The 72,089-nt window shown below is 36.9% G+C and overlaps 2 protein-coding genes across 5 annotated transcripts; one reads left to right on the top strand and one right to left on the bottom strand.

Moving 5' to 3' along the window:
- Positions 1 to 14,331: 14,331 nt before the first annotated feature.
- LOC121967313 (protein ROOT HAIR DEFECTIVE 3-like) lies at positions 14,332 to 19,969 on the bottom strand. Of its 4 annotated transcripts, XM_042517452.1 has the most exons (9): positions 19,430 to 19,969; positions 19,226 to 19,337; positions 18,880 to 18,944; positions 17,065 to 17,214; positions 15,858 to 15,923; positions 15,687 to 15,789; positions 15,115 to 15,185; positions 14,976 to 15,039; positions 14,332 to 14,873 (listed from the first exon to the last, which is right to left on the bottom strand). In XM_042517452.1, exons 5-9 carry the CDS (start codon positions 15,875 to 15,877, stop codon positions 14,646 to 14,648), a joined length of 486 nt encoding a protein of 161 aa, XP_042373386.1. In that variant the 5' UTR covers positions 15,878 to 15,923; positions 17,065 to 17,214; positions 18,880 to 18,944; positions 19,226 to 19,337; positions 19,430 to 19,969; the 3' UTR covers positions 14,332 to 14,645. The 4 variants fall into 4 exon arrangements, 3 of the variants coding, with proteins under 3 accessions (XP_042373386.1, XP_042373385.1, XP_042373387.1); XM_042517451.1 differs by lacking the exon at positions 18,880 to 18,944; XM_042517453.1 differs by lacking the exons at positions 17,065 to 17,214; positions 18,880 to 18,944.
- Positions 19,970 to 40,860: 20,891 nt separating this feature from the next.
- LOC121967314 (protein DA1-related 1-like) lies at positions 40,861 to 53,858 on the top strand. The gene is made up of 12 exons (XM_042517455.1): positions 40,861 to 41,281; positions 42,125 to 42,275; positions 43,579 to 43,669; positions 46,440 to 46,572; positions 47,842 to 47,962; positions 48,054 to 48,137; positions 51,137 to 51,256; positions 51,454 to 51,666; positions 51,760 to 51,822; positions 51,946 to 52,064; positions 52,292 to 52,350; positions 53,310 to 53,858. Exons 2-12 carry the CDS (start codon positions 42,165 to 42,167, stop codon positions 53,627 to 53,629), a joined length of 1,434 nt encoding a protein of 477 aa, XP_042373389.1. The 5' UTR covers positions 40,861 to 41,281; positions 42,125 to 42,164; the 3' UTR covers positions 53,630 to 53,858.
- Positions 53,859 to 72,089: the final 18,231 nt, after the last annotated feature.

The following is a 72,089-nucleotide window of genomic DNA, read 5'->3' on the forward strand; positions in this document are numbered from 1 at the left end:
ACCACAAGAAATCCTCCATATGTGGGAGCAACGCTCCACCACAAATAATCCGAAATATGTATCTACCATATATATATGGGAGCAATACTCCACTACAAGCAATCCACAATATGTGGGAGCAACGCTCCACCACAAACGATCCATAAAATGTGTGGGAGCAACGCTCCACCACAACAATACATAAGTATCCAAGGCACCTAACTATCCAGCTAGAGACTGCACGAGATCTCTCTACCACATATCACTATGGGTAGCCTAGGGTATAACAACTCAGTAAGCAAATCAAATCCATAGTCAACTCTATCATCATCCTAGTGGGCCGGTCACCCACTAATAGGAGAATTAGTTGATAGGTAATACCACAAATGTCATAATGTAGACATTCAACATTCTACATTTAACATAGGTAGAATCATCATAATGTTACCTACCATACACCTGGCACACATGCACACACAACATAGGTATGATCGACATACTCCTCCAATTAGTACACACCAAACATACTCACAACATAGGTATAAATCATCGTGTTACCTCCAACAATGCATACCGAACCCGTGTGCATATACCAACATAGGTATAATCGACAATACACCTCAAACAACACTCACATGATATATATATATACACCTATGCTAAGAGTATAATCAACGTAATACTTCCAACAAATCATAATCGACACAAGTGTACACACAGGACAAATATAATGAACCAGATACCTCGAATATTACACCGAACACATCTGCACATATCACAACTCAGATTTAATCGACAAAATACCTCCAATAAACCAATCAGACCACTCGGTATAATCTACTAGAAACCCACAACAATCATAACTAGAAAAGTATACACCCACTACATGCAATTAGACCGTCCATCATAACACTCCTACAACACATAACAATCATATGTACCCACCACATAGATATGCAAAATCAGCATATTTAATCCAATCAACCTTGCATTCTGAAACGGCAGGGTCACCTTCTAAGTTATCCAACTAGGTACATACAGTCAAAAATTAAAGTCCACATGGAATAGGATGCATCGATCCTCTATAGACTGACCGAAATCGACAATGGTATACGGTCAATTCAGTCTTTCCACGTCAGTACAAAACATGTACTCAAATGTGCTCTAGATACCAACCTAAGCACAAATAACCCAAAGATTCGAACCTCTAAAAATAGAGTATGACAATCCCCTACTGATCGAACCAACAAAACTAAATCGGTCATCTACTAACTAATCAAGAATACATTAATCCTCCACAAGCAACTAAGGTATATCAATCCACGACTACCCAAGTCGACAAGCGTAAATCAATCTTCTATTGACTAATCTAACCAGAGTAAATCCATCATTTACTGACGAAACTAACTAAAATATATCAGTACTCTACTGGCTGAGTCAACAAAAATATGTACTTACTAGTTATTACCTAGCACCTAGCCAATAACAACAGAAACTGGTATGTGCCTCCATCTCTTAACCAACTAGTAGTAATAGAAGCTAAAACTACTGGTGTTATGATATAAAAAGTCTCCTGAGACCGTAATCCCTGATCTCTATTAGGGTCGACCATGATCAGTGGTTTACCTAATATATAAAATATATGCTATATCAGCTAGACAGGTACTAATAAAGAATGATAATACATGTCATAAACTGTAATAGTCAACAGTGCATATACTAACAGAAAGGTAGGATAACATTATACCAACATACCTCCTATAGTTTGGAGATGTCCTGCCGCTGCCAGATCCCAAAACCCGAAAAGTCACATCGAGAAAACTAAATCACGAAATCCGAAACACGAGATATAAGACTCGTAAACCGAGCTCTGATACCAATAAATTGATATCAGATAAATCTCGAAAATCCAGAACACATAGCAAGTATCGTATAACTTGGCTCTGATACCACTAAATTGTCACGCCCCAGGGAAAGTCCCTGTCCGAAGAAATTTCGGCAGCACCTCCCCTGTACGGGTGACAATCTGAAGCATTTCTACAGACACAATATATATCAGCCACATGCGGCTGGAATATATACACAACCACGCAGTTAATAATCTCAGCCTACAAGGATGGACAAATATAACAACAACCACGCAGTTATATATATTTTTATCAGCCCACTCGGCTGAAATCAACACCAACACAGCGGAAAAACATAAATACAAGTCCATACAAAACAAAACAAAACAAAACACTGCTAGCCGGCTAGGGTTACACCACACAACAACATAACACTACGTAAATAAAACCGGAACACAAAGTCAAATACACAAATTTCGTATAGCAAAACAAAATAAACACAAACGGAGACAGGTCTTCTGATGTGACGTGGGGACCAGCAAACAGGATACTCCAAACGACTCCATAAACAACCTGGTACCTGGAAAGATAGTGTCCACGGGGGTGAGTTCAGCAACTCAGCGAATACCAATAGACATGCCTAGTAAGATATATCTAACAGTAATATACATGGAATACAGCTTCCTAATCATATATAGGAAAAATGCAAAACTGAAAGGTAACTGAGGAAGCTGTACTCACCAGGAACTCCTATCCAGAATAAAAAGGGTCGTCAAACTGAGAGTGTCATAAATCCTGTATGCATGTCAAACATATGCATCCAACCAAATGCAGCAAATAAATGCAGCAAGCACAAGCAATAAATGCATCAATGCATATGATGCCAATGACATGGTCACCCCTGACGCCAGTCAGCCATCTCACACACAATGGTGAGACCGAGTGGGTAGGGTTGTGACAACCGTGCACTTTGACGTCACTACTCCTGATGAGTGACCGAGTGGACGAGATGCTGTCGGAGTACACCTGTCCTCCTTCCCCAAATCATAAGTGGAGGAGCGCAATGCTCTCATCTCCCGGTACACCATGACGGGGAGGGATCCCTGACGTGCTACCACGCTGCGTCACACTACCCATGAGCGGACCAACGGAGCACCGACAGAGCCAAACTGACGTGCTACCACGCTACGTCACACTACCCATGAGTGGATCAACGGAGCACCGACAGTGATGTAACTGGCGATGTGCTCAACAATAATGGAGCAGACTATCGCGCAGCATGCAATCATGCGAATGGTGCATGATACTAAGCATGACAATATCCTGAACCAATCCATATATATATAAAAATGTGTACCCTAGTACCAGTAAGTCAAATCCACAGATCTAGGGTATACAGATCCTCTATGGTATAACAACCTAGGTCCTGAATATATCCACCTCTATAAAATATGTACCAACAATATACATGTATCAAATCAAAAGGGTCTAGGTACACAGATCAGATATGATATAAAAATATAGGTACACATGCCAGATAATAAAAATCCAGAATCTAGTCCTAAACTCAGTAAAGCATGGTATGTCACTTACTCTAGGAACTAAGGTACTCATGGCAATAATCACGAGGTATAAACATGGATACATAACAAGCGACAAAGCAGAACATGTTATGGGTATCAAACCGTGACATACCAAAGACAAACATGATCATTGCTTGTAGCTATAAAATACTATGCATATCCAATTGACAATATCATAAAAGATAAGTCAAGAGGTACCCGCCTCAAATAGCAGGTCCAATCCAGTCAAATCCAACGTCGAGATGCTCGTCTCGCGTCAAAGTCCTGTGTCACCAATATATATACATATTTTATTTAGCTACAATTCTTATAAATAGCTAAATAAAAATCTCTAACACCAAATTAGGGCAAAACCCTAATCAACACATAAACATAAACCCAATTCACACTTAACCAATAGTATCAAATTCCCTTACACCTTACCTCAATATAACAGTTCTTGCTAACACTGCTCACGATTCCAGCTTCACAGAAAACATCCATACCTGCTGACCACCCAACGAATGCCCCCAAATCAAATACCTAGTATGGGTCCAATGCCTAATTAGTAATCAATACAATACAGAGATCAGGAATAAGATGGAGTTGCTGTCTACCCAATCAAATACCCAAAATCAGCATTTGTTGGTTGAAATTCAGTAAGTTCACAGTGTTTCCGAATACATCTGCCCCCCCCCCCCCTTATACAAATCGGATAGAAAGGTAAACAAGATAAAGATACTCACTGGCTCATATCTCGGGCACATGGAAGACAGAGCAGATATTAGGGCAAGGAAGGCATGACCACAATGAGGAAGAAGGTGCGGAGGCGGCAGTAACCTAAAACTAGGGCACGGCACAGTAAGGGAAGAGGTGGTGCTCTGCCGGGGTGCTCTGCCGTGAGGAGGAAGCCGAAGCAGAAAGGGTGTCACGGGTTAGCCGGGTCTAAGGCTCAGCGTTGACGGTGATCGGAGGTCGGCGCGGCAGAAAATGGGTCGAGGAAGGTAGCGACGCAAGAGGGCACGGCGGCGATCGGCTCACAGGGGTGCGGCCTCAAGTGGCGGCAGCGACTTTGGCTGAGGAGGAGCGGCGATGAACACAAGCTAGGGCACAGGGGAGGTGTGGCTGGCGATCGGCGCCGTCGCTCGGCGAGGAGGAAGAATCGGGAGGGCGGCTCGGCCGGCAGGGGAGAGTGGAGCGAAAAATCGGGTGGAGAATATGAGAAGTGGAGAAGAAGAAGAAGGAAGAGGCGTCGGTTAGGGGCGGTTAGGGCACGGGCGTGAGAGGATCGGCATCGGCCACGCGCACGGGGAAGGAGAAAAGCACAGTAACGGGAGAAAACAAATAAGAAAAAGGAAATAGAAAATAAAATAAAACTTTTCCTCGTTAAAACGGAGTAACCCAAACAGGCTTCCCCGGGGCCAGTTTTCATTCCCGTAAACTCGTCCATACGAGCTCCGAAAAATTCTCGGAAAATTTCCAAAAATTTCCTTATTATTATTTGCCATTTTTCGATATTTTACAAGAGTTTTTCTCTGAAGGCATGCGTATGTCAAAAATTGATCCATGCCCCATTGTGATAAGTATGCTACCATCTAGCCATCTGATCACCTATAAAACTCACTTGTGTGAACTAATGAGCAATGGAGAGCATGAAAAATATAATTAAGAAGATATTATGAGATATATAACATATTGTGCTATGAAAATTTATTAATAGATTAGAAAAAAAAAATCAGTACTCTCATGTTATCATATCTTTTATTTTTAATAAATAATATTTATATTTCTTATAAAAATAATAATAATAATAATAATAATAACAACACAACAACATTTTTCAAAAAAAATATTTTGATAATAATAATGACAATAATTAAAGATTGAGTGACTTCAAATGTAAGATTTGATTACAACGTTGAAAAAGACATTAGTGAATGAGATGCAGAAATAATTATTGGTAAACTATGGCTGATTCGGTAAAATAGATTTTTTTTTTTCATTCACAAGTTTTGAATATTCAAAAAGAAAAGGGAGCAATTGTTTTAAGGTTGGGAAAAGGATGAAAGAACACTATTTTGTAAAAGCAACTTTGATCAGTAAACCTTTATTACTTTAAACAAATTTGGAATACACTAAAATCCTAAAAAAATCTTATTAATAATAATAATAATAATAATACAACACGATGAAGTTCTCAGTACGAAAATATTTCAAAGAGATAATTTAGGGCGCGTTTTGTTTTAAAGGTTTGAAAAAAATCTACAAATAAAGAATACTTTTAGGAGATAAAATTATGAATTAAGAGATTTGCTATATTCAAGGTACGGGTAAATGTTTTTAAATGTTTAAGTTTGAATTTATTGAAGCATCTAGATTTAGCGAGGACCTAGGTTTGATAAAATTAAATCATTTTTTTATCATTATAAAAGTGTCTTAGTCAAAATGCTTTAAAGTCATGGTCATTTGTGGCTATAGATGGAAATGTCCAAATTAGATATTTTTTTATTTTAAATAATAATAAATATAAAATGAAATACAAAATCAATTTTCAAAATGTAAAAATATTAAACATATAAGAGATTATATATATATATATATATATATAAAAAGATCGCCACAACTTGCTCAAAGATTTTTGTTTTAACTGATAGCAACCTCATGAAATATCAACACTCAAGATTTTTTTTTCCAACAAGAAGATTTATCAAAAAATCTGCAATATTTTATTTAGAAATCTCAAAAATTTATAGAAGCATAGGTATTAGAAATTTGGGAGAAAATATGTCAGAAAGAGACGAGGAGAACCAAAGCAGCCATGAAAGTTAAAATTGAACTTCTAGAAGTAAAAAAAATATCCAAATCTTGACAGATAATTTTGCCCATAATTCACAACGACTATCATAACTTATCTATAATACATTAATACAGATGTTATTATAGTGTTATAATACTCTTTTGCTATTCAAAACATTGTAAAAGGATGTTATAATATCCTTTTACTTGGTTCACCCTATATTTAATTTTTTTTAATTTTACTCATTAAAAGGTTATAAATTTTTAAATTTTTAAATTTTAAAAGTAAGATTATTATTAAAAATAATAATAATGATTTAAATTTTTTAAATATATTTAAAATATATTTATTTAATATGATATAATTTTAAAAAGATTAAATCGAATATGGATCTATAAATAATGAATATTAATATTAAAAGAAATATGTGTGAAAAAGATATATTATTATAGTGATGATGATGTAAAGATTTTTGATAAGATGTAGAATATTATAACGATGATATATTATGAATGTTCTAACCAAATTCATTAAGTGACAATTTTAGTCACAAAGGTGGCCTTAATGGCTTCTCTAACATCGATTAAGGAATATAGTCGATCGAACCGGGTTTAATTAATGCGCCGTCGCAGTTGACCTATATCGGCCGCAAAATGAATATTCGAGTAGACTTCACTACACTGCACGGTTCCACGTGTCGGATCGACATCGGTCGACAGCAGTTTGGCACCCACAATCGAATATTCGATCATACAATTATACAACGTGACTATTTTGTATTAAAATTTAATAATTATATTAATTATTTTCTCAATTATAATGCAGCATGAATTTTCACGAGTAGCGACAACGGGGATAAGAAGGGACGGGACGACTCTTCTGGCGAATTATTAAGCTCGCGAAGAAAACCGCGTGGCGGCAATCCCCTGTTTCTTTATTTGCCTTCCTCTGTTTTCTTTCTTTATAACCTTCATTAGATCGCTCGCTGCTGCTCCATCTCATTGAAACCTGCAGCGATCTGTGGCTTGTGAGAGTACCTTATCAATGGCGAGCTTGGTGGAAGCTTGGATGGTTGGGATCGGGCGGCTGGGAAGGAAGCAGCAGAGCAGGAGTAGGCTGAGCCGCAGCTTCGCCCAGGAAGGAGACAGAGAGGAGGAGCTGATGATGATGAAGAAGAAGAACAAGAAGAATAAGAAGGAAGAAGAAGAAGAGGGTGTTATTGTGAAGGAGAGGAGGAGGAGCACGACCATTTCCGAAGCTACCGTGTGCATGCTCATGGATCGGTTCGCGCCCAGCTGATCTGTGTTGTTTAATTACTAGTTGCTGTATTATTTAGAACATGTATACATGAGTGTGTGTGTATATATATATATTGACGAAGGAGAAATAAATCATCCAATATTAATCTCTGTTCCATGTGCTACTGATTCTGACAATCTTCTTGTTCTTTTTCTAATTCTCAGTCTCAGGAATTTAGTCCCATCTAGGCATTCAATTTGAGGTTTGATATAGTTTTTCACCAAGAAACTTTGATGCTTAGAAAATTTTAGACTGTTTGCAATGATAATACTTGCATCTGAACTTTACCTGATTGGCCTTTTTCTTTTTCTTTTCTAGGAGTGAACGACATGAATCATGAATTCTATGATATCATTATAAAATATCCTTATTGTAAGAAATAATATTTGGTTCAGTCAATTGGCTCGGTCTGTTTCATCAATGTGGTTCACTTGCTTAATTATTTTTTTACTTTAGGTTGACTTGCTTGGTTCGTCAGTTTCATCCTTTTCATGGGACATATATACTTGGCTCATTTGATTCAACTTGTATGCTCTTAGTCATGTGTTTGACTCGTCTAACCTTAGTTAATCCATTTACAGAGCTTGCTTTGTTGCATAGTTTATTAGCTAGACTTGTCTATCTTACAGGCTTTTTTTCTTACTCATATGCCCATCTAAGGCAATGGTGTGATATTGTCCATACGATCCTGACCATCTCAGGGCCACAGGCCCCTCTAAGCATCTCAGGCCACATGCCCCCGGCTATCTGACATGGTTCTTTTAATGATAGACTGCGACTGACCCTGACCCTGACCCTGACCCTGACCCACTTAATAATTAAAGATGCTTTATTTGACATCTCTATGATGCCCTTGATACGTGTTGATCCATACAGGTTGATCTACATTATCAAAGCAAGCATCGACACAAGTGTTTAGCGAGGAATCAGATTCCGGAGGCATCATTAATTTTAAACTAAACATAAAAAAAATGATTCACTACTTAGGTAATTTATTAGTCATTAGGTGAACCAAACCTTTTATTAATTTAATTGTATTAATTGTGATAAGAAAATGACTACCTACGCATCTTTCACTTATTGACTTTTTATTGTCTGAGAATACAGTACTGCGATAGGATATTTAAATTATCACTCAGATATTATCGATTCAATCCATAGACATGATAAATTTGTAGAAATTTTTTCTCTAAATAAGGTACGTAACCAAATAATATTGGACTTTTTCATTATTCATCATGAACACTTCTCAATTTATCCTGGTAATCGATAAAAAAATTCTATAAAATTAAATTCATCATCGATAGGCTGACTAGATTTTAAATTTTTCTCATTAGTATTTGTTGGATTATTTAAAAAAAAATGTATATAGACAATACATGAATAATGATAAGTTTTTTTTCCCTCCACATTGATTGACCCAACTACACATGTTTTCGATGAGGTAAATTGTTTTTGGTTATACACCAGGCTAACAAATATTATACACCATCCAATGATGCAAAATAAATCAATTTATAATGAATTCTAAAAGTAAAATAATAAGACTCAAATATAAAAATGAGTAATACCATTTAACCTGTTTAAAAAGAAAATTAATTCTTAAAATTTAATAAATATTTTAGACCCTATAATTATTTTTTTAAAAAAGAATCGTGGTTCATCCAATGTACATTCTCCTTCGTATAATATAATTTATTTTCTCTTAATCACGATGCAATCCTTAACTATAATATATTTATAGAAATTATTCCTCCAAATAATGAGTGCAACCAAAGGATACTAGATTTCTTGGCCACCCATCGTGAGTACTTCTCGATTTACCTTAGTGGCTGATGGGAAAATTCCATGAGATCGGACCGATCACTCTAGGGTTATTCAATGAGACTAACTGGGTTTATCATTTTTTCGGCAGGACATCTAAATTGTCATCTAGGCACTCGTGGTTCGATCCTTAACTATGGTGCATTTACATAAATTTTTTCTCCAAATGGGGTGCACAACCAAAGGAAGATGAGTTTCTTGACCGCCCACCAAGAGCACTTCCCGATTTACCCTAGTGGTCAGTAGAAAAATTCTATGGGGCCAAGTCGGTCACCCCAAGGACTACTTAATGAGGCTAATTGGATTTATCATTTACCCTCGGGCTATGATGCAACGGGAAGGCATCCAGATTGTCACCCAGATATGCACGATTTAATCCTCAGCTACTAGCGAATTTATAAAAAAAATTCTTCCAAATGAAATTCATAACTAAAGGATATTAGACTTTTTAGTTGCCCACTGTGAGCAATTTATCTTAATGACTAGTAAAAAAATTTTATGGATCAGACCAATCACTTAAAGGATAGATTAATTGAGTTTATCATTCTAGTTAAGTTAGTCAAATAATTCTATCAAGCAATGGCATTTATTATATTATTAATATAAGAACTCTGGAACTATATGTATTTTTTTTATGATGAATTTTTATATAAATTCATGTTATTTTAAATTCTCATTTTTAGAAATAAAAAAATTAATAATAAATAATAATAAATTGAAGAATATTCTAGATACTTTATGAATGAAGTGCCTTTAATAAATATTCTTGTCAAATATCGTAGATGGTTAAACCATCAATCAACGAACTTGCTGACCTACGCGCACTCCGGAGACTCATTTAAGGGAATAAAGAGACCTGAGATGTATTCAAAGAGAGATAATTAGACTGGCTAGGGGACGAATCCTAGGGTCACTTCGACGCTCAAATTAGAATTCTTTTAGATAGCATGTTGAAAGATGAAGATGGAGATAGAGAAGAAGAGTAGAACCTGGTGAAGTTAAAGAGAAATTGGAATCCTCCATCATTACCTTTGTGAGTATTTATATGGTTGTCAGGAGAGCATCTCCACGTCAGCCAAAATATCATCATTGTGAGAGTCGATGAGGGAACCAGATCCAACAGTTGTTAGTTGTTGCTCCATTCATCTGACTCCATGTGTTTGTAGGAGAACATCTTGGAGACTGGTTCTGATAACCTTATAACCACTCACTCACTCTCAAAATGACACGTGTTCCTGGAATATTCGTAGTTACTGTCAGCAAGCCTGCATAGGACGTAGGCCTGCCTTGAAGACAAAAAAGGTGAGGTCGATGTGTAGTGACCTTGAGAACAGACAAAGTTAGAATCTGAGACCAAGATTGAGACGATGCTAGGATTCAATGCTGAGAGAGAGTGTCGGCGATTGGGGCTGAGACAGAGGTGATGTTAGCCATCGAGAGATGAGACTGAGAGGGAGTCTATCATTGAGATTGAGAGAGAATTTATTACCGAGACTAAGAGGAGTCTATTGCAGAGACTAAGAGGAGTCTATTGCAGAGACTAAGAGGAGTCTATTGTCGAGACTAAGAGAAGTTTATTATCAAGATTGAGAGGGAGTTTAAGATCAAGACTGAAAGGGATTTTATTATCGAGACTAAGAGGGAATCTATTGTTGAGACTGAGATAGAGTCTGAGATCGAGACTGAGATAATGGGATTTAATGCTGAGAGAGGGTGTCTACGGTTGGTGTCGGATTGCAAGGTTGAAAACAAAGTCTCACATTGAAAATACATAGGAAAGATCATAAATTTATAAAGAAAAGATATCTCCATTAGTATGAGACCTTTTGAGTAGAGCCCAAGCGTAAAGATATGAAGACTTAGACCCAAAGTGGATAGTGTCATGTCATTGTGGAGATATCTAAATCTCTCATGGTTCTAACAATTGGTATCAAATCTTGGACCGACAAACAGTCTAACTGTCGACTGTACACAAGAGCTATGGTTTAATTGAGTTATGTGAGTTGAATATTAACCTCGAACAAAGGAAGTGAGACCTCCCATGTTTAGATCAAGAGGACCAAACACTAGGCAGGAAGGCCTGATGGGTCGAGGATCGGATGTGAGAAACATGTAGTACTTCATTTGAGGGGGAATTGTTGGGTTCCAAGGTTGCAAACAAAGTTCCATATTGAAAATACATGGGCAAGATCATAAATTTATAAGGGAAAGATATCTCTATTGGTATGAGATCTTTTGAGTAGAATCCAAGAGCAAAGTCATGAGAGTTTAGGCCCAAAGTGGATAATATCATGTCATTATGGAAATATCTAAATCCCTCATGGTCTTAACAGTTAGGCCCAAGATAGAGGTGATGCCAACCATCATGAGCAGAGACTGAGAGGGAGTCCGTTATCGAAACTAAGAGGGAGTCTATTGCCAAGATTGAAAGAGAGTCTGTTATTGAAACTAAGAAGAAGTCTATCATTGAGACTAAGAGGGAGTCTATTTGTTAAGATTGATATGTGTCAGGGTCAGTATTTGAAACTTAGATAAGGTCGGTGGTTTATCCTTTAATTAGACTCAAATGGTAGGCATAAGTGTATTGAGTTAGTTTAATCAGGTCTGAGTTCCATTTAAGTAGAGTTAACTTTTCCTTAGGTTAGGTGTGACCTATTTTGATTTTGACTGATAAATCAACACGACTCTTGAGACACATAGGGGCTGAAGGAAACTACTGCACCAGAAGCCTCCATTTCAAGTCTAGTCATGTAGTCCTATTGATTAGACTGTGTTGATCATGTCCTTACATCCCTGATAAATAGGGTGGTTGTATATAAACACTACCACTAGGTATGCACATTATTACTCTTGGAGTTTTCAGTTCCACCTAAATTTTGGGTGGAAGCTTTGTCCACTACTATTTTTTAATTAATCATCTGTCCTCTCAACAATTGAATTTTCATTCTCCTTACTATCTTTTTGGTATGCACCCTAATTATCACATGATGCACACATTTGGATGTGTTTGTTTTGTTCACTTGTCCTCTCATGAGCATCACAAGTTTACAACTCAATCCGTACGGTGTGCTTTTATGGGTTACAACAATGCTCAAAAGGGTTTTTTGCATTATGATGTTGCTAATCATTTGCATATTTCCAGAAATATGATTTTCTTTGAGCATGAGTATTATTTTTTGCAACATGTTTCTTCTTCCAATAATGTTCTTCCTAGCTTTGATAATGTCTGTCACGCCCCAGAGGAGTCCCTATCGGTGAAATTTCGACAGCATTTCCCTTGTACCAGTGACAATCTGAAACTTGAATACACAGCCCTCAGAGCCTCTCAATCCTCAGCCAACACGGCCGGAACATATACAATAAAATATATAAACATTCCACACAGTTTATAATAAATCAGCCTCCGATTGACTACACAACAAATCACAACCACGCAGTTTAATAAATAACCTACTTCACTACGACAAGGAAAGCACAACCCACAACGGAAAACCATCACAGCGGAAAACATGGGCAAGGTACTAAAACCTCGATATAAAATACATGAGTTCAATAACTACACATCACAAGTCTGTAGTTCACAAAACAAGGAAACACAAGTCCGAAATAGGAAAACCGTGTCGACAGGACGTGGGGACTAACAACTGGAACCTCATGACGGCTTCAACTTGAAAAAAGAATAATCAACGGAGTGAGTTCAAGAACTCAGCGGGTATTATATATATATATATATATAATAATCATGTAGTACAGTCTCCTAATCTATAACAGGAAGTACGAAAATTGAATAAGAGGTGAAGTTGTACTCACCAGGACCTCCTATCCGGATATAAAGGTCGTCAGACCAAATACATGTCTCCTGTATGCATGTCAATCATATGCAACCACCAAAATGTAGCATACAAAAATACAGCAATCACAAGCAATAAATGTAATCCATGCATATGATGCAAATAACATGGTCACCCCTGACACCAGCCAACCACCTCACACACGATGGTGATATCGAGTGGGTAGGGATATGACAACTGTGCACTTTACCATCACTACTCTTGAGTGACCAAGTGAACAGGATGTTGTCGGAGTACACCTATCCTCCTACCCCAAACATAGTGGGGGAGCCTAAGCTCTTATCTCCCTGTGTCATAGTCAAGAGGAGGGATCCCTGTCCACTACCACGTTGCAGTCATCGCTACCCATGAGTGGACCAGCGGAGCCCTGACAGAGCAAAAATTGAACACACCCTGCCTGATATACCACTAACTCATGAGTGGTTATGTGTGCAGATCATGTAACTGGCGATGTGTTCAACAATAATGGAACCGACAATCGCTCAACATGCAATCATGTTATATGGTGCATGACACTAAGCATGTAACTCCTGAAAATACCAGCCTCCTCATAATGTGTACCAAAAGAAAAACCAAGTCCATAACACTGATCTAGATACACATGCCAGATAGTAAACCTAGGTACACATTCCAAGTAATAAATATAGGTATACATGCCAAGTAATAATATTAGGTACACATGCCAAGTAATAACACTAGGTACATATGCCAAGTATATCTAGTAGCTAGACCTGTATCTGGTAATGTATTATATGTCACTACATAAGTACACAATGTAACACTACAACAAAAACATTAAAAGACAACGGTTAAAAACCATTGTCATAGACCCTTTAAAACCGTTGTAATTGGCAGTATTGTTAAAAGTGGAGGCTACGACAACGATTTTAAACCGTTGTCTTTAAATGAAGAGACAACAATTTTGCAACGATTTTAAAACGTTGTCTTTGAATGAAAAGACAACGGTTTAAAACCGTTGTTGTTTAGAGCATTTTAATAACACTGCCAGTTACAACCACTTTTGGCACTATGACAACAGTTTTTAACCATTGGCTTTGGAGGTGATAGACAACAACAACAATGATTTTAAACCGTTGTCTTTTAAATTATTATCTTTTAATACAAATATATCATATTTCAATATAAATATATAATAAAGAATCATAATCACAAAAGAAAGAATATTCTCCACATCAATGTCATTCAGAATGTTACTTATACAAGAATTACATTCACAAAGAAGAAACATATCTAATATTCAAATAAAATTCATCCCAATACAAATAAACTCCATTTACAACTAATAAACAATAATCAAAAGACTAGAAACTTGTGATGGTGGTTCATGCCATGTAGGATTGCAAGTAATTATTGTCAACCCAAGCCTCATCACAATCTTCAACTTATAGAATTTCATTGGACTCCTCTTTCTCACTTACTGATTCTTTCATGTCCAACATTGTTGATCATCAATTCCATAATAAATCTAGTCTTCCCACACCAACTCCATCAAAAAGTCCAATCTTTCCACCCCTTTTATAAGGCACCAGGAGATCTCGACATATAAAAAATGCACATGAATACTCATTTTCATTGGATTAGGAGTCTCCAATACGAAAGCTGAAAAATGCGCATATGAAATGTTCACCCTTGTTTTATCTCGTATAACAAACAGTAGAGTGGTCTTACGAGGACTAAACAGTCTCAGCATCACCTGTCATGAGGTAAACGAAAGCAACTAAGCAAAACTCAAATTAAAAGTATATGTAAAATGTTGTTGTAAGATGGGAATAAGATTAAGATAATGAAAGATAACCTGGAAGACTGTCTTTAAAAGAGGCTTATTTTCCACTTGTTCTCGACCAATATCATGGCACCACCTATATCATAGAGGCAAATGCTCACCCTTGTTCTATACAAAGGTAGCATTTGACGCATAATGAAAATGAACTTACATGTTTATTAGGACTATAACAGAAATTGCTAAAGAAAAAAGAGCACTCTGCTTCTCAAAGGTAATATCATCCTGAACAAAGTAGAAATATAACTCAAAGTTGTGTTATCGACAGACTGAGAAATGGAATAAAAAAGCCAATTAAGATAAATAAAAGAGAGAAAAGGTAAATAACTATAATTGTGAACTAGATTCAACAAGCTTATATTCAGATGTTTTCAAGGTGACTGCTCTACGATTCAAGTCATCAGCATTGCAAACAGAGCTTCTTAATTAACTTGTTAATGAAAACTACATGATTCTTAACCAACTTTATAAAGTATCAAATGGCTGCAATCGTGACAACGAGCTTTCTAAAAGAAAGTCTTGAACAAGTTGAATTTCTCATCACATTGACTAATTTTGTTAAATGTTAGAGGTTTGTAAATAATGAGAATTTTACTTTATATGCCTAAAAATCATTCTAAGATAGGGGCACCTCTTAGGCATATCTAGAACTTCACAAGATAACATGTGTAATCCTATGGCAAAAGAGACCTATTGTGAGTTCAATAGTTTGGTTGAGAATAATACCTCTCCTCGTTCTCGTCCATCAGTACCTTCTAAGCCCATAGCAATTGTACATGGTTCAATCCCAACACAATTTGCTAACCAAATGTCTTTTGTGGTTTGTGATCTAAAATAACTCATATATCAGTAGCACTAAAATTGATAATATATATATACAAGAATTCAAGAACTTGCCTTCCCCTGAAAGCACCCATCTCTCGGAAGTTGGTGTCAAATAAATGGTTTAATAGAGTGCTCTTCCTTGTTAACCAAAAAAAAAAAAAAATGAAGACCATTCATCAGCAATTACTAAATTTAACAAGTAAAAAAATTATATTACTGCAAAAGCATATCCAAAAGGCAACAAAAATAGGGAAATATAGATATCTATTTTATAGAATAAAATTCAAGACTCCCTTAAGACCATATATCTTGTACAAAGGAAGTAAAGGTGAAGAACAAAAAAAATATTTCCAAATGTTTGAAAGTGAATAGTTCTTTAACAGTAAGCAATCCACAAAAGCAAATGAGTTATTTGCCTATTTCAACCTTGAGAAGCAATTGGAAAAGCAATAGTAACACTGAGGTTAGCGGCATAATTCATATAAATGAATAAAAGCAAAAGTTGAAACTAAAAGGTATTAGTTAGGTAACATGGTCCAACACCGACTCAATCACAGAACTTATAATACAATATAGTAAAATGGGCAATGATAAACAGTGAATACATAATATATTTCACTACAATTATTCTTGATCATCTTCTAGGCAGCCAATTTAACCAAATTAAAAGTAGTATTTGGAATGAACATATTCAAATATTACTGTCTCTCATATTTATATAATCCAAGACTAAAAAATATAACAAGAACAACCAATATGAATCAAGAAGACCAATTATGTTCCAGAACTAGAATGCATAGAGAAAACAATGTTGGTCATGAATTTAATATCATCACCATATCAAATTTCTTCTAGTACTTATTATTTTTTTCAAAAATAATTCTTAGTCTTGTGAGCATCACTTGCTATCCCAAAACCCAAGCAATCACATAGAAACAAATATGAACAATAATACATATGCACAAGTTATCTTTATTTCCTGTAAAATGCTATGCTACTTGCCCCATACTTCCGGATTTATAGGAAACAAAGCAATGATAGAAAAGGTAATTGTCTTGATCAATAATATTTTTTTATTGAATTGACTTCATTACACAACAAGGAAGAAGTAATATCTCCAGCTACTCCAGTCTTTATAAGGGTAAAGAATTGAAAAATGTGGTAATCTCTGATTCAAGTTGAATACCTCTAAAGTTCAAAATGTGAGATACCTTATAATAAACATAGCCTTCAAGCACATAAAATACAAAAATAGAATTCAAAAAACTCAAAGACATACCACTACTTTGTGGGTCCACGATAGAAACTACAGCATAGGATAATCCATGCTCTGCCAACTTCACTGACTTCATAAAGTGTTCAAGACCCGTGACATTGAATACACTATCTCCATCAATCAGTTGGATAGAGCAACATTCATTAGCCATTTCTGCTTTTTAAAAAAAAAAAAGAAGAAAACAGTAATTGATGTGAGGTCAAAGATAATCCTTTAACTGACACAATAGACATTTCAATTGAATTATTGCATTATGGAAGTGAAGTAATAATCCTTTAACATGACAGACATAATAGATTACTCATATCACAAGCCAATGCATATAACTTATCATACAACTATACTTCAACCTGCAAAGAACAAGGAGGAATCCAACCACAGTACACCTAAAGAAAGAACAACTGGTTTTTGAGCAATGCAATGTAGAGATCACAAGAGTACCCAATAGAATTCAGCAAACAATGAATTCATAGAGACAGAACACAAATTGCTTGATGAAATTACACATACCTTCATAATCTAACCCTTGCAGCAATGGAGTTTAGCTTTACAGATACACAATCAAGAGAAAGAAGAAGCTTACCTCAAAAATAGTTGCCTGTCCAGACCAGGGTAACTGATTTCGATGGCAGGGGAATGTCCAAGAGTGGAAAAGATGTTGAGGCAATCGACGAAGAGCCCCAAGATCACGTCGAACCTTGGTTATCCTTTTGTTGCATACTAGTATGCAGGAAACAATTGCCGAGAAACAAAGCCTCCATTTTAATCCCAGTAAACATCAAAGTTTACGCCAAAAGATGCAGATTTTAATTTGTTTTTCATCAATTATGGTACCTCACATTTTAAGTACACCCTGGCCAGAAGGCACCCAAACTCCTCCACAATGATGACGAGTTCGTGTTCAGAGATCTCAACCACAACATCCTCATGAGGAAGCAGGTAAGATGAAACCCTAATGAGTAAGTAAAGGAAAGAGGTGAAGGGAGACATGAGCCTGATGACGCTTCCACCAGACAAAAGAGAGAGCGTCGACCATGCCCTAGACGCAGTCAAGCTAGCAAACAAGGTTCGGCGAGCCCTGTCACTGGCGCGTGTTCCGATGAACAAACTCATCACCTTCCTCCACCTCCTCTCCACTTAACAATTCGTGGAGAGGGGTTCGTCGGAGAGGGGTTGAATGAAGATGCTTAGGATTTCGATAGTAGGAGCGTGAAGAGATCGTATGGGGAGAGGGAAATAAAAATGGATAAGAAGGGTTCAGGAAGGGTAAGGCGGAAAACACGGTGCCAAAAATTTTTCGGAAGGAAAAACACCGAAAGAATAAAGTCAAAGACAACGGTTTTAATAAACCGTTGTCTTTGACTATATAAAATAATATAAAAACACAACAGTTTACAAAATTATTATCGTAGCCCCTAAAAAAGTACTTAAAGACAATAGTTTTAGATAACCGTTGTAAAATGCATTGTTGATTTAAAAAAAAAATTGCTCGACGACAACGATTTTCACAAAACTATTGTCTTTTGTATTTTATGGGAGCTCAAAGACAACGATTTTATCTAAAACTGTTGTCTTTTATCAAATTTACAATAGTTTCTTCTAAAATCATTGTCTTTATGATGTTGTCGTTTAACATTTTTGTTGTAGTGTAAGAATCAAGAGAACATAAGCAATAATGCAGAACAAACAACAATAAGGGCATACTACGGGTATCAAGTTGTGACATACCAAGGCATATATAAATATAATCATTACTACTAGATATAACATACTATGCATATCAAAATGGCAATATCAAAAGAGATAAGTCAAAGGTACCCGTCTCAAAAATGGAGATCGTAACTGAAATAAACATTACGTCGTGATCTTGTCTCAATAGAGTCCTGTATCAATGTATTTTATTTACTAAGTTCTTATAAATTAAATAGCTAAATAAAATTTCCAAAACTAGTTAGGAAAACCCTAATCAATATGATCACTAATTATCCTTCTGAATTCATCCATTAATCTTGGTTAACTAAATAAGTCGGATCTATCCCAAAGTTTAGATTAGATCCAACATCTTAACCTCAATATACCGAAACCACATGACCAACTATCCCTACCCATACTAACATTAATTCAGGTTTAAGCTACAGCAAGAAACAAATTCCTAACTCCTTACCCTCAACCCAAAGCCTCTCCTGTTGATCCACAGCCAGGTAGAGCAGCTGCCGAAAATTGCTTGTCGGAAGATGTTGCTGTCAAAACTTGTGGCTGACACTACCCAGAAGCCACTGCCAGGACATCCATCACAGTTAAACAATTTCCCTTAATGAGATCAAAACCTTAATCTCTAAGAATCTAAAACCCAAACCAGCATACTTACCCAATCAGCTGTTCCCTCTCCGGCGGTTAGATCTAACGGCAGTTGAGATCAACAAAGAAAAGATCATTGGTAGTAGCTCGATATCTGACCAGTAGGATGAAGTAACCTTCTGGAAGCTTATCACAACCTACTCCAGCCAATATAGGGCTCGGATCTCCCTCTCTTAGCCGGAGATGACTGGCGTGGAGTGGCGATTCAGCAAGCTAGGGCACGGATCGGTGGTGTGAGGCGAGGAGAAACCGAGAGCTTCAGAAGAGGAAGGCTTGGCACTGAACGGTGGTCGGCCGAGGAGGTGACAGTGGAGAGATCTCGATCGGCGAGAGGAGTGGAAGAGGGGAATCAGGGCAAAGGCGAGAGGAAGGGGACGACGTTAGGGGAAAGGCTCGAGCCTTCCCTTGGCCGATGGATTTTATCAGCGAGGAAGCAGAGGCGGCGCGAGGGTAGCGCGTCGGATGGGGAAGACAAAGAGAGCCGGCACGGAGAGGTGAGGAGGCGTCGGCGAGAGCTTAGGGGAAGAAATCGGGATTAAGGCAAGGAAATAAAAATGAGATTTTTATTAACTTAGGTACCTTTAATTAAACTCAGGTTAAATTCCTCAATCAACTTCCACTTATTGGTATTCCAAACAGGTTTTTCCCAAGTTAAAAAATTCATCCTCTTAAACTCGTCATACGAGTTCCGAAAATTTTTTAAAAAATTCCTAAAAATTTCAATAAGATTATTTGCCAAATAATCTTATTATTTAATTATTATTTAGGTACCATATTTTACAATATCTCTTCACTAATTGAACGTTTTATACCTGAAATTGTATATCGACGACGCTAAACCCCATAGCCACAAATTCTTCTTGATCCTAATCCAATTACTATGCTGGTGGTTCTTTGGAAATTCTCTCGCACATGTCATCCTCCTGATCGATATGGTTTCTCTACCACTTCAACTAATACTACAAACCCTACCTTTTATTCACATCCAACTAAACATGCATGTCAGGAGATATACAAAAAGAATTTCAAGCTATTCAGGAGAATCACACTTGGGATATTGTTCCTTAAACAACTGGTATTAAGCTCATTTGTTGTAAATGAGTATATTCTATTAAGCTGCGATTTGATGGCTCACTAGACAAATATAAAATAAGGTTGGTGGTACTTGGTAATCGATATAATTATGAAGTAGATTATGATGAGACATTTACTCCTGTAACCAACATGACAACAATGAGACTTATTCTAGCTATTGTTGTTTCCAAGGGTTGGTCATTACGTCAAATGAATGTGAAAAATACTTGTTTACATGGAGATCTTAAGCAAAAGATTTACATGACTCCACCATCAAGATTATTTTCTCCACTCTCTTTTGATATTTGCAAACTAAACATTCACTCTATGGTTTAAAGCAGACTTCACGTGCTTGATTTGATAAGTTATGCTCTACGCTTATTAACTTCTCCTTTGTCCAAACTTTAGGAGCATCTTCAAGGGTCTTTTCATATGAAAGACTTGGGTCCTTTACATTATTTTTTTAGGGCTTGAGGTGCATTCTACCTTAGCTAGAATTTTCTTACACCAACGTAAATACCTTCAGGAGGTAGTTACTTTGGTTGGTCTACAAGATGGTAGTTTTGTTGATAATCCATTGGAGGTAAATGTTAAATATCATCATGATGAAGTGATTTTCTTTCTGATCCCTCTTTATATAGACAATTAGTGGAGAGTTTGAACTACCTGACTATTACTCAACTTGATATTGCCTTTGTTGTTCAACAAGTTAGTCAATTTATTGCGCCTAGACACCTTTACTTGGCTGCAATTCTACGCAACACGCTATTTGCAAGGCACTTTTATCCTAGGACTTTTCTTTTCTATGGGTTCTCCTATTTGTTTGATTACATATAGTGATGTTGATTGGGATGGTTATTCTGATACTCGACATTCAGTTACAAGTTGGTGCATGTTTCTTAGTACCTCTCTCATTGCTTAGAAAAGGAAGAGATTTAGAGTATCACATCATGTCCTGTACTTGTTTTGAAATAGTTTGGCTTCCGGGATTGTTGGGTGAGCTTGGGTTTCTCTAGATTGAGCCTACTATGCTTCATGCAGATAATACTAATAATATTCAAATTATTGCTAACCTAGTGTTTTGAGCGTGCACCAAACACATTGAAACGAATTGTCATTATATTTATGAAGCATATGATGCTTGTGTCATCACTCTCTACATATCACCACTAAACTTCATATTGCTGATGTGTTTGCTAAGGCTTTCCCCCAACACCACCATTACTTTCTTGTTGACAAATTGATGCTTGTTGATCACTCGACATCAATTTGAGGGAGATATCAACGTCGAAATTGCACACTATCATTTATGGAATTCATTTTTTCATAATTGTGCTAATTAGTTATGTATATATTACTATATAAAATAGATGGTACATAATTAGTACATACCTAAAATAAATTATTTGTAATTAGTATGTTAACTGCATATATTACCTTACTAAATATAGATTGTATCAAAATTCTATTTAATGTAAAGCCATTTATTTCAAACTTGGCATTACCCATCACTCCAATATTTTTAGAATGTTAGCCTAATGTATCCATGTTTTACTAGGCTCAGCTAGTTGAAGGTTGATCGTTGGGGAGAGAAATCCTTGCATATAAGGGACATGATACGAGGGGTCATTTCTCTCTTTTGTCCCCTCGAGGTGGTGCGATGGTTAAGGCATGGGGTGTTGTCACATGAGGTCTTGGGGTCGAAACTCGGTGTGACCGAGCATAACCTCTCCCATGTCTTGGCCATTTGTACTACTGGCTAGTAGCCACCCGTGATTTACCTCCTCCGTGTTGGCCTAGGGACGGGTTGGCGGGGGCGCTGGGGGTGAGCGAATCGCCTTTTTTGCCACATGATACGAGGGGTCACGTATCACATTGATGATTGTCATATTATACCGCTTCATTAATGGGTGGCATACGGTATCCTCCTCGGAGTGTTAGGCACCTTACCACATTAACCTCAAAGGTGTGTGATAGTGTTATTGCTGACGTCATCTTGAACTGACAGAGGGGGCATGCTAGTGCCTACTTAACCTCTACATAGGACAATACATTTAAATTATCTTGGGGATTGATGTGACACTTCGTATATTATCACTGTTGTATTTTAATGGTGAAGATTGAGTCGCAATCATGATCACTTGGCCAAGCGATCCAATAGTGAGGAAAAAATCATGTCGTCCAATGGTTCAGGAAATTGACGCAATCACTTTACTATGTCACCGTCAAAGTATATTAGGTTAACCAAAAACAAATCTCATGTTGATTCGCCTCCTTTTCCCTTTAATCGTCCTTATCTTCATCTTCTTCCTAGCGCCCAGCAAGATCATAAGTTTGCTAAACTTTCTTCTGTTTCTTGACCCTTTTCGTCCTCCTTATTTCTTTTTCTTCGAACTCATGGTAACCAATGCTTCTGATAAGGGGTATGATTCCCAGACGAACGTGCTTACTAGAGGTGTAGCCTAGGGATGCAAATGAGTCGAGCAGAGCTGAGCTCGAGCTTGGGTCAGCTCGACATCGAAAACAGTGAATTTAAATGTAAAAACAAGTGTGCACAAGCTGGGATTCAAACCTTCAACCTCTAACAACCTTATGGAACACTCTAGCCACAAACACCTCCTCAACTTATTACTTAACTTTAAAGTAGTAATTATTTTAAATATTAAAATATTAAATTAGCAGAGCTCGAACAGGCTCGACGAACCTTTGAGCCAGTATTAAATGAGCTCGAGATCGGCTCGAATATTAAATGAGCTGGCTCGAGCTTGGTCAACTCCGAGCTTGAGTCGAGCTGCTCGTGAGCGGCTTGACTCATTTACACCCCTAGTGTAGACTCACTGTTCAGAGAAACCTTTAGTATTCCGCTTGACCATGAGTTTAAATCCCATTGTCGGAGAAGCGACTGCACAAGCCCCCAATAGGATAAATCGCATGCTTTTTTAGCCAATTGGCCAGTGATCATAGATTTTCTCTCCATCCTTGTCTTCAAGGCTTATCCCACTATTTCTAAATCTCTTTGTCTTAACTAGTCCCCAACTTCTACCATTTGATTTGTAGTGCCATTATTCTTTTTCAACTATATCATATTCCACTTGACTATACCACCTTTCACTACCTTTTTTTTTTACCTTTGATAGACAGATCTTGGAGTCTTGTATTTTGCGACTAGGACTCGATGTACCTTCCTGGGTGAGTGCCCTTTTTCACATAATGAATGGAAGGGTCATTTCTTTTTCTATTAAACCACTCCAACCATATACTTAAGCAACGCTCTAGCTAGATGATCTACCTGCTCCACCATTACTGGGTGACTATAAGTCAGAATTAACATATTCAGAGATGATTAAGATTCTATCTTAGTTGAAGTTCAGTGCTAGTCTATTAATGGAGAACGAGGCCTTGCTATATTGGGCTAGGCTAAGCCTGATTGCAGTGGAGCTTGATGACCCTTGAGCAAGGCACTTTTCTAATTAGTTTTTCTTTTAACTAACTAACTAACTTTTTGTCTTTGTAGGACTCGTGTCTAACACATCCATAAGCAAAAAATTGATGTGGGACCTGATTTTCACGGATGATGTATTCGCCCCAGAAGATGTCGTCGAGAGATCTTCAGAATTGCTAGCCTCTCGTCCCTCTATGGTGGATGATTCTACAACTATCAAAGCTCGGACTACTGTAGCTGAAGCTTCGAAATCTACATTCGAGACTCCCACCACCACATTATTGACTCCAACAACAATAAGGACTAAGGTCTGATTATTGAGCTAACAGAGTCATTTGAGGTTGAAGCTTAGTTCGAAGCCCAACTCAGAAATAAATAGCAAACTCTAAAGCATCCTATATATGCTAGTTCCCTTAAATCAATACAAGGTGAGAGTCAGAGGTTAGTCCCCAGGATTGGGACCTTATGAAAGGTCCGCGAGAGTCTAAGATCAAGACTTAAAAGAAATCTAACCCTGAGACCAAGGCTTTAAAGAAGTCAATAATTGAGATAGAAACTATGAAGACAAGGAAATTGGTCTAACACTCGGGAGAGGTTATTCTAGTGCCCTTGTCTGTGAAAAGTTGTCCCCTTGAAGCAACTATGAAGGAGAAAACTGAAACATACAGGAGTAAAGACAAGGTTGTAGCGGCTCCTCTTTCCACTGATATGGTTGCTATCCCCACATTTGATCGAGTGTACTTGACTTCTAGCCCCACGAGATTGGGCTCTAGTCTGACCGGCCATCCCAAATACCTAGGATTGAAGATAAGGCTAGAGGGGATGTCCCTTCCCCATTTGAACAACTCCATGATTACCAGGAGGATATCATGCCACAGATGACATTCCTAGAATTGGGCGAGAGTATAGTTTGGTTTATCCGGAGGGTATGTTTTGCCTTTTAATTTAATGCTTATGGAATATATCTAGATTACCATTATGATTGTGTAGTCTGAAGTGGAAGTTATAGGATCATTGCATTAGTAGAGGAGAGTGAATAACCCTCCTAGATTTTTTACATTTTATAGAAAATAATCTCGGAGTAAAACGTTGCAGAATAAATAAAGAATGGAAGTAAAAAAACAATGTTGACAAGTTTGTTTTTACTTGGTTCGGAGCCTTTGATGACTCCTATTCTAAGGCCTATGATCGTCGATCACTTTCGTTGGGTAATCCACTATTAGTTTGAATATTATAAGAATATTAAGATACAACTTTGGATTAGATAAAATATACCAATAAAGAAATAGATCTGGTGTTGAGCGTAGTTGTCAGTCACATCGCAGAGTGATAACGTTGTCCTTGGAGCTATGCACAAGAGAGAAGTTGTCAATTAAAGTTCTCTTGATAGAGCTACTTGAAGACTGCTTTTATAAGCTATTGAAGGTGCCTCCAGCTGCATCCAAGGCGCCTCCAACTATAATGTTTATCCTGTACGCCTAGGTCATGATAACACTACATTTTATGAAATTTATCCTTTCGAAGGCGCCTTCAAGGCACTCGATGGCACCTTTGTGCCAACCTCAAGGGCGCCTTCGAGTGCTCTAAGGTGCCTCCACACCCATCTGTGTGGTGCTTAGGCCAAGGCAACTGAGGCACCTCCAGTAGCATAGAAGGCACATCGGGCACTGATCACCTGAGTCTTCTTTGTACATTTCACTTTCTGCAAGACATGTTAGTTAAAATACCAAAGATATCCTATAAAACAAACTTAGCATAACAAATAATATCGAAATAAAATATTTGACAATTTTTAGATTGTCCGATTCTGACTTTCAGATTTTTCAAAAATCCTAGGTCGGACCGATGCCTACTGTTCCCTTAATGGAGAATGTGTCATCATCTACTCTCAAAAAAGTTTACCTCTTGTTAAACTAGTCCTCCAGACCATTTGGACTTTTGCTCAACATCCAAGATATCAAGACTTTTCACTAGACGTCCAATCCTTGACCCGTTCAGTCTTCCTCCTGGTGTCCGTGACCCCTAGAACTTTTAACTAGTGTCCTCGACCCTAGAATTTCGTCTAACATCCTTGATCCGCCAAGACTTTACCTAATCCCTCAGACCAGGATTTCATTGTCTGGTCGCAGCTAGGACTTTCCACCTACCTAGTGTCCACTAAAAACTTCTTTTCTTAGCCTCAGCTAGGACTTTCACCTTGTTTAAGATCACTTAGGACTTTTCTACACACTCAATTAGACTTGTTGGAACAACAACATAACTTAACTTTGAACATTTACTAAAATCAAACACAAGTTTGATTAACTGATATTTCCAGCACCAATAGAAGCAAAAGGAATGTATTGCTTCATCAGCAATCTACTCAAAAAATATTACTAAATGGAAAACAAGATGACCGACTTGGAGAGCCAACTTGCCCAATCAAGACAAGAGGACTTGAAGACTACAAAGAAGATGGTTAAGGATGAAGTGATAAAATGGATTAATAAGGCCAGAATTTATTTTGATAAGGCTCAAAATTTAGAGTATCAGCTCACCAAGGCCCGAGCTACTTCTCAAGCGGTAGAGGTATTGACTAAAAGAGCACAGACCATGGAGGAGTCAGCCAAGCAAGTCCAAGAGGAGCTACTTTAAGCTCAACAAGAATTAGTTATGAAAATGGGAAAGTTGGCTGCTTTAGAAACTCAATGACTGTAGCTCAAAAATGACCTCCAAACTGAGGTCTTGGCTAAGGAAAAGCTAGAGCTACAATTGTCTAAGAAAAAAGAGTAAGAAATAAAGATGGCCTTTGAGTTGAAGACTGCCAATGTAGAGAGGGAGGGTACCAAAGGGAGTTGATCGAATATAAAGTTGGGGAAGAGAATCATCGAGTAGAGCAAAAGAAAGTTTTTCTAACCTTTGCAAAGTTTTATGACTTGCTCTCAACTAGAAGTAGCAATATGCTGGAGTATGACGCTTCAAGGGCGCTCTCCGTCAATGCTTCGAAGGAAAACTGATCCCAAGAAGAGCTGATTTGTCATTCTTGAGTTTGCAAAATGTCTGGGATGAGCCTCCACCTTCTAAAAAGGCTAACTAAGCTTGCCCCATTTTTCTCCTGATATTTCTTACTTTTACTTTGTTTTTTTGGGGACTTATCTTTATGTTGTTTCTAATTGAACTGAGAAACCTCTTATGATGAATAAATTTTATTTTTGAGACTTATCCTATTTATATGTGTTGATTGTCCATTCTCATTTTTTTTCAAGAGTCTACGTGACAAATAGTTGATAGATTATTAAGTTTGAAGCTAAGGCATTGAGTGTCGATGGTTGGCTAAAGATGAGACCAAGATTGATTGACTATCGAGTTTGAAGACAAGGTGCCAAGTGTGGTTGCGTCTGAGACTACAGCCGAAGCTGATAGACTATGAAGTCTGAAGCCAAGGTTCCAAGTGTATGAGTGTTTGAGACTGTAGTTGAGACTAAGATAAGAAGCTACCAAGTAAAAGGCCAAGACACTGAGAGCTGTTGGATATTGGAACCTTAAATGGACCAAAACGATTTAGAGGAAGGAAGCCATCAATTGTTGAAAGTCGTAATTGACTTCAAAATTGAAATCTACGATTCGCGTAGATAGATTTAGACTATTAATTTGCTCAAAACTGATTAAGGGTGAATGAGAAATTAATGTTTAAATTCAGCACAAAATAACATTTATTATTCATTAATAAAGTGCATGGGAGAATAGTCCCACATCGAAAATTCTCGATGTGTATTCTCTACTTATTAATGAAGATGTGTTAATGGAGTTAACACAAAAAATAAAAGGACAGGTGACCCCTTAGCCCAGGGCGAGCGCCCGCCACCCGCCACGTGCGCAATGGGCGCTTTGTAGGCGCACTTTGCACTTCGCACGCTCCATGTGACATTGCAGTGCCTACGTGGCACTCGGGTGACGTGTCAGGCTCGTACCTGACGTGGCAGTACCTACGCGACATCCTCGTGGGCAAAGGGAGATGACTGGATAGTTGACTTAGGGAATGGATGGCTACCGTTGATCAACGTTGATCAAATAGGTATGATGGATCGCTTGTGATGCGATCTAGAGCGTTAGATCGCAAAGAGTAACGATCTGACGGCCTGCGATGAGACTTGATCTGAAGCATCGAATCAATGGATCCAGATCCGATGGTCGATGACAATAGGCGGATCTGAGGGTCACAACTCCTCAGATCTGATGGATGAGATTGAAGTGGGCTTGGTGAAGGGTTACAACCCTTCAGAATAGATGATCTAAATCGATCCAGCCCAAGGAACACATCCACTCACCCAAAGGACACTCAACCTCTTCTTTCAGTATAAATAGAACCCTCCAGAGTATGGAATACTCACTCAATCCTCTCTTCTCTTCCTCAAGCATTCATCTCATCTTGTGCATACAAGAGTCCAAGAAGTCTACTAAAAGGTTCGCTGGTCTCGGAAGTCGGAGTGCTACGATTCCGAGACGTTCGTCGTTGTATCTTGGGAACGAATTGCAACAATCCGTTAAGCACCGTAGCGGAGCAATATCGTTTACGGAGATAGTGTCGAACACTAGCCTCGACGATCAATTTGCATACTCCAGAAGCTACCCGGGGATCAACAAGAGCATCTATGACTGAGATAATAAACTGGTAAATCAAAGTCCAAGACACTAAGAGCGTCGACGATCAAGACTACAACTAAGATTGAGATAAAAAACTACCGAGTCAAAGGCTGTCGGAGTGCTACGATTCCGAGATGTTCGTCGTTGTATCTTGGGAACGAATTGCAACAATCCGTTAAGCACCGTAGCGGAGCAATATCGTTTACGGAGATAGTGTCGAACACTAGCCTCGACGATCAATTTGCATACTCCAGAAGCTACCCGGGGATCAACAAGAGCATCTATGACTGAGATAATAAACTGGTAAATCAAAGTCCAAGACACTAAGAGCGTCGACGATGGGGACTGAGATTGTAGTTGAGATTGAGATAAGAAATTGTCAAATCAAAGGTCAATACATAAGAAACTGTCAAGTCAAAGTCTAAGGCACTGAAAGCATTAATGACTAAGATTGCATATAAGACTGAGATAAGAAACTATCAAGTCAAAAGCTAAACCACTGAGAGTCTGAGATAAGAAACTGTCAACTCAAAGGCCAAGTGATAACTTGATTTTACTGTATTATTTTGATTCATACATGCATGGTTTGATGCTATATTCATAGATGAAACCTATATATGCATCACATTTCATGTATTATCTTTATTCTTGGAATAATTATAAATTATCTTATTTTTGGTATTATTTGATGCTAATATTTGATTCTTATTTTGTAGGCATCAAAGGATCTTGGATTTGGATCTATTCGAATCGAATTTGTGCTCGAATCAGAGTTTAAACGAGAAAATCAAACTACAGAGCATTATGGACCGTTCATCAAAGATCGGAGGGATCTGAGCCATCCATTGAAGATCTGGTCCATTCGACCTAAGAGAGAGTAGATCCAGACTCTAGATTAAGATCAACACCTTCGGATCGGAGTTAAAGCAAATTTTCACCGTTGATCAAGATCCGAATTGCTCTCAGCCATCCGTTCATATCTGGATCTGATTTAAAACAGAAGCTACAGTAGCTTCGTTGGTGTTGATCTCCTCCACAGCGCTGAGCTTCACGTCGCACGGCTTCTCCCGAGATTCCGACCCCATTTCCACCTCCGATTAACTCTTCAAGCGACATCATCAGTGTAGAGCTTCACGGCAGCTTCATCCCGATCATCTGGAGCCAACGGCGGGCGTTCCCTCCGGTGAAATTCTGCATCTCGGCGATCCTCTGTTTTCATAGATTTGTTGGGCGTTCCCTCAGATCTGTGCTTCTCCTTCCATCAGCGACATTTGGCGGCGCTCCTCTGGTGTTCCTGAGCTTCATCCGACGATCATCCATCATCCGTAGCTTCCATTTCAGATTCAGAAGTGAAGAATTGCAGATTTCCAGATTTTCGGTTATTTATGGGTTTAGGGTTGTTTCTAGCTTACCGGAGGCATTCCGCCGGTATTGTAGAGCAAACCTAGAACCGAGGCACAGCTGAGACTCTCCACTGATGACCGGAATTGGGCGTTCTCGTCTCCGGCCTCTTGTGTGACGACAAGAGTGTGAAGCTTGGTTAGATTGGTTGTGAGATTGGAACGGTTTACCATTCAGTTTCTTTTGCTACTGTTTTAGAAGCTAGAATAGATTTCGTTTATGTTTGTTATTTTGTTATCGAGTAATTTAGTATTTCTTTGCCTTGTTGAAGTTTAATTTGTGTTTGGTTAATTGTTGAGTTGACTAGTTTTAAGCTAGGGTTAAAATTCTGTTTTAGATTATATTTAAATGTGACTTGTTATTTCATTCCCTATTTTATTCAATGCTTTAGATTAAATTTTATTTGAGTCTTGTTATTTCATTGGTAGTTAAATTGTGTTGAAGATGAGATTCATTACGTAGTGTGACAATGCGTATTGGACTAATCGGTGACACTTAGTTAGGTTTCATTTATGAATTAGATTATTTTCTTATTGTTGTGCTTTTCATTTGTTAGATTTAGATTCAAAGTTTAAACCCCCAGTTATATATTAAAACCCCCCAAAAAATAGAATAACATACAATCCTAGATTACATCATACCGTTAGTTCCTTGAGAGATTCGATCCTGGACTCGTTATTACAACATCATTGTGTAGTTAAGGGGTTCATGGATATAAATTGTTAAATTGTTATCAGAGTCTGGAGATGATACTGAGATAAGAAACTGTCAACTCAAAGGCCAAGGCACTGAGAGCATCGATGACTGAGACTGCGGATGAAACTGAGATAAGAAACTGCCAAGTCAAAGGACAAGGTACTGAGAGCCTTGATGACTGAGACTATAGGTGAGAATGAGATAAGAAACTGTCAACTTAAAGGCTAAGACACTAAAAGTGTCAGCAATTGAGATTGCAGTTGAGACTGAGATAAGAAACTGGCTAGTCAAAGGAGAAGATAATAAGAGCGTCGATGACTAAGTTGTAGTTGAGACTGATAGACTGTTGAGTTTGCAACCAAAGTACTAAGAGTCAGCGCTTGATTGAGACTAATAAACTGAGCTATTAGTGAGTGGGGCTAAGAGGATTGTAAGTCTTCTGAGCCATTAGCAAGTGAGGTTAAGGGAGCAATTAGTGAGTGGGGCTAAGAGGGTTATCAGTCTTTTGAGCCATTATTGAGTGAGGCTAAAAGGGTTATTTGTTTCTTCCCGAACCATTAGAGAGTGGGGCTAAGAGGATTGTCAGTCTTCTGAGCCATTAGCGAATTGGGCTAAATGGATTATTTGCTTCTTCTTGAGCCATTAGCGAGTGGAGTTAAGAGGTCTGTTGATCTTTTGAGCCGTTTGCAAGTATGGTTAAGATGGTTATTTACTTTTTCCTGAGCATTAGCAAATGGGGTTAAGAGGGTTGTCGGACTTCTGAGCTGTTATTGAGTGGGACCAAGAGGGCTATTTGCTTTTTGAAAGATTCAAGCATGTCTTAAGACTGAGACAATAGCACGAGATGATGAGAGTCTCTATGGGAGATAGAGAGAATGTATCGAATCAAAATTATATAGAATCGACAATAACTTATCTATTGATATGACTTAAGCTGATAATCTCAAGAAGCCCCGTAATAAAAGATGAAAAGAAACTCATTATAAGGTTAAGCCATTAGCTAGGGGTTAGGAATACTGAGAGCTCCTTAGCTGATCATAAGGCTTCTATGTAGGAAGATATTGATGGACAAAAGGTTGTAATTTTACTTGATAGAGCGTGAGTGTTTACAAGGATGAATCGTAGAAAAAGAAAAAACATGGAACGTTGGTACCTAGGACTAGACTCGATAGGACCTTAGATGCTTGGCATGCCAAGGTCGCTTGGGTTCTTTTTAGTGGGGATCATCTAGGTAATAAAATCCACTCTCAAGTTGATGAGTGACTCGATATGGTCCATCCCAACACGACTATAGTTTGTTGACATCCCCCATATACTTCACTTTCTTCCAAATGAAGTCTCCAACATAAAAGGAGCGAAGGATGGCATGCATGAGACATGCACTGTCGGTAGGCTTTGAGCCACGTCTCTACTTTCTCCCGGCTCACTATGTCAAGGTCAAACTCTAGAAGTTGCTTATCCGAATTTTCTTCAACATCTTCGTATGCACTGATTCAAGGTCAACTTCAACCGAAATCACTACCTCTCTATCATAGATTAAGTAAAAAGGAGTCATCCCGGTGCTATCACTCGAGGTTATCCAATAAACCCAAAGAATATTAGGAAGCTCTTCTACCCAGCTACCTTTGACATGGTCAAACATGATCTTTAATCCTCAGATTAGTTCTTGGTTTACCACTTATGTTTGACTATTGCTTTGAGGATAGTAGACTGAGGTAATGCTTGTCGAATGTCAAAACCTTGACTCCGATATTTTAGCTTGTGACCTTAAAATTGTCAGCTATTATACGACACCAATTTGTGAGAGATGTCGAACTGGCATACTATGTTTTGCCATAAAAATTTGAGGATGACCTTTGTGATCCGAGCTAAGGGCTCAATCTCTACCCACTTTGAAAAATAGTCTATAGCGACCAAGAGAAACTTCTTCTAATGAGACCCTCTTGGAAAGGGACCCACAATATCCATTCTTTACTGGTCGAAAGGACAGGACACTATGAAGATTTTTTCACCAAGGATATGAAAAAATCCATCTACTAGACTTTGGGAAAAGATATTCTTTTGGTTAAAATCACTAAGGGAATGGAGGGAACATCCCAAACGACTAGGTTGAATCGTTGCACATACTCTCGGAGAGTCTCCCGAGACTGTTGCTTCATTGTAAATAGATTAAGAGACATCTTTTGAAACCTCTTGTTGCCAAATTGATATAGAAAGGAGGCCTTGAAGTCGTCAAAGGAGGTGATGGAAGAAATTGGGAGTCGGCTAAACCACCTTTAAGATGAGCCTGATAAAGTAGTTAAAAAAACTCGACACTTAACACCATCTATATACTAGTGCAATAGAGAAGCATTTTCAAATCAAAATAGGTAATCCTCCGGATCAAAGGACCCCGTGTATTCTCCTAGCTGTGGTTGTCGAAAATTGCAGGGTAGTTACTGTTCAAGAACTCCTCTAGAGAAGAGAGTTCCCACGTGCTCCGTTCATTGGAGGTGAGAGTTTTTCCTTTATAATGTGAGGCATGGTTTTTACTGCTTGAGACACATACGAATCTTCTCTGGAAAGTTCGACAACCCGATTGATTGAAACTCCGACTAGTGGGACCCCTATGAGGGGTGAGGGCATCCTATTCATAGGAGGGAGGGAATAGACCATCTAAGGGAGGGAGACCTCCCACTAATGACGGTTGTTGGAATGGGTGATGCTGTAAAAATCCTTGTAGCACCTTGGAAACCATCTAGTTGATGTTCTCTTATGTGATAGCTATAACTCCACCATGACTTCTTTCTCCTATAGAGTTGCAGTGGTCAACAATCCTTCTAGTGTTAACCATCGTAGTATCTTGGCTCAGACTTTTCATAGACGATGCTAATTTAGTTCGATCAAATACAGTGGATGGTCAAGTCGCCAGTCAACAAACTTGCTGACATGTGCGCACTACGGAGACCATCGTTGAAGGGGATAAAGAGATATGAGATGCACTCAAAGAGAGAGTTACACTGACCGGGGGACAAATCTCGGGGGTACTCCAACGCTCAAGTTAGGATTTCTTTTAGGTGGTTTGTTGAAGGATAAAGATGGAGATGGAGATGGAGAAGAAGAGTAGAACTTAGTGGAGTTGAAGAGAATTGAAACCCCTTGTCATTACCTTCATGAGTGTTTATATGGTGTCAAGAGAGCATCTCCACGTTAGTCGAAATATTATCATTATGGGAGCCGATAAGGGAACTAGATTTAACATCTATTAGTTGTTGCTCCATTAATCCAGCGTCACGTGTTTGTAGGAGAGCATCTAGGAGATTGATTCTGATAACCTCGTAACCGCTCATCCACTTTCAAAATGCCACAAATTTCTGGAATATTCGCAGTTACTATCAGCGAGCCTATATAGGGTGTAGGCTTGCTTTAAAGAAAAAAAAGGTGAGGTCGATATGGAGTGACCTTGATAATAGATAAAGTTAGAATCTGAGACTAAGATTGAGACGATGCTGGGATTCAATGTCGTGAGAGGGTGTTGGTGGTTGGGGCCAAGACAAAGGTGATGTCAGCCATCAAGAGCTGAGACTGAAAGGGAGTTTATTGTTGAGATTGAGAAGGAGTCTGTTGTCGAGACTAAGTGGGAGTCTATTCTTGAGACTGAGAGGGAGTTTGTTACCAAGACTAAGAGGGAGTTTGAGACCGAGATTAACAGGAAGTCTATTGTCAAGACTGAGAGGGAGTCTGTCACCGAGACTGAGAGAGAGTTTGAGATAGAGATTGAGATGATGCTAGGATTCAATACTGAGAGAGGGTGTCGGCGATTGGGCTTGAGACAGAGGTGATGTCAGTCATCAGGAGATGAAACTGAGAGGGAGTCTGTTGCTGATATTAAGAGAGAGTCTATTGTCGAGACTGAGAGGGAGTCTATTGTTAAGATTGATATGTGTCAGGGTCAGTACTGGGATATGGTCGGTGACTTGTCCTTTAATTACACTCAAATGGCAGGAATGAGTGTATTAGGCTGGTTCAATCAGGTATGAGTCTTATCTAAGCGGAGTTAACTTTTTCTTAGATTAGGTGTGACTTATTTTGACTTTAACTGACATATCAACACGACTTTTTACTCATGGGATATGTAGGGGTTGAAGGAAACAACCACATCAATAAATAAAAAAAATATTTCACTCCATCTTGTTAATTTAGCATCAAAATATTTTTAAGATTTTCAAACTCTTATTATTTTACTCTTCAAAACGCTTGACTATAAACATATGAATTGTAATTTTTTTGTAACCCGAATGTTTAAATTTCGTCTGATTATAGCTCTTCCTATAATTTGTCTATTGGATACATCTGAAAATGCTTACAGTAATAATTTGATAGTTAATCTCAGAGTATTCGTCGTCCATGTAAGGACTTTCCAACATTAAAATGATTACTCTATTAGATTATATATATTCATTTATTTATACCTTTTAGGATAATTTGGTCTTTTTTCCTTTTATATTTAGAGTTTAGAGCTTCTTAACTTAATTATATAAGACTTTATATTATATATTTCTAAGTATCAATTTTGGATTCAATAATATGACTAATTTTTTCCTTTTCCTAATTTCTACATGGTATTAGAGTTATTCTCCTTCTTTGACCTAATTTTTTCTGTTGCCACCTGTTACTACTTCTTGTTGTCACTGCCATTTCCTACTATTGTTGTCGATTTCGGTGCCGACATCTTTTTCTGCTGATTTTTGCGCTGATACCTTGTGTTGCCAATTTTAGTATCGATGCCCTTTTCTGTCGATTTCGGCGCTGACGCTCTATCTTGTCGATTTCAGTGCCGATACTCTTTTTTGTCAATTTTAGCGCCGACTCTCTTTTCTGTCAATTTTGGCGCTGACGTCCTATGCTGTCAATTTCGGCACCAACACTCTTTTATTTTGATTTCGGTACCGACGCCCTGTGTTGTCGATTTTAGCATTAACATCCTTTTCTACTGATTTCAACACCAACGCCCAATGCTGCCAATTTCTACGTTTGACATCATTTTCTTCCTCAGATTCTTTGTGTGACCACGAGTCATCCTGACACTAGTTTTTATGGATAGTACAAATATGTATCCTTACAGTTTGGTTATTTTGAGCATTATTCATTCTGCCATCATGCTTGGTCGTGCAGATACTTTATGAAAATCTGATCCATATATGTTAGAGCAGTTTTAATAGTTCCTTGCTTCACAACCCTCTACCATGTCAGCTTTCTCTAATATAGGTTTGTCGTCGTCTGGTATTTCAGGTATATCTTCATCCTTGTAGATTTTGAACTTTGGTGCCTCCTATCATATGTCATCTAATTTATCATCTTTTATTTTTTTTTCTCCCCGTTTATCTATATCTATTGTGACTGTTAATGGTACTCCTATGTCATTAGTAGGTGTCGGTTCAATTGTTACATTTTGTTTATCTCTTACTGATATTTATTATATTCCGAATCTTATTTTAAATCTTGTTTCTATTAGTCAATTATGTAAGTTTGGATACCTAGTCTCTTTTTTCATCCAATTGTTATGTTTAGGACCCACAATCTCAGAGGCTAATTGGGACAAACCATAAGCAAGGAGGTCTTTATGTTTAAGATCAACTCAAAGTATCAGAAGTTGTAGCTTTGAGTGTGAATTTATCATCTTTTCATCTGAGTCATTCATCTTCTGATTTTTATTTGTGACACTCTCGTTTAGGTCATATTTTAGTGTATTGTTTGTAGTTTTTAGCTTCTACAGGAGTATTAGGACCTTTAAAAAGTTTTGGTATTTTTAATTGTAGTGGTTGTAAACTGGCCAAATATTTTGTCTTATCATTTTCTAAAAGTCTTTCTTTTTCTTCTGCTCCATTTAATCTCATTAATTCTAATATGTGGGGACCTTCTCCTATTTCTACAAAGGGCAAGGTATTATGTTTCATTTATTGATGATTACACTTGTTACTCTTGGGTCTATCTTATAAAATATAGGTCTGATTATCTTACCATTTTCAACAACTTTAGAGCCGTTGTGAAAAATTCAATAGTCTAGTGTCATAAAATATTTTTATTGTGATGCGAGGGGGGGGGGGTGAATACATTTCGAATCATTTTTCACATTTATTTGCTTCTGATAGTATTATTCATCAAATATCTTGTATATATACTCTTGAACAGAATGATGTGGCTGAATGAAAACATAGACATCTTGTTGAAATAGCTCATTCATTTTTACTATCTACTAGTGTTTCTAGTACCTTTTGGGGGAAGCAATCCTTACCGCTACTCACGTGATTAATAGAATTCCAATCTCACACAATTCAGGTTTATCACCTTTTGAAAAATTGTATGGGCATGCTCCTCTCTATTCCTCTTTGTGTGTTTTAGTTGTACTTGCTTCATCCTTCATCCACATGTCGAGCGTAATGAATTAGTCTCTCAGTCCGCTCTTTGTGTCTTTTGGGGTTATTGTTATTGGACAAGTAGGCCGGCTGGAGAGGGATGAGTCGCCTGAAACACTAAAACAAAAACTCCTTTCTCGTCTTTCGACTTAGATTAGCAAAGCAATTAAAATAGAAATAACAACTTAAATAAAATAAATAAAAGGCCAAGAATTACTTGGTTACAACCTAAATGGTTGTTAATCCAAGGCAGATGAAAGCTCACTAAGAATCTCCTTTGCTGAAGATGGAGAAGCCTTTTATACACAATGGAAGCTCAGAAAAGACTAAGAAAGTGAATACAAAATTTATTACATTTTTGCTAGCTCTAGGGGTTATTTTATAGTCCTTGGAAAATCTTATCCGCAGGCTGAAGGCGCTTTCCATAGGGCTGGGAGGCACCTCCAGTGAGGCCAAGGATAAAACTTTATCCTTTTCCACAACGACCAGAATTGCCTGGTCGAAGGCGCCTTCCACGATGAGTTAAAGGCGCCTTTCATGCGTAAGGAAGGCGCCTTCCATGAAGGCTTGAAGGTGCCTTCCATGAAGGCTTGAAGGCGCCTTCCATGAAGGCTTGAAGGCGCCTTCCATGAAGGCTTGAAGGCGCCTTCCATGAAGGCTTGAAGGCGCCTTCCATGCATAGTGAAGGCGCCTTCCAGCAGAAGGCTTCAGCTTCTTTCCTCTCCCTCTCACTCTTCCGCTTAGGTGATTTTGGCCAACTAAAATAAGGCTCACTTGAACCCAATTTCGGCCTTCTCCTTGAGCAGCTTTCCTCCCTAGCTTCTCGTCCCTTGGACTGCCACGCGCGTTCTTCTCATCCACCGGTGTACTCTTCTGCAGCAACTCGTCCCTCAGACACACCGAACCCGTCGACTCTCTCCCGTGTCGTCCTTCTCGCTAGCTGCGTCTTCCGCTCGACTTCCTGTGCTCTTAAGCTCTTGTACACTTAGACACAGGGATCAAAGTATAACAGGACCTAACCTAAACTTGGTTGATCACACCAAAAATAACCTTGGGGTTCCAACAATTATGTTACTCAAAAAGGATATCGTTGCTTTGATCCCATTAGTCAAAAAGTGTATGTCTCTTATCATGTTGTGTTTCTTGAGCATGTTCCATTCTTTTCTATTCCAGCTAATTCATATAATATGACAAAGTTAAATCTACTTTACATTAATCCTTTCAATATCGACACTGAGGAAGCTTCACCCATAGCTCCTACTGGTATCTCAACTGAATTTGGTACTTTAATTCCTGAGATATCCCCTCCACATGCTCCTCCTTCTGCCACTACCCAATCATTTTATGAGGTTGTGGATGATCCTTTTCTCCACCGTCGACAATCCACTCGTGTTCGTAAGTCTACTAAACTACTATATTTTGCTTACGCTTGTTATTCTCATTTTTTTACTTCATTTGTTGCATCTATTCATTATCTTTCTGAGTCTGTATCCTATAGAGAAGTTGTTTGTCATCGACTTTGGCAGAGTACTATGATTAAGGAATTAATTGCTTTGCATCAGACTCATACATGGGATTTGGTTCTGTTGACACCAGAAAAATACACTATTGGTTTTCGTTCGGTATATAAGATCAAAACTAAATCTGATGGATCTATTGAATGATATAAAGTTCGGCTTGTTGCTAAAGGTTATTCTTAGGAGTATGACATGGATATAAGGAAGCATTTGCTCCTATTGCAAAAATGGCGACTGTTCGTACTCTAATTGTTGTTGCTTCTATTTGTCGATGGAGAATATCTCAGATGGATGTCAAAAATGTATTTCTAAATGGTGATCTTCATAAAGAGGTTCATATGACACCTCCTCCTGGTATTTCACGACAACTTAGTGAAGTTTGCAGGATTCGTAAAGAGCTTTATGGTCTTAAACAAGCATCTTATGTTTGGTTTGAGAAGTTCTCTACAGTGATTACTTCGCTTGGTTTTCATCCTAGTAATCATAATTCAACATTTTTTGTCAGATGTATAAGTGTAGGTCATATTCTTTTATCATTATATGTTGATGACATGATTATTACTGGTGATGATTCTGATGGAATTGTTTCTTTGAAGTTTGAGTTGCTCGTTGTTTTGCTATGAAAGACTTGTGTATACTGCGCTACTTTCTGGGTATTGAGGTTGCTTATTCCTCAAAAAGTTAGCTTTTATCCCAGTCAAAGTATATCTATGATTTGTTTGAGCGTGCTCGTCTTACTGATAATAGAGTTGTTGATACTCCTATTGAGACTAATGTTCGATATTCTCCATCTGATGACTTACCTTTGTCGGATCCTAGTTTGTACAGAACTATTGTTAGAAGCTTGGTTTATCTCATCGTGACTCATTTAGATATTGTGTATGATGTTCATGTGGTTAGTCAATTTGTCGTTGCACCAACTACAGTTCATTAGGCTGCTGTTCTTCGTATTTTTAGGTATCTTCGGGGCACTCAATTTCAAAGCCTTTTATTTTCTTCTACTTCATCTCTTGAGCTGCGTACATACTATGATGCAGATTGGGCTGATAATCCTACGGATGACAAATCTATCACTGACTTCTACATTTTTCTGGATGATTCCGTCATTTCTTGTAAGAGTAAGAAGCAAAATGTTATTTCTAGATTTTCCACAGAAGCTAAGTATCGTGTCATAGCCTAAAATACTTATGAGATAGTTTGGTTGCATTGGTTGCTTGCGGATATGAGTATCTCTCTTTATCAACCTACTCCATTATATTGTGATAATCAGAATGTTATTCAAATTACACGTAATTTAATTTTTTATGAACAAACGAAATATATTTAAATTGATCGTCATATTACTCGTCATTATCTTCAGATTGACACCATCATATTACCTTTTATTTTTTCAAAACTTCAAGTCATATTCCACTTCACACTTTGTTTTTTTATGTGAGAAACTTTCAATATTTCTAACTGTAGCATCGTGAGTTTGAGATGATATTATATTATATTTATTTATTTATTTATAATTTTTAGGATAATTTATTTTTTTTATTTAAAGTTTAGAATTTATTAATTTAACTATATATATATATATAAATTAATTTTAAATTTAATAGTATAATTATTTTTTTTCTTAATTTCTACGTACTCTTTTAAAAGTAAACTTTCGGTATTTTCGCATGTGGGTACATCAAACTCAGATTGCCCAGTATAAATTTTTCATCAAATTTAATGCACTTTGCAGAGAATGCTAAAATAAAAAATAAATTAAAAATATTTATGATAGAATTATTTCACTAAATTAAAGAGAGAAGAAACAAGAGTGACGTTCAAAGAAAGAAAATAAATTATATTTATATATATAAACATTTATAATTGGAATTTTCCCTCAAATTTTGGAAGGAGAGCGAGCTAAACGGTAGCGTATTAAGTAAGCGGATTCGCCGCCGTTCTCGATGGCGCCGGCGAAGTACATCAAGGTATTCCATCGGAAGCAGCAGCGTCATTTAATTCTTTTCCTACGGAGAGAATAAAAAAAGTGGCCGCCAATAAATTATCGCCGAGTGGACAACGATGGATTTCTTCTTCAGTCATCACAGTATCTGATCGCTTCGTGTGCGGTAGTGGACGGAGGAGCGGGGACCGCCTCCGACGTAGCTCCAAATACGCGAAAGTGACGCTGCATCCTCCGCTTTTCCCCGCTCCAAAGCGCCAGCCTTTTGCCCTATTTTGCTTACCCGGAACACTACCCTACTTGGAAGTAACTCGAAGTCAACGGGCGAGCCAGTTCTTCGAAGGCGGATCCCACCCGTGTCTCCTCGTTGGCGGGGCAGGTAAGGGGCTAGGTGAGGTCCAGGAGTAGAAAAAGTTTGTTCTGGGGACTCCTACTCCTGGGTACCTTGCCCAACGTCGTCTTCCCCGATCAAATTCTGATCCATGGCGTGAGTTGATGCTGATGCGGGTGATTGAGAGCGTAGGAGAAAAGAACGCGAAAAGAATGCTTTTTCCAGCACTATGCCTTCTTTTTGACTTTTGCCTCGGTTTTGATAGAAGAATTTAAGTTTCGTGTTATCTGTGAGCCTTTGGAACTTCCTTGATCTCGACCAAGTGCAAAAGGTCTTTTTTTTTTTTAACGATGGTGGCGAAGGAGAGTACAACAATATGGTTCCCTGCATCTGATTAAAGTGTCGATCCGTTCTCCGTTGCTAGATCGCCTTCTTCCATAGGTAGGGATTCGAAACTTCGTTGATACTTGTCTGCTAGTTTACTCGTGTTTGCATATGTTTCCCCTTTCCGGTTCCTCTGTGTGTCTTATAAACTCTGAGATTGCCTTTTCTTATGGCACATTTAAGTTATTTGTGTGATAAGTCATGTGCTCCAGTCTTCGGGCATTTGAGTAAAATGTTGTTGATTGGGATGTCTATTGATTTAAGACTATTGGTAAAGGTTTAGTTCATACGTAATTGTTTTTGCTGCTGAATTTAGCTCCCCTTGGGGGGATTCTTATTGCATGAAATATTATAACATGTCTTCTTAGCAATAGCGTGCTTGTGAGACTTGAGGGGATAATTTTGCAGAAGAAAGAGCTTTACTCATTTAGGAATTACGTTCAAATATTTTATTGATTGTGAACATCAAATTGGTTGCCAAAATCTTTACTACTACAAAACTTGGACTGCTTCAACTTTGTGAGTTTCTCTCTCTTTCCCCCTCTCTGTCTTTTGATTTGAGATGTTTAAAAATTGATGGGTGTTCAACTTCTACCAAGCCGACCCCACCTAGTGGGATAAGGCTTGGTTGTTGTTGTTATTGTTGTTGTTGTTGTTCAACTTCTACTTCATGACATGTGCTTCCAAATTTTTTTTTCATTTGAAACTCAGAAATTTTCCAGTCCTTTTGCATTCTTGATTTTGTGAATTTCTTAAAGCAGTAGGCATTGTCTTTTTTTTGCCACAAGGTTGAGTCATCCCATACTATCCAATATATCAAAATTATGAATTGCCTATAATTGTATGTTTCTTTGGTTTGGCTCTTGGACTGGGTTGTTAATCAGACTTGTCATTGCACAGGCAAATACTGTGAGGGATACACAATCAAACATTTAGCGTTATGGTTTGGTTAAATGAAATTGTTGAAGAATCAATGCTTATCATTTCAGCTGGTCAGTCCCATGGAGGGCACTCATACGAAGGTTTTTGGGATGAACCCTCTAGTTCATTGGTACTCCCATTTCCCTTAAATTTTTATCCTTTATCATTTATGAACTTATTAATAATGCTATCGATTCTGGAATACATATTTTGCTTGTTTTCGAAAATCAATTTTTGACTTGAAAATACACAGACAGTCTTTTCACAATGCAATTAATAATACGGTCTTTTTACAATGCTATTAATAAGGAGATCTCAAGCTTCCTTGTCTTTTTTCTGTAACTCGCCACCAATATTGAAGTGCCTCATGAAAGGAAAATGTCAAGTTATCAAACCGAAAAACTCCTTTTCAGGAGTTGTGAACCTTTTTCTAACAATCCATCATTGTTAAAATTTATTTGGTCCGAAGGATTTGATGAAGAGGATGTTGATGGTCAAGTAGATGTACATAGTCCAGAACTAATCACATTGTTGTGAACCTGATGCTCTTTACTGCTCCACAACCAGAACATTATCAAGATGAGGGTGAAATTTTTTTGTTGCCAACTCAACCGGCTTGTACATCAACACGTGTGTGGACTCAGGTGGAAGTGATTCTTTTTAATGGATTTGGTGGATGAAGTTCTTACATAGTGAATAGAGCGGATACTGGATGTGTTTGATGTAGAAGATGTATTGGTTATTTTAGATGGTGTAGATTATGTAATGGATATAGTTATTAGAGAAGATCACATATAAAACTAATGAATTGTGTTGTATGTTGCAAACACAGAGTATTTTAGAACAATGAATTCTCTCTTCACAATCACTAGGCTTATGGATGGAAAAGAAATAGGGATGATTAAAATCTTGTAGCTTCTGTAAGTCCTTGTTGTCCTAGTAGCAAAACTCCAGTTGAGCTGATTGCAAGCTTGCAATGACAATGCCATGCATCTAGGTTATAGAGTCCTTCGTTCTCAGCCAAATTTATTTTTAACTTAAATTTCTTAGTGGTAAAACTCTTCATTCTTTTACTTGCATGCTAATAACTGTTAACTCTGCATCCTGGCAGATTACAGTTACTGACTGCTACTACAGCTAACATGAATCATCTACTATACTTAAGCACTGTCTGCTGTAATACCATGATTATTTAGCAGATGTAACACATTTTTGTATTCTCATTGTGCCAATTATGTATTTTATGTCAATATCCATAGAATTTCTATAGAGTAAGGATCCTTGAATTTCTGTCAACCCACATTAGCCTTTATCTAATATGTTAAATCTGTTATTGTTGCATACCTTCATCACTGCTTCTTATATAAATGATCCAACTTGGAAAGTTTTTTCACAACCTTGCTCACTGAAATTTATGAAATACCTGGTGCAAGGATATTCACCGGGAACATGAAGACGAAGACTATGATCATGCCATCGCGCTTTCACTAGCGGAAGAAGAGCAGGACAAGGGCAAGGCTATTGGTTAGTATTATGTTGATGCCATATCAACTATTCATTTATGACTATCATAAAGAATCAACATTGTAGTAATAATGTGCATTAAGAGGAATCAACTAAGGAGAATAACACCAAACATGATATATATTTATCAACAAAGAAAATATTATGCTACTCAATTTGAGAAACTGATAGGTGTCAGCTGTGAAGTTCCTAATTCATGTTTAACTATGATTTACTGCTGATGGTCTTTTTGTTTTCTCTATGGTATCTATTGATTTTTCATCTTCAATGACAATACCTTCCAGCTGTGAAGCTAAATCAGTAACACTGGTCTTGTTTCTTCATTTTCATATCATAAAAATGTCCTTACAACAATTGGCTTTTTCCTAACTGAGAATGACTTTCCATTGCCAACCTACTCTGGATATATCAGTGCCCACTTGTAAGTGTGATACTTGAAAGTCTGTTTGCCACTAACATCTTTAACTTCAAAAATTTTGACTGTTACTAGGTACTTACTTGCTGGATGTTAATGTTAGTATTTACCTATATTTATTTTATCTTCTGCATTTTAGGGAAGATGGAGATAAACTTGGTGACCTGCACACTGTAGATATTGTGGATTCCAATATTTTCTTTGCCAAAAATTATTTTTATTTCTTCTTTGCACTGCTTGTGGTTGAGGGCAAAAATAGAATAAACTTGAATTTTTGCAAGGAACTATAGAACCTAAAGATTTTAAGTTGAAGATATGAAATATACTTAACCTCAAAAACAAGTTTTAAGATTGTGAACCTATTTAACAATAAGTAGATGTTGATGATGGTACTATAATAGGATAATGAGCAGATAATTGAGATACACAGGTGATTCTAGTGAGTGACGTGTGTGATTTTTGGGTTTAGGCTAAAAAGTTTAATAAAGCCATGATACAATTAACTATGCCTTTTGGGGTCCAAGGCTAACAAGCTGACTATACTATATAGATTCAAACGAGGATCCGTGGACTTGGATCTTATAATTGTAAGAATCTATGGTTGGATAACTTTCAATATAATTTACAAGTAAAATGAAAAAAAAAGATGAAATAAATCATGATCAATAATCTAACTCAATTAACATATCACATGATTCTGAATTAAACTAACGATGAACACATTTCCGACTTCAAGAACTAGTTCACAACCTCAAGTTTTCAAGTAAACACGGGTATACTGTAATACAGAAGTTGAGTGTTTCAACATTCAAACACAATACAAGCATAAAACCCAAAAACATGAAGCATGCAAAAAAAAAGAAGAAAAAAAAGGGGGAAATGGAGAACACTAAATTTTCATATGTTTTGATCGTTTGGAATTTCTCACTTGGAGTTGTAAAACCAGTGAGGAAGAGTATAAGCTGATGTAACCTGTTTCAAGCACAGGATAGTGGTGGTGGGTATTGGATAATCAGCAGAGAACTTAGCCACAGAAGAAGAGAGGATGAAGAAGAGTAGAAAAAATATGCGAGATAAAGGCAATTATGAAGTGAGAAAAGCTCAATGATGATATGAAAGAAGTAAGGTTTGATGAGTAAGAGAGCAATGAATGTTGAAAATGAAAAAACACCAAAAAATTAGGTTGACAAATGCCAGGCACTTGAGCAGAAAGTACTGGGTTGAATTGTCCTGTGACCAAGTTCATGAGTTTATGACTCGGAAAAAGGCTGTATGAGAACTCCATCTAATTCAGTTAAGGGCCTTTCAGATTTTGACCTATTTTACTTTGGTGTATGAATCTTACACTTACATGAGTGTACGGGTCAACTAGCACAATTTCCCCAAACTTGCATGAGTTTGACTATTGAGTTTTGGGCAATTAGGAAACACCACATAAATAATAATTTAATAGAGATGTGAATAAGTTAGATGTTAATTCACTAGGATGGATGCTTGAGACTATTAGAAATATATATATTTTTAAAAAACTATTAAATGGGAACAACTAGGTGTAAATCCAATGATGATATAATGCATAAATATTTTAAGATGGCATAGACTTGTTGAAAATGACCAGTTTTTGTATAGTTAGACTGATTGAAATGATTAGAGTTGAAGATTAAAAAAGGGCAGCCCGGTGCACGAAGCTTCCGCTATGCGGGGTACCGGGGAAGGATCCATTGTACGCAGCCTTACCCTGCTTTTTCCAAGAGGCTATTTCCAGGATTTGAACCCGTGACCTTTTGGTCGCAAAGCAACAACTTTACCATTGCGACAAGGCTTCCCTTCAGAGTTGAAGATTAAAATGAGAAAATATTTTAAGATGATGTAGAATTGTTGAAAGATGACCTATAGTTCTACAATTAGAGGTGTATATTTCTAACAAAACTCTATTATAATCAAAAGCGTGATATAGCTTTTCATATAGTTCAATGGAAGATAAGATCTATGTATCTATCGACCCCAGATAGTTTGGACTTATAACTTGTTTGCTCCTCTAATAGAATAATAGTGGTGTCTCTTGCAAAATTAAGCTGGCTTAACCATGACTGACTACACAATTAAGCTGGCTTAACCTCGCCTCAGGTATACAAAAACCTTCAGTTCAATCTGTTCCCTCCTAATCTGTGAACTAGGAAGCTTCAAGTCCTATCTTTTCACTATTAGGAAAAATAAGTTTACTTCTTTTTAGTTTTTTAGTTGGACAACAAATAGTCAGCTTGTGTTTCATTTATTTATGGAATGAGTTCATTATATGTTCTTTTTTTATGTTATTTGTATTCTTCTTTAAATGGCATGTCTTTCCTTTTACAGACAATAAAGCTCACCTAGAGGAGGATGAACAACTTGCAAGGGCTTTACAAGAAAGTTTGAATAATGAGTCTCCTCCCCATCAAAATGGGCGACATTATCAACCATTCCCAAATATCTTTCCTCCTGTCTACAGGTACTTGTCTCTACTTCTGATATCACTTTGCTTGTACAATATGCCAATGCAAGAATGGGTAACCTTAGGGCAAGCAATTATAAAAAGACATCTATGAATTCTGTTAGCACTTCAAGCCCATCTGGGAGCTTGATTTGCTTGTGGGATAATGCATGTTATATCCATGATCACATTTTCTCGAAGCTTTACCCTATTGATGACCATATTTATGAAAATAATGCATTAAATTTTTAATCACTGCTGATTCGTCTAAAACCTTAAGCTGCCGGGAAATGACGTAACCTACAGTATATTGAGAATAATTGTCAAATTGATATCTTATGGTGTTTGAATGAATGATTCTACTTCTAGTGGTGGGTTGACAAGTTAGAGTGCTTCTATGTACTGCCATTACACAAGTGTAGTTGACACACATCAATGACTGAAATTTGGTAGTACGAAAGTTTTTATAAGGCTATGGTATGACTAGCCATACATTATAGGTCATTGTTGCGTTGTTGGGAAGCAACACATTCGTTAAAAGGATAAAGTAAAAAAAAATGCTACTATTTAAGAGCAATTAGGTATAGCACCAATAAAGAAAGTAGATTGAGATAGTATGAACATGTCAAAAATGATTGATATATTTTATGTTTTGAGGAGTTGAATTTATTAGGGTCGAATGGTAGAGAAAACAAAGAATATTAATCAATCAAATAAAAATTGATTTAACTAATTTGAATAGATTAGTGATATGTCCTGCATAAAGCCCAATGGAGATAGTTGACTCTAAATAGTTGGGACAAACATGAGTTGACGGCGATAACAATGATAATGGTTTGCAAAAGTAACTGCTTTGGGGAACCAAGAATTGACATTTTCTTCGTAAGTGTAATTACGAGGCAAATGACGCACAATTCAAGGATATAACTTCTCATCCTGTTCAGGCAAAGGAAAAGGATATACAACATGGATTGCCACACTTTCTTTATGTGACTTTCTTACATGCAACTAAAAATTCAACCGTCATTTTTAGGAATTTCCATAGTCATTCTATCACTATATTGACTATCCACAACAAATTAAATCCAGTTTTTTAGGTAAAGTATTTATGTTTTGAGTAGACAATGACAATTTCTTCTTTATATATTCAAATCACGATGGCAAATCTATTTGATTCTGCAGCAAACCTGCTGGCTAAGAAATAACAGAGTAATTCTTCATGTTTCAATATCTACAGAGACACTTTTAGATATTTGTTTCATTAGCATTTTCCCTCACATTTTTTAGGAGGTGTGCGGGATGCAACAAGGAGGTTGGCAATGGTCGTTATCTGAGTGCTGCTGGTTCTATTTGGCATCCGGAGTGTTTTCGTTGTCATGAATGCAATAGACCAATAACAGACTATGAGGTGAAAATTGAGAGCTTCACTGATGTTTTCTTTGCATTAAGTTGCATCTAATAGTCTGTTATTATTTTTTTATTTTTTATTTTTTTGGCAGTTCTCCATGCATGGGAATAATCCTTATCACAAGGCTTGCCACAGAAAACTCTATCATCCAAAGTGTGATGTATGCAAAATTTTTGTAAGTGTTTTGTTTCCCATATTGTTTTTGAAACAAGAATAGGATTGAAAACAATCTGTATTTCCTCAACGAGAGCCAAATCTCATAATTATGGGAGAATACACTATGGTAAATTACCCTCTAAATACAACAACAAATCACAATTCTACCAATCTCGGATTTCCTATCAACTTTCAGATTAATCATAATTTCAAGAATATGATATTGAAAACAATCGGCACTACAATTTCATTATTCTCAAAGGAATAAATACAAAATGATTGTTCTAAATAAGAAAATTAGAAACAAAAACCCTTAACTAGAGCCAAATCTTATAATTATGGGAGAATGCACTATGGTAGATTAACATCTAAAAGCAGTAACAAATCACAATTCCATCAATCCAGGATCTCTTATCAACTTTCTAATTATTCTAGGATTAAGATCCAAACTTTCCAACTCTTCCCTCAAGTTGGAGAAGAACACCTATCAATCGAAACTTTAAAATTTACCATCAATTTGTGTGTTTACCATCACTTAGTGTTAAAGCTTTTGCGCAAGTCTATCAAAAATAGATTTCATTCATTAATCTGAAGTCAGACTCCCTCTAACATCTTGCTATATTTCAGTCATTAATCTGACACTCCCACTTTGGATCACAAAAAGTTCCATCTCTTGTCATAACTCTATTAGTGTGTTATAGTATTCGTAACACTAAGAATACCTTGTTGAATTGTGTGGATCATATACTGAAACTGTGTTTTCAAGATTGGAATGAATTTATTAAGCAACCTCCCATATCTCTTGAGCAGTTTCATAGAAAATGTAGGTACACCTAGTATTTGACTCCATCATATTAATTAGCCCTGCCATAATAATTACCTACTTCTCAGGTTAGGTATTTCGGTGCATCGACAGATAGAGGTCAGCAAGTCTAAGAGAGAAATCATCCTTCTCTTTGCCTTTGATTATAAAAAAATAGATTGAAACCATTCTTTGAATTTATCCCATTCAGTTTGTGTCGACTAATCTGCAAATAATGGTCATCAAACGGTAGAGAAGGTGGAAGACCAGTGGGTGGCTTGTTGGTGGAGTAATATAGGTAGAAGAGGAATCAGTCATTGCTTCTGGTTATACAGTTAGGTTGTTTTGAGCTCTGATACCATGAAACAGGTATAGGATTTTCAAAACAATCGATACTACAATTCCTTTATTCTCAAAGGAGTAAATACAAAATGGTTGTTCTAAAATATGGAAATGAGAAATAGAAAGACTCCTAGAGGTCTTTTGAAAAAAAAGAGGGATTGGCTGAACTTTAAAATTTACTCTTTACTCATTCAATGAGTATATGATTGAATCATATTCGGTTGGGTGACACCAACTAAATCGAGTGCTAACTCCCATTTATGAAAAGACTATACTATGTACCTAACTTTTCAGTAGATTCTGTATGAGAAAAGGTTAATATTTATTCCGTTTCATTGAAAATAAGGTAAAAATTCTGTTCGTAAGAACAAAGAGAAGCGGATCTATTCTATACCCGATAAGTACCAATACGCAATGGGAGGATTACTCCTACTTTCGGGAAACAAATACATAGATACTTGTTTATCATTCCAACGATTGATACGTTAGTTAAATTTTCTCTTTATTCATTCTGTCTTACTCTATAAACCTTTCAATCTATGTATAAAAATCTATGTATAAAATACAATAAAAATAAAGAGAAAAAGAGATAAAGATGATAAAGCCATTGTTACGTTTCCATATTAACGTGAAGTATAGTACTCAATTTTGTCTTTAAATTAATGCCCGTTGGTGTTCCAAAAGTACCTTTTCGGAATCCCGGAGAGGAAGATGCAACTTGGGTTGAGTTATAGTGCGACTTGTCAGACATATTGAGTCATATGGAATTTACCCGTTTTCTCCCCCGATCGAGATATCCTCTGTTTCGCCCAAGAAATATTGTATTGAGGGAAGCATCAATCATTCGGAGCGTGAAGTGTAATTAGATCAATTTATTTATATTTGCATTTTGGGATCCATATTATCAATTAGGAGGATTTATGGTTCACTTGGAAAAATAAAAATAAAGTATTCAGGCTCCGTTCAGAAAATACCAAATTGGTAATATATGTATGATTATTACTTGTATTATAAAGGATTCTTATCCTTACTATATTAGTATAAGTAAGATGAGTTATTATAAGAGTGATTTCAAACGTCCAACCAATAACCAACAGAATAGCATGATGAATACATCAAATAGTTGAGTTGGGAAAAGACATGAAACGAATTAAAAAAAAGAAGTGGTACTGAGATTATTTGCCCTATATGTGCAAATAAAATTCGGATAGATTTTTCCCGGAGTAGAACATGAACCTAAAAGAATTGCAAGGGCCCATTCAGGAACAAGAAAATTGCATCGTGATTTGAATATCGATGAAATAATACATCAATGAGAGAGATTAGTTCAATTTCAATAAGTTCAATAAATTCTTTTTTTTATAGGTAAGGAAACGAGAACACATCTCATGTTTTTTGAAAAATCCTATAGTTATTGGTGAATACAACAGGTAAAAAAAAAATAACCTTTAAAAATAACAAATCACAATTCCATCAATTTGGGATTTCTTACTAACTTTCCAATTAATCCGAGATAAAAATTCAGATTTTCCAACATTTTTCGAGACAATTAGACCTGTTTGACACAATGTTCCAAGATATTAGGAACTATGATGATAGTCATGAATAAATATATATTTATGAGATTATATTGAATCAATAGAATTGAATTCCAGCCAAGCATTGTAGATATCTTATGCAGTTTGTGATCGGAAGAAGCTTCAGTAATAATGTTCTCTCTGGGCTGTTTATTTCATGATATCTGCTGTTCATTGACGTCAAGGACTTCATGAGGCTTGAAAGCATTTTTCATGCAGTTTATTTTTATTTTCTTATGCAATATCTGATTCTGGATATGCCATCCTTTTCTTTACCCTTTTTTTTTTAATTTTCAGATTCCACAAATTAGAGATGGTCGTATTGAATACCGAGCTCATCCTTTTTGGGGGCAGAAGTATTGTCCAATACATGAGCGTGATGGCACTCCAAGGTGTTGTAGCTGTGAAAGAATGGAGGTTGGTACACAGTAGTCGCTATAAGGCAACTCTTCATTTCACTTATTATTAATCATTCTGACCTGGTCGCGTGTAATAAATATGCAAGACCACCGCAACCAGTTTACTATGCTTCATTAATCTCACTGGATGTTCTTATTTGTTGTTTTCATCTGTAAGTGTAATTGCTTTCTCTTTTTTAATTATGCTTTGTTCAGCCAAGAGATGCAAAATATGTAACTTTAGATGATGGCCGTAAGCTTTGCCTCGAGTGTCTTAGTTTTTCAATAATGGACACAAGCGAGTGCCAACCTCTCTACCTGGATATACAAGAATTTTATGAAGGTTTAAACATGAAAGTGGAACAACAGATTCCATTGCTTCTAGTTGAGAGGCAAGCTCTGAATGAGGCTATGGAAGGTGAAAAGAATGTAAGATAATAGACAATCCTTCTAGAAAAATAATGTGTACTTAAGAAACATATATGTCTTGGAATAACAATTTCTGTTTACTCCTGAGAGCAGGGCACACATCATCTCCCTGAAACTAGGGGTCTCTGCCTTTCTGAAGAGCAAATCGTTAGAACTGTAAGAATTCACCTTGTCACCTTCGGTTTCCATTTTTAATCTTTTTATGTTTTTTGAATAGCCAACCTCAAACAATTGAGACTGATTTGTTTAAAGATCACTGATGAAAAAACTACCATTTAGGTTTTGAGGAGGCCAACAATGGGGCCGGGAAACAGACTCATAGATTTGATAACAGGGTCATATAGGCTGGTCCGACGGTGTGAAGTGACAGCAATTCTTATCCTATATGGTTTGCCCAGGTATTGTTTTTCTGTTTCATCAATCTCTCTCGCTATCTTATACACCTGCCCCAGTATTTTCCTGCGGTCACTTCATATTTTCAGCTAATTAACTCAGATACATATTGGACTCTAAATGCTTTCTTTCTCTAAATTGTGAAGAAGTTCATACGTTTGTTTTCTCCAACAGAACTACGAAATACTGAATTCTCCCCTTGATTGATATTAGATTTCCTTTCCATGTGCAGATTGCTAACTGGCTCTATATTGGCTCATGAAATGATGCATGCATGGTTGCGCCTGAAAGGTATCTTTCTCTCGTGCTTCTTTCCTTGCATGCTATTAAGGAGATGGTTCATACTATTAAGAAGATAGTTTATGGAATTCAAAATTTCACTGACCCCAAAACTCCATCCTCAGTTCAGATTGCTTCTAGATTGGCATGTCACTGATGGCTCAGCCCTGCCCAGAAAATGAGGCTCTCTCCAGCTTAAATAAACTTCTATAATCAATCGTCTGGGCATAAAACCAAACCTTCTATTGAGTGCTTATTAAATAAATAGTTTATAAGTTTAAAAAGTTGCTATGACATACTTATCTGATCTGCTATTGTTTGAATTTTGAAGAATAATATTTAACCTGTAGTAGTTATGCTTTGTGGTATACAGCAGGTCATAACTATCACACTAATCTGATCCCAATAGCTTGAATCTCGAACGATAGATAATAGTCAAGTAGTAGTACTTTTGCCCTGCTATTAAGCTGATCAACATTGTGTTATTTTGGGTTATGCTTATGGCAGTATAAAGATATCTTTTTACATGTTCCTCAACATGATATGGATTAATGATTGCTAGTTAACTGCTATCCAATAAAACTGAAGGATTTCCGTTTGCAACTTCCATTATTATCAAGAACAAAGAGAACATGGCACACATACTTTAATACAAGTTTTGTGCCACCTTTTTCTTTTTGGTCCTTTATTCACTGAAGAAAAAAGCTTGCTCCTGGCATAATTCTGCACTTCCTATCTGTTTCTCTCTAAAAGCTTGCTTGTCGTCGAAGCATCGTAGAAACAATAGCAGTCAAAAATGCTCCAAACACATTATAGTCGTTTATTCCTATGCTGTTCTTCAGTGGAAATTAAATCTTTGGAAGCTAATACTTATTGCAGCTTGATACAGAGCCAGATAGTTCAGGCTTGTTCTTGATGTTGTTCTAAAATCTATCATTGTAATGCATCTGAGTATATGCTTGGATTCGCAGGGTATCGATCTCTCAAACCGGAAGTCGAAGAAGGCATCTGCCAGGTGCTCGGTCATATGTGGCTGGATTCTGAGATCATATCAGGAGCTGGCAGCAGCGTTGCCTCCAGTTCTTCATCTTCATCATCAACCGGGTCCTCAAAAAAAGGTGTTCGAACTGCAGTAGAGAGAAAGCTCGGAGATTTCTTCAAGCATCTGATAGAATCAGATCTCTCTTCAACATACGGAGACGGTTTTAGAGCTGCTAACAGGGCTGTGGATCGGTATGGTCTTAGGCGGACTCTCGACCACATGCGATTAACAGGAACCTTCCCGCATTGAAGATCCTAGATATTTGACTAGCTAAGCTTATATCTCATCTTAAAATATATCAATCTACATATCATAAAAGGAAAGAACACAATGTCGAACAAAAAAATAAACATATACAAAGGCACACAAAGTACTATTTTCTTACTTGGTTTTGAATCTTTTTAAAGAATATAGACATATCAACTGTTGCTAAATTTTGGTTTCTACTCTTGATGAAGAAAAAATATTATGAGTGTCATGTTAAGTGGTTGATTATGCAAACATAGAAATGATAAAAATCACAGTACATTTACAGAAGCAAATATATCATGAATCATGATGCATCAAGCGAAGAAATCCTTGATTGAGATTGAAATCAAATATAAATATTATAATATATTGGATGTGATTTCTTGGAGAATCAATGGACGATTTTCATCCAATATAATTGAGGAACTAATTAAAAAGAATTAATCCTAGTATTGATCTTGATGATGAAGTCTGATCATGGTGTCCTCCTTAACCTCACAGGCCCACTTGCTCCCACACCCAAATCCCAAACTGATCCTCTTGCGAATCTTCGACCATGCGTCCATCTTCCTCCTCCTGCTCTTGGTGCACTCCATGTACGCCGCGAGGAAGGGGTCGCCTCCTTCCCCCTCCGTCGTCATTATAGTCATCGGCATCGACTGAAACGCACAGGGAGGCAAAGGCACGTATATGGCGCCGCCATGAAGTGGCTGCTGCGGGCGCTTCTGGCACGGCGGCGGCGGTAACTTAATAAGCTTTGGCTTCTCATCTGGCTCTGGATATAGTCCTTCTTGCATGGGTGATGCTGTGTTGCCTTTGTTGTCGTCTTCTTCTTCTTCTTGTGGTATGACCTTTGAAATCCCTGGTTGGTTCTCCCATGAGAAGGGGATGTTCACCAAAGAATAGCTCTTCGACATGTTCTTGTGGAGACTCATCCTCTCCCTCTCTATATGACTATCTCTCTCTCTCTCTCTCTCTCTCTCTCTCTCAAAGAGGGAGTGTTGTTTACTTATAGACCAGCATTGACATCAATTTCTCTTAATTATATTATATTTTATTGCTTAATTATATTACTTTAAAATAAAGTTGTGTTGAATTAGATTTGTTGACTGGAGGTCACGATAAGATAACGAGGACTTGAGAAAGAGAGATTAGGCGAGTGGACTTGGAATACTGGAAGAATATTGACCGAGTCTATGGGTGATCATATATAATTGATCATTTATTTCAGAATAAATCTATAATAATCAAAATTTTAATTTGCTAATTGAATTGAAGTTTTTTTATCATCAAACTATTAAAAATTTTCTACTTATTGTCAGAGTAAATTGAGAAGTACTCACGACAGGTAATCAGAAGCTCAATATCTCATGATTACGTGACTCATTTAGAGGAAAAAATATCATAGTTAGAGATCAAATCGTGGGTGTCTAGTGATAACTTGACACCTTTCCACTGTATCGTAGGTCCGGGGGCAAAAAAAATTAATTAAAAAAAGAAGTTGGAATTCTAGAAGTGATGATATTTCGTTGCACTAGGTAATATCGAACTCGGGATAATTAGCTCGGTCCCACAAAAATTTTCCACCGACTGTTAGAATAAATCTAGAAGTGTCCATAGCGGATGACCCAAAAGCCTGATATTTTATGATTGCACGCCTTATTTAAAGAAAAAATTCTATAAATATATTATAATTGGGGATCGAATTATGAATATCTGGATGATAACTTAATGTCTTTATGATGCACTATAGTCCGGGGCTGGAAGTGATGATATTGATAATTAGAGAGTGTCTATTAATATTTTAAAATTAAAATGTTCCTTTCAGAAAATAATAAACGAATAACAACGTGTGGAATAATTACACTCGTGGAAGGAAAAAAACAAAAATACATTAATTGGTATTTTAGTCATGAAATGAATGGTTATAAGTGGGTGTGTCGATTTATTCAAGGTGTATTCTAGAAGTATTTGAATGGAATTAAGCGTTAATGATGGTGATTGAATTCATTAAAAATGGTTTAATACATTATATTGCATGGTATTCATACAAATCCATGCGACAATTTTGTACCGTGCTTTTTTGACTCCGTCGGTTGCTCATGTGGAAGAGGATGAGACCAATTGAAATCCTTAAATATATTCAGAATATATATAATAATATTTTCTTATATATATCATAAATATATTAATATAACCCATAAACATATTATTATACATAGTGAATACTTACATTTTTTTTTTTCATTTTTAACTGAATTAATTTAATTAAACTAGGAGTATAATCTAAAATTTTCTAACTTAATAGAATAAGGAAGTTTAAATCCTAAGAGTAAATAATTAAAAAAATATTTTAATTATTTTTTATTCCCAAATTTAAAAAAATTTAAGAAAAGCGTCCTCACATCATGTGTACACACTGTGCAGAATATCAGCAGTATATATATATATAATCGATAATTCTCTTGAAATAGATATATATATATATACACGACAACATCTCATACCTAAATACCGTACTATTTCAAGAGAACTACCGATTCTATATATATATATATATATATATATATAGAATCGGTAGTTCTCTTGAAATAGTGCAGTATTTAGGTATGAGATGTTATCGTATGAGGTTTTGGAATCGAAATTTAACGTGTTTGAGCATATCTCCCTCCATGTTATATCATCTGTACTAATGACTAATAGTTATCCATAATTTATTTTTTCTGTATTGATCTACGAATAAATTGACGGGACGAGCGAATCATCTTTCGTCCTATATATATATATATATATATATATATATATATATATATATATATATATATAATCGGTAAAATTATTTAATTCATCGAGTTTGATTAAAATAAAATAATAATAATAATAATAATAATAAATCATAAATTAGTTGACTAAGTCAAACAATTTTTTTGGTCTCCGCTTATTATTATGACGTGAAAAAAGGGCAAAAGCATGAAACGCGTTTACGTGAGTACTGGGCGTTGACATGCAAGTCATACGTTGATACTCATATGAAAGAAATATTTTATTTAATTTTACTAACTTAATTAGGTTTTGTGATGGAAGATGCAAATAATTAAAGTGTTATTTTTATAATCTTATATTCATCAATATCTCGTAAAACACATTCCCACGGTGCTAATTTAATTAGAGAATAATAAATTTATTATAATGGGATAGAGATTAATTTTTGATTTATGTATATTTAAAAAAAAACTCTTTTCATTCTTTAATTATTTGGTGATCAGCTAGTTATAAGTTGATTCCGTGATTTATCTCCCTTCACATACTTTGGAGATAGATTCTAAGAAGCGTCTACGATGAACATTCATTACAACAAAACTGTTAAAATATAACAGTTAAAAATCGTTGTCAAAAACCAAAAAAATAAAATCATTGTAAATTAACGCGTTGAGAAAGATAGGGGTGCTCAAAGATAACGGTTAAAAATCATATCTCTTCACCTGAAACACAACGATTTTTCATCGTTATATTTCTAGTTGAATCATTGTGTTTCGAGTGAAAAGACAATGGTTATTTTAATTTTTTAAAACGACAACAATTTTTAACTGTTGTATTTGTTGGTACGGTTAGCACTAACGGTCTAACTCATATTTTGATAAATGACAAAGTAGGTTAAGTTAGTTTCATTGTGATATAACACTTTAACTAAGTGTGCAGGAGAAGCCCAGACTGGTCGACGGATTGGCCGAATGTCTGGCACGAAGTCCAGCTAGGTCAACGGGTCAACTTGATAGCTGACACGAAGTCCAAATTGATCGACGGGCTGACCGGATGTCTGGCACGAAGTCCAGCTAGGTCGACGGGCTGACCTAATAGCTGGCACGAAGTCCAGACGGATCGACGGATTGACCGGACGACTGAGGACGCGTTCCCGGTTAGGGAACTTAGGCGCCGATCCAACTTCGAATCATTTCGGAACTCTAAGTTGAGATTTTGACTAGATTCCCGTCTCAGTGAGACGGAATCTAATTACTACTATTCTTCTATTGCGCTAACTTTTGTCTTGCAGGGTAGTATAACTTTTATTTTGCCTCGGACTAACATTTTCTTACAGGAGAAGGACTTTCTGGAGAAAAATGGTCCAGGCGCCCAGAAGGGGTCCGGGCGCTTGGAGTTGGTCCGGGCGCCTGGAACTGGTCCGGGTGCCCAAAAGGTAAAACTTATCCTCGACAGCTTGGGGCGCGCTGATTGGTCCGACAACGTCACGGTCCAGGCGCCTAGAAGGGATCCAGGCACCTAGAGCCTCCTATATAAGGAGGGTGAGTCCTGGAGCAAAGAATAACAACGACATCTGCTCTACTGCGTTATGCCCCTACGACGCTGCAAAGCTTCTCCGACAATGTGCTCTTTTTTCCTTATCTCTATTGTTGTCAGTATTTCTTATCTAAAGTTCTTGTACTCAAATTTGTAATCTTTTACGAATTACTAGTGATTGCCCAATGAAAGCACTTGACGAGTGTGAACCTTGGAGTAGGAGTCGACCAAGGCTCCGAACCAAGTAAATTGGTTCTTATTAGCGTTGTTCTTTTACTTTTCCATTGTGCACTCTGCTATGATAATTTTTCGATCGATATTCACCCCCCCTCCTCTATCAACTTTCACGATCCAACAGTATTTCAAGTAAAAAGACAACGATTTTTAACTGTTATCTTTGAACATCCCTATCTTTCTCAACGGGTCAATTTACTATAATTTTTTTAGATTTTTAACAACTATTTTTAACCATTTTATTTCAAGCACAAAGGCAACAGATTGTGACCGTTGTCTTTGAACACCCTATCTTTCTCAATGCATTAATTTATCACGATTTTTTGGGTCTTAGATAATTTTTAACTGTTGTTGTTTGTATTGCAATATTATCATTTTAAGCATTCAACTGTTGTCACTTCTCAATGTTGGGTTCGGAGCGCAGCGGAAGACATATATTGAATCATGGATCTTTCGTGGTACATATAGTTTTACATAAAATAATATAAAACATACCTCGAGTCCTCGATAGGTGTGAATAATATCACAGACAGATAAGACAGATAAGAGCCCCACGTGTGACTCCTCTAGCGATATCCACACGCATTAGATCACGAACTTGACACGATCCGTTAGGTGCTAGCCTCTTGGATCGACAAAGCCTTGGAAGCACTACGATCTCTTTCGAACGAAGAAGAAGATGAAGAGGGAAACTCTGAGAGAATAATTCTTCACTCGCATCTTTCCGAGGATGACTACTTATAGCCTCTAAGGAATACAAAGAGTTAAGTTCTCAATAAATTCATTATTTATGATCTTCATTAATTAGGAAGATGAAGAGTTATAGACTCCATAGATTCTTCATTTATAACCTTCATTATGATAACTCTTCGAATTCTTCATTAATTATCATTATGATGACTCTTCGAATTCTCCATTAATCATCATGATTATGGTTATTCGAATTCTCTCTTATTTGTATCAAATAAATCCATATTTGATCTTTATCTCGACTAACTTCCGATACCATTGTTCATGTCTACGTGCTATGCGTGCGACCCTCTAGGTTTTATACATGAAGGCAGTGTAAATCCATACACAGACTAAGGTAATCGTCTAGCAACAGTTTTTAGCCACCCAACGCGATAAAATTAATATCAGTCATAAACTGTAAACCACTATGAACCGATTACTATGTAATTTAATCTCTTCATCTAAGCCTACATCCCAATTAATTCGATACATTATGCATCATTACCAAATTAATTGTTTTACTTGATTTCCAAGATATAATAGACTCCTCTTGAATGATAAATCATTCATCCCATAGCCATGAATTTTGAGTCACTAATATCTCTATCAAACGGTCAGGATGTTAACTCCTAATCCAAGAGAGCAATAAATCCTCTATTGACTCAACACTATTCTCTCTACGCTTTGTCAAACACCCAACTACAGTATTATTCACAATCCGATTAAAGACTGCCTTTAACGGCATCAAAGCACATAACTCCATGCATAAAATAAATGAAGGTCTCAAGTCAAAAGATCAGTTACACTCGTTCATAAGTGGAATAACTAATGATACTTAATATGTGGTCTCCTCTTGAGCGGGTCGTGTCCAGTGTACCTCTAAACTCAAGGCACCCCTAAGTATAACTTGGATATCCATCCCTCCGGTCTATCTCGACCTAGTCATACTCAACGTTGATCTAGATATCCATGTCCCCTCTAGATATCTATCCGATCAAGAACAGTTTTCAAATTAATATACCCATTAATCTATGGGACTTTATCATTAATTATATACGTACAGAAAAGTAAATAATTAATGATAAATACTTGCCTTTATTAAATAATTTTCCATAAAATACATAAGGAGTGTCTTGGCACATAAGTGCACACACTAACAATCTCCCACTAGCACTATTGCCAAACACTACAAACTCTCGGTCCTAGACTCCTCACATGGGTCTCATATTTCTGTAGAGGTAAGACCTTTGTGAGTGGGTCTACGATATTCTCGTTGATATCTACTCTGCTAACCAACAATCACCTCTCTGAACAATCTCTCTAAGGAGGTGATACTTCCTTAGTACATGCTTGGATCATTGGTGAGACCTTGGCTATTTTGCCTGTGCTATGGCCGCATTATTGTCACAATATATTACAACTGGATCAATAATGTTAAGAACCACTTCAAGCTTCGCTATGAAGTTCTTGATCCACACAGCTTCCTTTGCTGCCTCTGAAGTTGCTATGTACTTGGACTCAGCTGTTGAATCTGCAACTGTCTCCTGCTTGGAACTCCTCCAGCAAACAGCTGCACCAGTCAGACAAAACACATATCCTTGTTGCGACTTCAGATCATCCTGATCTGTCTGAAAACTTGCATCAGTATATCCTCTGACGACTAATTACTCGTCTCCTCCGAAAACTAAGAACATATTTTTTGTTCTTCTAAGATACTTGAGGATAGTCTTTACCGCAGTCCAATAACCCTCTCCAGGATTTGGCTGATATCTACTCGTCATGCTTAATGCATACGAGACATTTGGTCGAGTGCATATCATAGCATACATTATGGACCCTATAGCCGAAGCATAAAGTATCGTGTCCATTCTACTTCATTCCTCTTGTGTTCCTGGACACATAGCCTTGGAAAGACGCACATTATGTGACACTGGTAAATATCCTCTTTTGGAGTCCTGCATACCGAATCTATTCAGCATTTTATCAATGTATACACCTTGACTCAACCCTAGTAACCTGCTTTGTCTATCTCGGTATATTCTAATACCTAAGACATAGGTTGCATCTCCAAGATCTTTCATTGAGAAACACTCTCCCAATTAAGTCTTGGCAGATTCTAGGCTAGGGATGTCATTGCCTATAAGAAGTATATCATCAACATACAACACTAGGAACGTAATCTTGCTCCCACTAACCTTCTTGTAAACGCGATGTTCTTCTGGATTTTTGACAAAAGAAAAATCTTTAATGACTTCGTCAAATCACAGATTCCAACTCTGAGATGCTTGCTTTAGTCCATAAATGGACTTCTTGAGCCTACATAACTTATTGGCATTCTTAGATTTTATAAAACTAGGAGGTTGTACTATATATACTTCCTCTTGTAACCTTCCATTTAGGAAAGCAGTTTTAACATCCATTTGCCAAATCTCGTAGTCCTTGTAAGCCAATATAGCTAGCAAAATTCTAATGGACTTAAGCATTGCAACGGGCGAAAATGTTTCATCATAGTCAATTCCATGACGTTGATTGAAATCCTTTACCACAAGCCTAGCTTTATAGGTACTGATGTTCCCATCCATGTCAATCTTTTTCTTGAAGATCCATTTGCACCCTATAGGTTTTACCCCAACTGGCACATCAACCAACTCCCAAATTTGGTTGGTGTGCATGGAGTCCATTTCAGATTTCATGGCTTCTAGCCATTTCTCAGAATCATTTGAAGCAACTGTTTCTTCGTAAGTCGACGGTTCATCATTTTCGATGAGTAACACTTCCTCATCTTGGGTTACCAGCCAACCATATCTGTTTGGCTCTCGGTTTATTCTTGTAGACTTACGTTGATCTCGCGTTTCTTGGGCAGTCTTGGATGAAGGAGACACTTGTACATGTGGCACTGTCTCATTATCCAACTGTTTATCTTCCAACCTATTTGTAGAGTCTATAATTTCTTCGAGATTTACTTTACTCCCAATACTTTCTTTAGAAATAAATTCTTTTTCCAAGAAAGTAGCATATCGAGCAATAATAACTTTGTGCTCACTTGGGAGATAAAAATAATATCCCATTGTAGCTTTGGGATAACCTACAAATGTACATTTTATGGATCTTGCTACAAGATTATTAGAATTTTCGTTCTTCGCATAAGCATCACAACCCCATATCTTAAGATAAGACAAATTTGATTTCTTTCCAAACCATAATTCATAAGGAGTCTTATCTACAGTCTTGGTTGGAACTCGGTTAAGTGTGTGTGCTGCTGTTTCTAAGGCATAATCCCAAAATGACATTGGAAGACTTGCATGACTCATCATTGATCTAACCATATCCATGAGTGTGCGATTTCTCCTTTCTGAAACATCATTCCACTCCGGCGTTCTAGGAGATGTAAGTTGGAAAATTATCCCACACTCCTTTAGGTAATCAATAAACTCTTGGCTTAGATACTCGTCTCCTCGATCACTTCGAAGGGCCTTAATCTTCTTACCATGTTGATTTTCTACCTCATTCTTGAACTCCTTAAATTTGTTTAGAGTTTCAGACTTATGTCTCATTAAGTAGACATATCCATATCTACTTAAATTGTCAGTAAAAGTCACGATGTAGGTATACGCTCCTCTATGTATGAATTCTAATGATTCCTTTGCCCGTTCACCTATCTTGGTGAATGGCTTCTTGGTCATTTTGCCTTGTAAACATGCTTCGCATGTATCTATGAGCTCTAATTCAAAAGAGTCCAAATACTCATTATTGAGTAATCTAGCGATGCGCTTCTGTATTATATGACCAAGTGCCAGAGATATGTTAAGTTTGAGTCATGTAATTTCTGTTTCTTACTTTCAAGACAATAGATCGGTTCATCTAAGTTAAGAACATAAAAACCATTATTCAATGAACCATTCCCATAAATATATTATTCAAATAAAAGGAATATAACTTGCTCTTGAATTGAAATACAAATCCCTCGGTGTCTAAACTTGACACCGAAATGATATTCTTTGAGAAACTAGGAACAAAATAACAGTTTTTTTAAATTCAAAACAAGTCCACTAGGTAAATTTATTGAATAGGTTCCTACAGCTAATGCAGCAACTCTCTCTCCATTAGTTACTTGTAGGTCTATTTCGCCCTTGGACAACCATCTGAACTCACTTAGATCATGCATGTTCGCACAAATGTGAGAACTACTTTCAGAATCTATGACCCATGATGAAGAAACAGAAAGATTGCACTCTATCATAAAGATACCTGAAGCATCAGCTCCATTGACATTCTTCTTCATGAAAATATAGCAGTTTTTCTTCCAGTGACCTTTCTTGCCACAATGGAAGCACATGACCTCCTTCTCATCATATTGGGGGTACCTGCATCTCTTTCTTAAGCTTCTTCTGAGGTTGATATTTAGGATTCTTCACTGCATTAGCCTTGGGATTAAACTTCCCGGTGCTTGGGCGCTTGTTGGTCTTTCTGACCATCATTGCATGCAGTGAAGGGTTTACCTTCATATCCTTCTCAGCAGTTTTCAACATTACCATCAGATCAGTTAAGCTCTTGTCCATGCTGTTCTTGTTGAAGTTCAACACAAACTGAGAAAAAATGGAGGTAGTAACGACAGGATTAGGTCAACAACCAAGTCCTGGTCTAACTTGGAACCTAAACTCTCGAGCCTCTCTATGTACCCGATCATCTTGAGTACATGAGACCCAACTTGGTTTCCTTCCTCCAGTATGGTATGAAACAGTGCTCGAGAGGTTTCATACCTCTCTACCCTCGCATTCTCTTGGAAGAGCTCATGTAATTGCTGATCAATCTCCCTAGCACTCATGTTCTCATGCTGTCTCTACAAATCGGGAGACATAGAAGACAGCATGATACATTGCACATCCAGTGCATCTTCCATATACTGAGAATAATATGACTGATCTTCCTCTGAAGCATTGGGTGTAGGCTCTTTTAGTGATTCATCTTAGAGCACGTAAATTTGTCTCCCATGTCTTAAGACGATTTTCAATTTCCTAAACCAATCCAGGTAGTTGGAACCGAGGAGGATATTCTCTTTCTCGAGAATGCTTCGCAATGATAAGGTACTTGTGTTTGCCATCTAAAATTTAAAGCAGAGTTTTAGTATTTGTGGAATATATTTAATAAAGATCTTTTATAACTCCTATTATTTTATTCAAGTCCAACAACCCTCACTGTTAGAATCGGGAATTGGTTGGTAACAATTCCTAAAAGGACCGAAACCTTGAATCATATAGAATGCACACAGCTGAGTTGTACCTACATGCTACATTCATCAAGTAGGCCTTAACTTGCCAATCACAAATCTATGTGACTTTCGGTATGTTCTTGTTGAGCCTTATATTTTCAACACTTGCCCCTAAAATCAGTTAACCTTAGCTAAGCTAAATAAGTCAACGAATTTGAGTTAAGTCAACCCACTAATAATTATGATAAATTATAGATATTTTGACACAAGCCCACAACTGAGCTGTACTGACTTATGTAAAAACTCTAACTATCATCATAGTTATTCGTGGAGGGCTTTTAACAGATCTTGACTTTAATATATTTAAGGAATTTTATAATTATTAAAATATTTCACCATAATTAACTTCTTGTGCATTTGCACAATCTCATTACGAGATTTATCTCCACTAATCCTCTTAGTCTTTTAAGACAAATAGGTCTCAGAGATATTAACATGTTAATCTATTTATGCCATAAGGAATTTATATCTAAATTACAACACACATTACTTTACAGGTTTTAGACAAAATTCATTTCTATCATGAAATGTTACGACATATAACTTGTAATAACGAAATTAAGATTTCTTTGAAATCTCTTGAAACACCGATTCTTCAAATAAATTTTAAAGAATCGGCTTCGTACTATATGATCCAACCACGAACCTTGCTCTGATACCACTGTTGGGTTCGGAGCACAGCGGAAGACATATATTGAATCATGGATCTTTCGTTGTACATATAGTTTTACATAAAAGAATATAAAACATACCTCAAGTCCTCGATAGGTGTGACTAATATCACAGACAGATAAAACAGATAAGAGCCCCACGTGTGACTCCTCTAACGGTATCCACGCGCACTAGATCATGAACTTGACACGATCCGTTAGGTGCTAGCCTCTTGGATCGACAAAGCCTTGGAAGCACTACGATCTCTTTCGAACGAAGAAGAAGTTGCTGAGGATGGCTACTTAGAGTCTCCAAGGAATACGAAGAGTTAAGTTCTCAATAAATTCATCATTTATGATCTTCATTAATTAGGAAGATGAAGAGTTATAGACTCCATAAATTCTTCATTTATAACCTTCATTATGATAACTCTTCAAATTCTTCATTAATTATCATTATGATGACTCTTCGAATTCTCCATTAATCATCATGATTATGGTTATTCGAATTCTCTCTTCTTTGTATCAAATAAATCCATATTTGATCTTTATCTCGACTAGCTTCTGATACCATTGTTCATGTCTACGTGCTATGCGTGCGACCCTCTAGGTTTTATACATGAAGGCAGTGTAAATCCATACTCAGACTAAGGTAATCGTCTAGCAGCAGTTTTTAGCCACCCAACGCGATAAAATTAATATCAGTCATAAACTGTAAACCACTATGAACCGATTACTGTGTAATTCAATATCTTCATCTAAGTATACATCCCAATTAATTCGATACATTATGCATCATTACCAAATTAATTGTTTTACTTGATTTCCATGATATAATAGACTCCTCTTGAATGATAAATCATTCATCCCATAGCCATGGATTTTGAGTCACTAATATGTCTATCAAGCGGCCAGGATGTTAACTCCTAATCCAAGAGAACGATGAATCCTTTATTGACTCAACACTATTCTCTCTACGCTTTGTTATACACCCAACTATCGTATTATTCACAATCTGATTAAAGACTGCTTTTAACGGCATCAAAGCACATAACTCCATGCATAGAATAAATAAAGGTCTCAAGTCAAAAAATCAGTTACACTCGTTCATAAGTGGAATAACTAATGATACTTAATATGTGGTCTCCTCTTGAGCGGGTCGTGTCCAGTGTATCTCTAAACTCAAGGCACCCCCAAGTATAACTTGGATATCCATCCCTCTGGTCTATCTCGACCTAGTCATACTCAGCGTTGATCTAGATATCCATGTCCCCTCTAGATATCTATCCGATCAAGGACTGTTTTCATATTAATATACCCATTAATCTATGGGATTTTATCATTAATTATATACGTACAGAAAAGTAAATAATTAATGATAAATACTTGCCTTTATTAAATAATTATCCACAAAATACATAAGGAGTGTCTTGGCACATAAATACACACTAACACTCAACACGCTAGAAAATAATAAACCACTGTCTACACACATATATCATCACATTTTAAATGGTCACTTTTTATAAACATATATACAAAATTATAACAAAACATATATACAATACTTTTTACAAACATATATTCAATACTTGCCATTTCTTAAGTCTAGTAGATTCGGCCTCTCTTGAAGTTAGCAATGGATCTTTCTCAGTTTCAGAGTTCTCCAAAGGATGACTAGTTAGAAGCTTTACCTCTTCTACTCTATCAAAGGGTTGACCCGGTAGCGATGCAAGCATCTGAAAAACATAGATATATAAGACTATTGCACCAACCTGCCAATTTGCAACTAAAAACTTATAAGGTCTCTCTAAGCATAGAGTCTCCTTGTGCCAAAATGTATATATTCGAATGTCCGGAGTATAAACCAAAAAAATCTAATCTTGAAAAGCTTGTAAAGGAGATGGAAGCTTTATTTTTATAAATAAATATACTTCGCCAAACTTGGCTCAAAGAAGAATTAAACAACTTTTAAATTATTCACCATTAAGTATGAATTCTTCCATATAGAAACATAGTAGAAAACATTTTTTAAATTATTGAAATACAATTGACCAATGTCATAGACATAGATTAATTTTAACTTTATTGTAGTTTCACAAATTAATGGAGCAATTATCTACATGACACACATGTCATTAAGTATATCCAAGTTTCAAGTAGTAAACCTAAATCCTGCTTTCTTTATAAAAGTTCCCTGAATAAATGGATAGAATTAATAGCTTATTGTTATTGATGCTGTAGTCAAAGAAAATAGGCACATGGGTAACTTTAAAATGTGATTAAAAGTTCCCTTAATAAGTGAAATGAATGTTGCTTGAATTAAAACTTAAAGTGGAACGCTACTTACCCACTAGCCAAATGATATGTATGCATTTCCATTTTAGTTACATTTGGCAAAATCACCAAATGGATTTGATTTGTCTCGACATACAGCAACAATCAAAACAGGAGGCACATTTCTTATGTTTCCTATACACAACTACACAAGATCATTGAAGATAATAGAAAAATAAAATTAAAAAAAAAATCACGATAGTAATTCAATGCAGGCCACACAGACCACTATTCTTTGTAGAATTTAGGCATTTCTTCTACATCTCATATAGAAAAAAATTAATTTTGTAAAACAACTAGATAAACTCATCACTTTAAGGCGGGAAGAAAGTACAAGTCGCTCATCACTTTAAGGTGGAAAGAAAGTACAAGTTCCTTTGAATTTCATTGATAAAATGGATTTAAATCTTTTTATTTAGAAAAACAATGAGTTCTAACCTTTAACTTGGATATTGCAATAGAAGTGTAAGCCCAAGTAACAACAACAATCTATCTAAACAGATTGCACATTGACAAAGTCTAAATAAGTGATGGTAAAGTAGATAATTAACATGTCTCAAGATGTTGAATTAGGTAAGAAAGATAAAAATTAGGGAGTAAAGCACATGAATACAAAATCAAAAACTTGATTCAGTTAAAAGAAAAATAAACGTAAGTATGATGAGCTAAAGGTTGAGCATACATATACACTAAGTCCTAAAAAAGGAAATAATTGTACCCTAACAAGAAATGCTGATTAAGATTGGACATCTTACCAATTCCAATGTGAATGATGGTGAACTTGAAGTTAATCATAGAAGACTAATTGAGAACATTTAGAATCAAATGAACAAATTGAGAGTGATCAAATTTAGTGTTACATAAAATTTTCCAGAATGAAAGAAGAGTGGCGCATCTAAAATCCAATGAACGATGTATCATTGTCATGAAACAGCAGCACATATAAAGATGATATTGACTGAAGACTATCAAAATCCTCTATTAAACAAGAAGTTTTCACAGTTAAATTGTCATTTTCAGTTTTCTAAATGCCAACATTCAGTTACAACAAATAACAAGTACATTCAACAATGCTACAATAAGACAATAACTAGCAATTGTTACAATAATACCATAATATAAGTTATTTAACTACAATAAGGGAGGATCACAAAGCACATTTATAAAGATTCATAAAAAAAATTTTAACAAATGAATAATAAGAGAACCATCAATGACTCTTACTATTCTGGTAGCTTATTTCAAGTGTTGCAATAATAGATGGAACTAAAAGATACGAGAGGTATAAAAACTAGTTAATACACTTTTCCCTTAAGATAAAGGCTATATTAGGTGCATATGAGTTATAATAAACCAGAAGAAACAATTAAAATACCAAAGAGAGGAGATAGAAGTATGTTACAGGACTATAGTAGTATAACATCCTTCATATGCTTATTAATGATCTTCCTAGTAGACCATTTTCTCACATGCTTTTGGATTATAATAACTGATCTCCATCTCTTTATCAACACTTTAAAATTATGATTTTCTCTTTCACTTTTAATAACTATTGATCAAAATTTCTAATAGGAAAATTGAAATCGTCAGAACTCTTATTGACACAATAAGTAGGAATGTGTTTCCGTAACACAAAAACTTTACATAGAATCAATATAAAAGAATAATTCAATTGGATTTTGCAAATTACTAATCAGGTAATTTTCAAGAAAAGAAAATCTTCACAACATTCTTTGGTTGATCACCGGAACCTTCTTCTAAGAGAATGCTTTTCATGTTGAATCTAACAAATTGTAGAAAACATAAATGCAAGTACACTTGTAGCAATATGAAGTATAAACTCATGATCACATAATCACTCTTTACAAACATATATACAATACTTGTAGCAAAACTGTATAGATCAGATGCTCATGGCAAAAGTTTATAATCCAAAACACTTATAGATTACAAGACCTAACCAAAAGAGTTTCAATCTCCAAATTTCGAACTCATCTGATATATGGTCTTGTATGCAATCTGTTCATTCAGAACGTACTTCGTCAATTTCTTTTGAAGCTATTACTTATTTTGCGAATTGCATGTGAATTAATGAATGAAAATGTTAATTGCACAAATTATTTGGAAAATTTGGAAATATGTCTAATATTACTATAGCCCACAGCGAAGCCTTTTCAATTATTGTCGCACCTTCAATAATATCCTTCATATATCGCAAGATGAAAAAATCACATTGGGCTCCATCCGGTTGCAGGGAAACTTGTGGCAAAAAAATGGTAATAGTACGCTAATAATTTAATTGCAATAACAAAATGAATGAGAAGACTAATGAAGGTTTTCTAGAAGCATAAAAGCACTAGTTACAGAACCTTTCTTGTTTGTGTTAACTTTCTGTGAAACTTTCTTGTCCGTGTTAACTTTCTGTGAAACTTGTTGGATATTGGGGCCTTAAATGGACCAAAACGATTTAGAGGAAGGAAGCCATCAATTGTTGAAAGTCGTAATTGACTTCAAAATTGAAATCTACGATTCGCGTAGATAGATTTAGACTATTAATTTGCTCAAAACCGATTAAGGGTGAATGAGAAATTAATGTTTAAAGTCATCCCAAAATAACATTTATTATTCATTAATAAATTGCATGGGAGAATAGTCCCACATCGGAAATTCTCGATGCGTATTCTCTACTTATTAATGAAGATGTGTTAATGGAGTTAACAAAAAAATAAAAGGACAGGTGACCCCTTAGCCCAGGGCGAGCAGGTGCTCGCACTTGTGAGCCCGCCACGTGCGCACGTGCGCAATGAGCGCTTTGTAGGCGCACTTTGCACTTTGCACGTACGCATTGAGGAGCTTAAATTTATGCTCCAGGTGACATTGCAGTGCCTACGTGGCACTCGGGTGATGTGTCAGGCTCGTACCTGACGTGGCTGCGATCTAGAGCGTTAGATCGCAAAGAGTAACGATCTGACGGCCTGGGATGAGACTTGATCTGAAGCATCGAATCAATGGATCCAGATCCGATGGCCGATGACAATAGGCGGATCTGAGGGTCACAACTCCTCAGATCTGATGGATGAGATTGAAGTGGGCTTGGTGAAGGGTTACAACCCTTCAGAATAGATGATCTAGATCGATCCAGCCCAAGGAACACATCCACTCACCCAAAGGACACTCAACCTCTTCTTATATAAATAGAACCCTCCAGATGATGGAATTCTCACTCAATCCTCTCTTCTCTTCCTCAAGCATTCATCTCATCTTGTGCATACAAGAGTCCAAGAAGTCTACTAAAAGGTTCGCTAGTCTCGGAAGTCGGAGTGCTACGATTCTGAGACGTTCGTCGTTGTATCTTGGGAACGAATTGTAACAATCCGTTAAGCACCGTAGTGGAGCAATATCGTTTACGGAGATAGTGTCGAACACTAGCCTCGACGATCAGTTTGCATACTCTAGAAGCTACCCGGGGATCAACAGTCGTAAACGATATTTCCTGCAAACTGATATGGCTACCAACGACATTCCGACGGCCGTTCCGACCGTCGTTCCGACCGCCATTCCGACAACCATTCCGCACGGAGAAAAGCCGGAGAAATTCACCGGAACCGACTTCAAAAGATGGCAGCAGAAGATGTTATTTTATCTAACAACGCTAAACCTTGTACGGTTTTTGCACGAAGACACGCCAGCCGCTACGGAAGGTAGTAAGGCTGCTAGCGATGCGTGGTCTCATGAAAATTTTCTGTGCCGCAATTATATACTCAACGCCTTGGACAACACATTATATAATGTATATTGTTCTCTGGAGACGGCGAAATCTTTGTGGGAATCCCTTGAGAAGAAATACAAGACCGAAAATGCTGGATTGAAGAAATTCATCGTCGGTCGGTTTCTGGATTTCAAGATGGTGGACTCAAAAAGCGTCTCATCTCAAGTCCAAGATATGATCTGGACGCCGAAGGCATGAAGCTGAACGAGACATTCGCAGTTGCTGCGGTAATTGAGAAGCTCCCTCCGTCATGGAAGGATTTCAAGAATTACCTAAAGCACAAGCAAAAGGAAATAGGGCTGCAAGACCTGATCCTGAGGCTACGAATAGAGGAGGATAATCGAAAGTTATCCGACTCCAGAGGAACCAAGCGGACTATAGACGAAATGTCCAACCTGGTCGAGCCGAACGTCAAAAAGCCGAAGCAGTTCAAAAAGAAGGCTCAAGCAAAGAAGTTCAAAGGCTCCTGCTACAACTGTGGAAAGGCAGGACACCTATCCAAGGACTGCAGACGCCCAAAGAAGCCAACCAAGGGGCCAAAGGATGTTGCGAATCATGTCGCAACCTCTCTTGAGGACTTGGATCTCACTGCGGTTGTATTTGAAGCCAACTTGGTGGATACCAACCCGAAGCAGTGGTTCATTGATACTGGAGCAACTCGTCATATCTGTTCCGATAAAGCGATGTTCTCCAAGTATACTGCAATAAATGGCAGGAAGCTCTATATGGGTAATTCCACGACGTCGCCAATTGTTGGACTCGGAAAGGTTGTTCTGAAGATGATGTCCAGAAAGGAGCTAACACTCATTGATGTACTCCATGTTCCCGACATCAGTAAGAACCTAGTTTCTGGAGCGGCATTGGTCAAGGCCGGATTTAGGCTAGTGTTCCAGTCAGACAACTTTGTACTTACGAAGAATGGTGTCTTCGTAGGAAAGGGGTACCTAGAAAAGGGTCTATTCAAAATGGTTGTAATGCCTGTATTCCGAAATTTTGATGGTAATAAAATAAATGCTTCCAGCTATGTTATTGAGTGTTTTAATTTATGGCATGATCGACTCGGACATGTGAATAATAATACTCTCAAACGTCTCGTCAAATTAAATTTATTACCAAACGTCAATGTTGACGGAACACACAAATGTGAAGTGTGCGTGGAAGCGAAAATGACGA

Source organism: Zingiber officinale, chromosome 3B (genome assembly GCF_018446385.1).
Source record: "Zingiber officinale cultivar Zhangliang chromosome 3B, Zo_v1.1, whole genome shotgun sequence".
Lineage (NCBI taxonomy): Eukaryota > Viridiplantae > Streptophyta > Magnoliopsida > Zingiberales > Zingiberaceae > Zingiber > Zingiber officinale.

Bases quoted from the DNA above. Each gene is read 5' to 3' on its own strand.
- LOC121967314 (XM_042517455.1), top strand. From the start codon at position 42,165: ATGGTTTGGTTAAATGAAATTGTTGAAGAATCAATGCTTATCATTTCA. The intron at 42,276-43,578 runs GTACTCCCATTT...ACCTGGTGCAAG, and splicing joins ATGAACCCTCTAGTTCATTG to GATATTCACCGGGAACATGA. The intron at 51,667-51,759 runs GTAAGATAATAG...TCCTGAGAGCAG, and splicing joins CTATGGAAGGTGAAAAGAAT to GGCACACATCATCTCCCTGA.
- LOC121967313 (XM_042517453.1), bottom strand. From the start codon at position 15,877: ATGGGTGCTTTCAGGGGAAG. The intron at 15,186-15,686 runs GTATTATTCTCA...TACTTTGTTCAG, and splicing joins ATGGACGAGAACGAGGAGAG to GATGATATTACCTTTGAGAA. The intron at 15,040-15,114 runs GTAAGTTCATTT...TCTATGATATAG, and splicing joins GTTATAGTCCTAATAAACAT to GTGGTGCCATGATATTGGTC.